The following is a 72089-nucleotide window of genomic DNA, read 5'->3' on the forward strand; positions in this document are numbered from 1 at the left end:
CGGTCATCGCATCTACGTTTGCATATCTCCAGGGAGCCAGAGCTCACTGCCTCATCCGGCAGCCCTGTCCCTCCCCACCCACCAGCCGCCTGCAAGAACCTTCTTCCTCATACTCATGGAACACTTGTCCTCCTGCAGCTTCTGCTCCTTGGCTTTAATTTTCCTTTGGGAAAATGAAGCCTTACCCTTCTTCCTCATGATGCCAACCCTTTTAACATTTGAAGCTAGGATCCCTTCCCCTCTTGGGCTTTCTGGTTGGTCTTTACTTGACAGGGTGTCAAGTCCTCTCACCTCCTTTCACCTCTGTCCGATCTGTCTTGTCTAGCAGGGAAGGGTAGTGGCTTGAGAAGATGCTCGGACCATGCAGGGAGTCAGCCATGGAACCCTGACCAATGATAATAAGCATGGCTACCAGTCCCTCCCCTAAGCCACACTCCAAGCAGGGCTCTGGTGCTCTATAACCAGCTCAGCTCATCTGCATAACAATCCCATGATGCAGTTCTCCTGCCCACTGTACACAGCGGTTAATTTAGGTTCAGAGACCTGAAGATCCTTGCCCATGGTCACTCAGCCATCACCCCAGGAGCTGGCATCAGAATGCAGGGCTGCCTGACTGAGGTCAGAGTGGGGTGCTTTCCATTTCCTGACCCCGCCACACTGGGTCATGACCAAAGAAAAGATTCTGAGGCGAAGCAAGACAGATGTCCACCAGTCCGTGGGCCTCACCGGGCCTCCTGTGCAGTGATGTGTCGGAGACTCAGCTACCTCATGGTTTTACCTGTGAGGCTGCTGGGACGCCTTGTCCAACGCCCAGGCATATTTTTGTCACTTTAAGAAATCAAGGCAATTTCTCTACTTGGCAAAGGTAAAACCTTTTAAGGCTTTGGAGGTTTGGGAAAGGGAATAAAAAAGACATTAATAGAATGACATATTTTTAGTGTAACACTTCAGAGAAAACTCTGGGGGAACAAAAAATAAAATGAACGACCTAAATTTTTTTTTTTTTTTTTTTTTTTTACACTATGAGCTTCAAAGGAGTGGGTTGTGCTGGATATCTGAGTGCCCCAAATCTGTTAAGGATTTGAATACAATGGGAACTCTCTGGAGCAATGCTTTGCTTCAGTCTGGTAACTGTATCCCCCCGAATACTGGGGTGACTACTTTCGAGTTAAATGAATGTGGGCAAAATACTAAACCTTTCTAGTTCTCAGTGTCATCATCTGGAAAGTAAGGATAGTAACTAACTGAAGGATACTAACTTCAGAGAACTGTAGTAAGATTTGAGTGAAACTGATCCGTATTAAACTTGTATTAAATATTTGTTATATTTAATATAGCATGTTATATATTATAGATTACATATTTATATTGAATCGATTACATTCAATTCAGTTAAAGAGGAAAGCATGATATGTAATAGACACATTCCCGAGGAAAATAGAAATGCTTTCCTTCAATTCATTGGCAGAGCTTTTCTTTGAAAATTGGGCAAATGACTCAATTCAGAAGACTTTTAAAATATGTTCTGGTGCTTTTGCTAAGTTTCTGAGAACCCCAAAATTTCAGTTTTGTAGTCAGGGGCCCTCTCCTTGTGGGCACGGGGTGGAGGAGCCTGGCAAGGGCAGGAGACCTGGACCCTGCATCTGGCTTCATCACAGGGTCATATGCCCCATCAACGGCTATGATAACCCCCTGCCTTATTTACTGACAAGACTCTGACTGTGTTTTGATAACTGGGGGCAATTTGCTCAGGGGAGGTGGGCTCAGCCTCAGAGGGTGAATCATGACTGGTCAAAGCCAACCACAGTAGTCTCATTGCCTTTTGCAGGTGACTGGTTTAGCAGTGTGCCTGTGACCTAACCCTAGCCATGAAATAAAATGGGGGCTTCAAGAGAAGATGTTCCTTTCTAACGAAAACCCCTTTACTTTACTGCTTCTGAATGCTGGTGTGTGAGGATGTGACGTCTGAAGCCGGGCAGCCTCCTTGGGACCATGAGGGGGAAAACCAAGAGGACTGGAAAAGTAAATTCAGAGTCCACAGATTATTAAACTGTTGAGTGAACAAAACTTGGAACTGTCTACCCTATAATTCTAGTTCAGTGATGTAATAAGCCTCCATGTTTTCAACTACTTTTATCCAAATCATTAGTTACCAACAGCTAACATTCTAAAGGATACAAACACAAACTCATTCCGTGACCTGACACACTTTCCCTTTCTGGGCCTCAGTTTCTTCTTGTATTAAATTATGGGATTGGATTAGATTCATGTCAGCAAACGAGTAACTTGTGGGCCAGATACAACCTGGCATTTGTGTTTGGGTTTCCCTGTGCTTCATCCAAATCCAACATACTGGAAAGATGTGAGCCTTATACTTCCTAAAATTCTTCCAACTGCCCTCATGAGCCTCTAGCCCCATGGGATAGTGGTGAAAAACTTTATCTTGTCCGTTAAGCTTACTTCCATCTCTTCTGGAATGAAGAGTCTCTTGGACATCTTGGCTCTTCTCTGTAAATGTTCATGGTCAAGGGTGAAAAAATGCTCCTGTTTTCCTCTAGATCTGTTGCAGAACTGCAGGGTTGGCAGTGCCTTTAGATCCTGTAGAGTGCTAAGATCTGGCAGATCTCTTTGGTTCTTTGGAATATTATTCTGCTTCTATAGCTGAAATCTTTGGTCTTAGACATGGTCCTTAGATATGGCCCTTAGTATGGACAGGCACTGGGGAAGCAGGAATATTACTCAGACCTCTTATTGTAGATGCCTCTATGTACATTTGTAGTATGCTCTCCTTTGGGGACACGGTGCCAAGCTAAATGCAAAACCTTCTTTAGAGCCTTTTAGTCGCTCCCAACTAATGCCCAGAAGAGTGGGCTCTGGCCTCCTGGGCTCCTAGCCCCCTAACACCTGTCTGGATATCTCCATTACTAGTTGCCCCACCCCTTGTCAAGATATGGCTACACAGCCGGAGGTAGAGATGAGGGATTAATAAGAATCCTCCTTGGGGTGCCTGGGTGGCTCAGTTGGTTGGGCATCTGCCTTCAACTCATGATCTCTGGGTTGTGGGATCAAGCCCTGCATCAGGTTCCCTGCTCAGTAGGGAGCCTGCTTCTCCCTCTCCCTCTGCTGCTCTCACTTTTTCTCAAATAAATAAAAATCTTTAAAAAGAATAAGAATCCTCCTATCTGATTTCCTCCACTTCCTCCTTTCTACACTCCCCCAGTACAAAAGGCCTAAGTTTCTCTTTTCTTTTTCCTGACTGGAAGGCACTTCCTCCACATCAAAACTTCCTCCATAGGACTCGTGGCTTGGTGGCAGGCAAGTAAGAAGACCTTCTAAACCAGAGACAACATAAATCAGGAGATTTTTAAAAATTGTGTCATTGGACACTGTTTAAAATTAGTTTTAGTTTTTTGTCAATATTAAAAAAATTACAAGATTCTATATCTAAATCTAGATTTTTTTTAAAAGATTTTATTTATTTGAGAGAGAGACAGAGAGAGAGAGCTTGAGCAGGTAGGAGGGGCAGAAGCAGAAAGAGAAGCAGACTCCCTGCTGAGCACGAGCCTGATGTGGGGCTTGATCCTAGGACCATGGGATCATGACCTGAACTGAAGGCAGACACTTAACCGACTGAGCCACCCAGGCATCCCTAAATCTAGATTTGTATCTTCTCTTGAAAATTTAGAGGCGCTGACAACATGGAACACTTTCAGGGCACAATAATCAGCTTGAGTGGACTAGAGTGTTCTTCCCTCAAACAGCGCACATACTGTTGGGTTCCTCACAGGCTGCATCACTCCCCTTGGCTATGGACCTTGAAGGCATCTGATTCACACACCTGCGTTCTCTTTCTAGCCCCTTTAGGCATTTAATCTTCTAAGATCCATTCTACTTCTACAGTCCTGGGACTCGATAATCAACATCTTTCCCCGCCCTCCACGTCCAGCACCGTGCTAAGCCTAGTCAGGGAATATTACCTTTTACAACCTGATAAAAGTATGATGATTACATGAATATATAATATGGTACGGGTAATTCTATAATCCAGTCAAGTATGTACAGCTAACACTTATTTTAAAATGAACAGAAAAGGGCCATAAAACCTTCTAAGAGCTTTTCAGCATGTCCCTCCAGTTCCATTTGTGAACCAGCTGTGGGGCCGCGGGCAGGTTACTTGGGCCATCTGGACTCCTACATCCTTCACTCTGCCATGAGGAGGGTGTGATTAACTCCAGGGCTCTGAAATGATATGAATTCAGCCCAACAACCATACATCCTAACATCAGGAAGGCTGACCCAAGGAGTGTAAGATAAGCCTCCACTTTTAGGGAGTTTATGATCTAGTTGGGGAAACAAAGCAAAAGCAAGGACATGGTACGTATCATAAAATACAAAGGGGCCACTGAGTTCCAGGGTTTCGGTGCTCAGAATCAAGGATCCTAGAATTAGAAGGAGACTTAGAACCTCTCCTCTTCCCACCAGCACCTTCATCTAACTACCTCCTCCTCTTCTCTGAAAGTGCCATTCAGCTTCGCCCCTCTCCCTCCAGAAGCCCCAGGTCGGGGTGAGTTGGTGCTCTCTACTGAGGTCTTACAGCTGTGCACAGAAGCTGTGTCTTTGTCCCCACTGTGCTATGACTCTCAAGGCCAGGAATGTCATATACATCTGTCTTCCAGGATCCTTGACCCATTATATTGGTCACAAAACTGACTTCTCCTGGATAGAAATATGCCAGCACCCTACTCCGTGGGGTCTTAAAAAGATTTCCATCACACACATCCACCCTCTGGTAGGCAAGTACAATTAAGCCAGATTGTTTCTCCAGGAAATTTGAATCTTAAGGGAAGAGACATGTTGTGACAGAATATTAAAACAGTTTGAATCAAATCATTCTTTCAGCAGAATCTACTTGTTCCTATTTCTGTGATCTACCCACCTGTTCCTGTTTCTCTCCCACTTTGGATGTTTTTCAAGTCTTCCTCAACTCTGTAATCACCATGGTACACTCCGTGTGTGTGTGTGTGTGTATGTGTGTGTGCGCGTGCGCACGTGTGTGTTTTAAGAACTATTTCTGTTGCTTACCACCAAGGATCTTAACAGATTCTGAGATCAAGTCTTTTCCATCTTTGATGAAAATATTAAATGCTTGTTAAGTGAATTCCTTCTTCACCAATGTCAGCATCCACTCTACGGCCACCACTCCTCTTTCTACAAGACCATGACAATGATGGAGTGAACTGAGGATCTCAAGAGGTAGCTCAGGCTAGTTGAAAAATGTTCCCAAATGAATTCTATCATGCATCCCAAATTGTTGGAAAATTCTTCCCAAATGAGTTCAAATCTTACTCACATTAACTTCCCCTAGCCGTTCCTTGTCCTTTGCTTGGACCATGAGAATTCTTCGATCAGGTAATTTCAGAGTCAGGGCCAGCAACATCTACAGGGTTTCAGGGTTTGCTAAGAGGTCTCCAAAGGATAATAATATCTCACATTTGAAAGGCAAATAATATCTAGAGGGTTTTCAAAGCTCTTTCCCAAGCATTAGGTAATTTATTCTCACAAAAACTCTGAGACGCAGATTGCTGTGGGATTACTAGTCTCCATTTTCCATATCAGGAGACCAGCCCAGAAAGATTGTATAATTTTTTTTTTCCAGGTCACACAACTAATAAAAGGCAGAGTTGAGACTCAATGCCTATCTTTACTTCTTAATTCCCCTACCTCCTCCATTCTGGCATGAGTCCCTTACCATACCGTGATAATAATCTCAGTGATGAAGATATGATTTTTAAAGAGTTTACTTTGTTTCAGCCACACTGCTGGTTAGTTTAAAATAGTCACTCTACAAATTAAAATAAAATAAAATGGAATAGAAAAAATAAAATAAAATATTTACTCTAATTCTTTGGTCATCCAAGAGATATATGATCATTTCCGTATCATGGTTGAGGTAAACTGCGGCTTAGAGCACACAAGAGACTTGCAGGAAATTCCCATGTAATAAGTACTAAGGGCTGACACCTGGATTGTGAATTCAGACGTCAGACATAGCAGGAGTTGGCTCACGGTTGTACAAAGTCACTGTTAAGTATCCTTCCATTCCCCAGCTGGGAGTTTTTGGCCCTAGAGCCTGGCAAGATCACCAGCCATTCCCTTCTTCGCTGCCACCCCCACACGGTTGTGGGGCCACTCTGTTGTTCTGCTCTCCCACATACTAAACGTCTTCCCCCAGCTCTCTTTGCACAGCTTTGCATTAAACGTTTACCGAGTTGTGTTAAGGGCTTTTGTTGCTGAATGATTTACTGGGTAAAGGGGGAAGATTGGCCACACACATGGGAAGCATTCAGGTCATTTTTCTTTCTCCACCTGTGGGCAGCATCAACTTCCAAATGGAAAGTGCTTCCCACAGCTGCATTAAGACCACTAAGAAACATCTGTATTCTGTAACGCCGCTTCTCCCCCTGCCCCTCCCCACAAAGGAATGGTGTTTCCTTAAAGTTCATCTGCAAGGTTCTATTCCCAGCACTGATAACACTATAAAATAATGGTAAAGTTAATTATTGGTGAATTAAAATGGAAGTGCTATCTAAATTCTTAGGACATTTGCATTACTATCAAATGAGTTTATTGTGATTAAAATGATTAATGACATTCCAGTAAATACCAGAGAATTATAATCCTGAATACAAAGAAGGTTAAAGTCTTATCATCATTAGAGTACATCAAGGCAAATGTGAGTGCTCTCCTTATCTGCTTACATTAGGGAAAGAGACACAGAGCAAATAAGATTATTTGAATCTTGGCAAATACAGAAATCTGGGGGCTCATTTTATTATTTATGTAGCATTTGGAACCAATACATATTGTACAGGAGCAAAAACAATAGCTCACATGTAATTTAAGCAAAATAGACCAATGGAACTGAATCGAAAGACCAAAAATAGATCCAAGCATATTGTAACATTTTAGCACACATTTGAGAGGGCATTTTAAAACTGGGGAAAAGGCTGTGTTATTAAATAAAAATACTGAGATGGGACGCCTGGGTGGCTCAGTTGGTTGGACGACTGCCTTCGGCTCGGGTCATGATCCTGGAGTCCAGGGATCGAGTCCCGCATCGGGCTCCCAGCTCCACGGGGAGTCTGCTTCTCTCTCTGACCTTCTCCTTGCTCATGCTCTCTCTCACTGTCTCTCTCTCAAATAAATTAAAAAAAAAAAAAAGAAAAAAAAAACTGAGACAACTGGCTCATCATTGAGGGAAGGGAGATCCCTAATGTGATCCCAAAATAGATTCCAGAACAGAAAGGACTAGATAAAAATACATGTGAATATTTCTGTATTTTCACAGTGTTGAGGCAGGCAAGACATTGGAAGGCACTGTTCATCCCAGAAAGAGAAACCAGACAAGAAGAAGTTACTAGATTTGCTAAGTCATAATTTAAACTAAGTCAAAAGGTAGATGCAGTTGACCCTTGAGCAATTAGTGGTTAGGAACTTCAACTCCCTGTCTAGTTGCAAATCTGTGAACAACTCTGACTCTCCAAAAACTTCACTACTCAGAGCCTACTACTGACCAGAAGCCTTACCCCGAACATAAATAGTCGATTAACATATTTTACATGTGATATGTATTATACACTGTACTCCTACAATAAAGTAAGAGAGAGAAAAGAAAATGTTACTAAGAAAACCATATGGAAGAGAAAATACATTTGTAGTGCTATAAAAAATCCGCAGGTAAATAGGTAGGCGGGTACAGTTTAAACCCATTGTTCAAGGGTCAGCTGTACTAACCTGGTGAAAGGATTTACAATATATCTGAAAGATAAAGACGTCTTTGATTATATGTTTAAGAGCTAAAGGCTATCTTTGAGATATAAAGGTATTCCACAAATGAGAAAAAGCCAGTCTCCCACATAAAAATGAACAGAAGACTTGAAAGAAGAAATCAAAGCAGCCAATTCAACTATAATAATGAAAACATTTCCCCCTCAGTGGGAGGGAAATAATGCAAATTAAAATAACACATTTTTCAGATTGGCAATGATTTTAAAAGTCTTATAGTTAACAAGTTGTGAGGTTCTAGGGAAATTAGTGGAATTCCTTAAGTTCTTCTAAAAGAGTATGAATTGGCCCAAATTTATGGAAAACAATTTAGAGAAAAACCAATCGACCGACCGACAAACCTCTGCATTAGTTTGCTAGGACTGTCATAACAAAGTTCAACAGACTAGAGGCTTAAACAAAAATATATTTTCTCACAGTTATGTAGGCTGTTAGTGCAAGATCAAGGTACTACCAGGGTCGTTGTCCCCAGAGGTGGCTGCCTTCTCTCTGATCTTTCACGTTATCTTTCCTCTGTGTACACACTTGGCTGATGTCTCTTCCCCTTCTTACAAGTCTTACCAGTCTTACTAGATTAGGGGTCCACCTTATCGCCTCATTTAACCTTATTTCTTTAAAGCCCCCCACCTCCAAATACGGCTACACTGAAGGTTAGGGCTTCGACATACGAATTTTAGGGGGACATAGTTTAGGGCATAATACACACACACCATAGAAATATTCTTATCCTTTGACTTAGGAATTCTAGGTCTAGATTATTATGTATAGTACCCTAAAATCCAACAGTACAAACAGACAAAAGAACTTCTTGGTCCTAAAGTATACATACTCTCATCCTATATCCTGCTTTCTAATCTCACTTTTCCATTTATGTAAATATGGTGGGAGACTAGTGATTGGATTCTTTTAAGACAGGGTCCATGCCTGACTGTCAGTTTGTCTCGCTTTCTTATGACTTTTTTGTTTTGTTTTGTTTTGTTTTAGGATAGTTTCAGATTTAAATTGAGAAAAATTGAGAGAAAGGTCCAGAGGTTTCCAACATTCCCACATACACATTCTGCCCTCCCGCAACATGTGTATGTGCTCATTATCCACATCCTGCATCACAGTGTTAATCTTCTATACCTGAAGGAGCATCATCTCCCCTCTACAGACACAGCACCATCTCCCCAAACCCATGGCTCACACCAGGGTTCTCTCTCGGTGCTGTGCATCCTGTGAGTCTGGGCAAATGCTGAATGACATGTGTCCATCATTATAGTATTACACAAAGTCGTTTCACTGCCCCCCAAAACACTCTGTGGTCCCCCTATTCACCTGTCTTTTCTCCCCGGAAGACATGATTTATTTATTAAGTTAAATTCCTATGTGCCAGTGGAGGATAGCCAGGTGATGGTGAAATTGCTTTGTAAATGACTATCAAAAATTTTAGATGCTTTCATCTGTACCCACTGGGAAGACTCCACTGTCTTTTGAGTGGAATGGATTCTTGGAAAGGAGCAGCGTGCCCTAGTACAGGCAGCCAGTGCTGTGGAATATGGCGGACCTGATTGGAATTCATTCTGTTCCTTATAGGCTGTGTGACCTGGGGTAAATCCTTCACCTTCTCTGAGCCTCAGACGCATTATCCGCCGAACAAGGAAAATAATACTTACTTGCAGAGAGGTATAAGAAGTAGAGGTAATTTAAGAGAAGTAACTGGTAGCTGGGCCATGTTACATCTCCAGGAAATGGGGGATATCCCATCATGATCCTGGTGACGACCCATGTTCAGGGAGTGAATGGGCCCGGCCAGATTCATGAAGGTGTAGAAATACCCATGTCAAAGTTATTGATAGAAGTTGAAACTCTGAATTGCGACAGCATTTCCTAGAGGGAACAGTTAAGTATTTTTGGAGGCAAATATATCCGGGTTCAAATCCTGCCTACACCAACGGACAAGGTGAGTCGGAGTGAGTTACTTTCACTTTCTGAGCCTCTGTTTCTTCCTCTGTAAAGTGAGGCTGATAAAACTGATTTATCAGTGCTCCTGTAAGGCATGCTAAGATGACCCCACATCAGACAGTGTCTGGTGCACATAGTACATGCTCAGTAAGTGGAGTCTACTTTTTGTCACTGCCGGCGCACCCCCACCTCAAACAGGTGTGGAAATGTTGGCAGGATCAGATGGTCTGGGGAAACGTCTGGAGCAAACGCTCTGACGAGTAAGTAGAGCAGAGTCTTTCATTCTTCCAAGAAGCACGGAAAGGAAGAGAAGTAATGAGTTATTTAATCTGTTACCTTCTTGCTCAAGGATCCCTGGCTACAAATATACTCTGTGATGACTACTCCAGAGAAGTTACAAATAAGCCCCAACTTGCCTTGAAAAGATTTCTGCATCTAACAGGCTGGAGTGTTAGTGGACTCTGTGAAATCCCTTTATCAGAAAGCCTCCGGGCTGTCAGTGGGGCTGGGCTCTTCCTGAGCACCAGCACTTAAAGAGACAGATAACAGAAGATTTCCAAATATGAACATCTGGAAATGGAACAGAAGGCTCTGAGGAGAAGAAGCACTTATTTTCCAAGACTGCCTTGGGCTATGTCTTCCTGGGAAGACTTCTTTGGGAACTGGAATCATGAACATGAGGCATAATACCCAGGATTTTAACAAGTAAAGCTACTAGGGCTGTTTCTGGAGCAGCCTGGTATCACTTTTCTCCTCAAGAAATTTAGATCCAGATGGAGGGGCCAGCCAGAGCAGTGACTGCCTGGGGCACCCAACTATGGAAAGGAGCAAAACCTCACTGGAAAAATCTGGAAATATTGTGCCAATTAACACAACACACCACACAGGAATTTTACTTGACTGATAAAATTTAAATCGGTTGCCATATTTGTGAGGAATCTTTGGATCATACACGATAGAAAACAAAGTCAAACTTTTTTTAAAAAAATTATGATAAAAAAACACGTAACAAAATGTATCATCTGCATTAGTCGGCTCAGTCTGCCATAACAAACTACCACAGAGTGGGTGGCTTAAACAACAGAAATGTATTGTCTCATAGTCCTGGAGGCCAGAAGTTCAAGATCAAGGTACCAGTATGGTCAGCTTATGGTGAGACCTTCCTTTTTGCTGGGTCCTCTTATGGCCTTTCCTCTTTGCAAGCATAGCAAGATATCGTTGGTGTCTCTTCCCTTTCTTATAAGGACAACAGTCTACTGGATTACGGTCCCACTTACGATCTCATTTAATCTTAATTACCTCCTTAAAGTCCATATTTCTGAATATAATCACAGCAGGGGATAGGGCTGCAATATAGGAATTCTGGAAGAACACATTTCAGTCTATAAAGCCACTGTAACTAGTTTTTTTTTTTTTTTTAAGATTCTATTTGTTTGACAGAGAGGGAAAGAGCGTGTGCAAGCACGAGCAGGGGGAGGGGCAGAGGGAGAGTGAGAAGCAGACTCCCTGTGGAGCTCAATCCCGGGACCCTGGGATCATGACCCCAGCAGAAGGCGGCCCCTTAACCAACTGAGTGGCCCAGATGCCCCACCACCGTAACAACTTTTAAGCATACAGTTCAGTTCCATTAAGCACATTCACATTGCTGGGCAACCATCACCACAATCCGTCTCCAGAATTCTTTTCATCTTATAAACTAAAACTCTGCACCTGTTAAAAAATAATTTCCCATGCCTCCTCCTCAGCCCCTGGCAACCACTATTCCACTTTCTGTGCCTATGAATTTCACTCCTCGAAGTATCTCATCTGAATGGTATCATACAGCAAATATTTGTCTTTTTGTGACTGTCTTATTTGACTCAGTGCCATGTCTTCTAGTTTTGTCCATGTCATAGAACGTGTCAGAATTTCTTTGCTTTTTAAGGCTGAATAGTACTCCGTTGGATGGGCATGCCGTGTTTTGTTAGTCCATTCGTAATGCTCCCATGAACATGGGTGTACGAATCACACATGTGTGTTTACAATTTGATTGTGGTGATGGGTTCATGGGCGTACGCACATGTCAAAATTTATCAAATTGTACACTTTCAGTAAGTGTAGAGATCATGGATGGCAACTTTTTTTTTTTTTAAACATAGCTATAAAAACCTACTTGATAAAGAAATACTGATTGGCACACTTGACTAGAAGGTCCAGACAGCAGCTAACTTCAGGAAGGTCCAAACTGCATCATCAGTTTCATTTCATTTCATTTCATCATCATTGCATTTCAAGCAATGCTTGTCAGCATACTCCGTTTTTCTCCTAGGCTGGCTTGTTCTAAGCAGTGGCAAAAATGTTAAATCTCTGGTCATTCTCAGTTAAACATCCTTTTTACAGCTGGGAACGTTAGAGGGCAGAGATGACTGCTTTCCCAAAGGTTCCACCGGAAGTCTGAGCTAATGCTCTGACTGGCCTAAGCCTAAGCCAATCATTTTGGTAAGGGGAAAGTGGCGCTCTGATTGGTCAAGTCTGCATTGTGAGGCCAGCCATGGGATGTGTAGGGAGGGTTCATATCACAAACTACATGGTCGGGGTCCAATCAAGAAAAAGGGGTTCTGTTACCAGAAGAGGAAAGGCAGACACAAAACTATAGGCAGGTATTGCTGTCCCACTTCCCTGGGGGAGACTGCCTTTATATGGAAATAAAAATACACAATTTGCTGGAGACCACATGTGCCATACGGTATGTTTGTGTCTGAAAGCTACTCCCTACAGGTATAAACCTCCCCACCCCTCTCCACTGGCCCCAGACCAGCCAAGTGAGTCTGAAGTCAGCAGCCAAAATGCCAGCTGAAATTCTGAAACTGAGTATCTACCCGGGGGTGGGGGGTGGGGGGTAGGGGAGGAGATAATTTGTTCATTCTCTTATCTGAATTTTAAATGCAGGAAGTTTGGGGTTCAGAAAAAAAAATCACAATTCTAAGTATGTCAAATATGTTCTTTTGAATATACTAATTGATTAAAAAAATCAGTTTCGGGTCACCTGGATAGCTCAGTCAGTCGAGTGTCTGGCTCTTGGTTTTGGCTCAGGGGCTGATCTCATGGGTGGTGAGATTGAGCCTCCTGTCAGGCTCTATTGCGCTCAGTGGGGAGTCTACTTGGGAAATTGCTCCCTCGTCCTTATCCCCACTCCTGAGCTCTGAGCTCTCTCTCAAATAAATCAATAAATCTTTAAAAAAGAAAATAAAAGAAAATCAGTTTCTCCCCACCTCTATCAAATAAATATTGACCAAATATTTTAGAACTATAATTTTAGAAGGACACCACATTTTTAGGGCACCCAAATATCTCAATTTGGAACAAAGCTATAGAAAGTAAAGTGAGCACCTACTATGTGGTAAGCACTAGGCAAAGCCCTTCCCACAGAGAATCATTTAAATTCCTCTTCTCTTCTTTGGGAGACTTAGAAGCATCTGTGATTTGTCCAGGATCACATGCAAAATGAATGAGGGGTAGTTCTGAGATTCAAATACAGTTTCTGCTGGCTCCAAATGCCAGCTTTTGTTTCTATTTTCTGAGCAAGACTTCCACTTTCATTGTCCTTTTGCAGGTTCCCAGTCCTGCCTTTGTTTGGCTGATGCCACCGATATTTCCGGGAGGCACAGGTCCCCAGGGCATAATTCCCAGGTACCAGGCAGAGGATCTTCTGAAAGTCCACTGTGTTGAACTACTGTGGTGCCCCGCCACATGGAGCTATTGTTAGGAAGCTCAGCATTGATTCCAAAATCCTAAACATGATTTAAAATCTTGGATATGATCTGGGCCCCCGCCTCCCCATGCTCTGACCCTCTGACTTCATCTCCTTTCCCATCCCCCTTTACTTAACCAGATCTGGGACCCTGCAGGTGTATTAGTGCCTAATAGGTATGGAGCTAGTTCTCCTTAATGCCTCCAGTGTGTTATCTTCACCTACCTGGTGAAGCACTCCCCACCCTCTCATAGCTAACTGCTGCTCACCTTCAGGTGTCATTTTTAAATATCACCTCCTTGGGGATAGCTTCTCTGGATTCCCCATAGGGTTAAATCACCTTGTTTTGTTTGCTCAGGGTACCCTGTGCCATGCTTCTCTTCCTCAGCACTTAGGACAATTAGTAATTAATTACCCATGCAATTATTGGTTTAATGACTATCTCTGTTCATGCACCTATGTCTAGATGAATTTTCTGAGAGCTGACTGCACGCCTACTGTGTGCTCACTGTAGGCACTGAAGTTAGAGCAGTGCGGGCATATGAGCCCTGAGAAGACTGAGATTTGCTCGGTCCTCCTTTTTAGGTATCCTCTAGCCCTGCCCCTTGTCCCACCCAGAGCAGGAAGTGAAAGGATGAAGAAATTAAGAAAAGAGAAAGCAACGTTCATTACTGATGTTAAAGCTGCACTCCAGCCCCTTCTTATGTGGCCTGATTCTCACTCTACTATCTCTGAGTCCCCAGCACCTAGCATAGTGCCTGGATGGAATAGAAGCTCAAAAACACATATTCTGTTTAATGAATCAATGAACGACTTAAGCAATCAATTTAATTTGGCATATGCCTTCCTCGTAGGTGTGCCCATTAATTACCAATTACCAGTATTTACATTCCAGTGCTTAACCATTTTTTGCTGGCTTCTATAAACTCTGTGGGATGAGAGAATTGGCTTCTCAAACGACTTCCTGCATACATTAGCCCATCTGAAACTGACTGTTTATCCCCTGCTCTTTGAAATTCACATCATTCCCACCAACATGCTCAGTTCTTTAATTCCAGTCACCTGGGATTTCTTCCTACCTTTGTTGCCAGCCCCAGCCTAAAGCCACTTATCTTATCTACCTGGATTTACATATCAGAAAGGTCTAATCAAAGCCTGCCTGATTGTCACATCCACCCCAGTTACAAATCTGCCATCTAATCAAGAAGCCATACAGCAAATCAACATGCACTTCTTTCCGAAATCTTTTGCAGCAAAATGGGAGAGCAGGAGTCAGAGCTGTGAAGAAGGACGCCAAGAGTCAACCAGGGGAAAATTCCCTCCCTGGCTGTGTAACACACCAAAGAAAGGGACAAGGCAAATAAATGCTTTGTCTGCAGTTTGATACAACAGCGGGTGTGGGAGGCAAAACTAATGACCACAAAGTAACATATTTCTATGGTCTTAATGGCATTTTCACCCTAATGTTCTCAGGATTTACAAGGTTACAAAGTTAGAATCGGAGATCTTGCAGTCTAATACCTGCCTTCTACATTTTATGAGTGATGTCAGGTTCAGAGAGGGGGATAGCTAATGATAATATTAAGATCTTTGGGTCGTTACAATGGGCAGAGTTTGCAGGCATGATCTTACTGTACCCTCATACCTATTTTGCAGATTCTTGTTTTCTTCCCTTAATACAGATGAGGAAAACCACGCTTTGCAATGTCATTTTTCCCACCCACAGAGTAAGTAAGTGGCGAAACCCGGATTCAAACTCAGATGGTTTGTTCATTCAGCAATTTCTTTTCATTCTACTAGATCAGTGCATCTTAAATTTAATGTTCACATGAGTCACCTGGAGATTTTGATAAATTCAGTAGGTCTGAGGTAGGGATCTACTTTTGTAACAAGCTCCCAACTGATGCAGCCAGTGCACAGACCACAAATAACCCTGACTTCATCACCCTGTTGCTGTGTAACCTTTGGCAAATCACATAACTTCTCTGAGCCTCAGTTTCTTCATCTATAAAATAGACATAATAGTACCTACCTCAAGGTGTTGCAAGGATTAAATGAAACATAGTCTCTGGCCTGCTCAGTGTTCCACAGACACTCAGGAAGCGTCAGATATTACATTTATCAACTCTGTCCCAGGCACTATAGTGGGGATACAAAGATGAAATGATATGGCCTCTGGCCTCAAGAACTTACAGTCTAGTGGGCAGGAAAGACATAGATATCAATGGGCGACGGGGGTGGGTGGGAGTGGGAACTCAGAAGTCAACTTCCTAGCCTAGGCATGGAATCAAAGAAGGCTTCAGAGAGATAATGTCTGTTTTTTTGGCTACCCTCAATAAGCAGCAGAGGAAGGAATCAGGGCATATGGCCAACTGGAGTATGGTTACCGCACGCCACTATAAAAAGGCAATTTCTCATCCAGGGCCTGAACAACCCTTAGGAGCTGACATGATCTTAGGTGAGCCTCCCAGATTCCTGCAGAACTTTTGCCAAAGGATTTATTTAGTGCTCATGGTTTCCTCTTTCAGGGCCCAAAATCTAGCCATCTGGTTTCTGCCAAGATTCTCAACTCATCCATCCATCCATCCATCCACTCATTGAGTTACAACTCCCTTATATATTAATACAACTCTAAGACTTTCTCCTACATCTTTCCAGACACCTTTTCCCTTCACCTCTCTGGCTTCCTAAATTCCATCCAGACCCCAATACCAATATCATTCACACCAGCTACAAGTGAGTGAGGGCTGCTTGCCTTGAACTCCTTTGTCTCTTACTAAAGCTGAAGCTTCCACTGAGATTCTTCCCTTTGATTTGAACTACTTCTCTTTCTAAGGGCACAGTTTAACAATTCTTTCTATAATTGAGAAGACAGAGGCTGAAGTGAAATGACCCATGAACCAGGGGCAGAGCCTAAAAGCATTTTCCTGTCGCTCAGCAGGGCTCCCACTCCAACAACACTGTTCGAGCCCCGACTTAAAAAAGCACAAGACTGGGATACACACCCTAGTCATCTTGGAAAGCTGGTGACACCTTTGACATACTCTCCAGGAGTGTTGGAAATAGCCAAGTGCAACGCAGGACCCCGACTTCCGAATTGCACAGCTCCCCTACCCCCCATCCCCCAGGGGTGAGTCTGTTTGGCCACAGACAGGCAGCAGTAGGAGCTGGAGCCCGTTACAAAATACTGTTGAGCCTTACTCAGTGTTCTCAGAGGTGAATGGAGACACTCACAGCTGTGGCAGGTTTGCTGTGATGATTCAGTATGATAATATATGTAGAACACCTGGTTAGCAAGTGTTCAACTGGTATGGGGACATTTCAAGGGTTTTAAGCAAAGTCACTCGTTCCCCAGGGTGTGTGTGTGTGGGGGGGGACCTTTGGCTGGCTAGCTGCACACAGCCCTGAGGCCACACCACATGAGGTCCTTAGCCCAGAGGCGCCGCCCTGTGGAACACGCATTCTGTGTTCCTCCGCAGCCTCGCGCCCATCACAGCACCTCCTGACCCTCTGTTCCACTCTCCAGCCCCACAGAGTAAATTCCAGTTCCCTGAACTTCACTGCCCTTGCTTTGCACCAGCCCTTTGCCAGGCTCTTCTTCGATTCTCTCCCTCCCCACCCCCAACAGTAACACTCTCTGATGCATCCTTCCACCTCTAAACCAGGTCTCACATTTAATACCTGCTTGGGGAAGACTTTTCCCATGTGCCACGAAGCCCCGGTGGAATCAGGGTGGCCATGCGGCAAGCACACTCTGTGGGGGAGGTGGCGCGGGACCGTCTGCCCTGCCCGCATGTCCGCATCCCCCGCAAGGATGTAAGCTCAGCGCGGCCAGGAGCTGTACCCAAGAAGCCTGTGCACAACTCTCTCTCTCTCTCTCTGTGTGTCTCTCTCTCACCCTGTGCAGGGGCCTGGCACAGAATGGGAAGTCAATAACAGCTGTAGGTTGAATTGATCCGAGTAACAGTGAGAGTATTGAAAAAAAAAAAAAAAATAGAATGGTACCACTGTAGGCTGAGCGAGACAAATGGGTTTGTCCCATTGTTGAGGCTGAATATATTGCACAAATAACTTCATTTCCAGTCTTTCTAGAACAAAGCAGGACTTAAAATAAATAATAAAATAAAATAAACCAGCTATCAGGTGGAACAAGGATATGACTGCCAATGCTGCTTATCTGTCAGGAAAGACTAAAAGCCAGGCTCCTCAATGCCAGGTGCTGGGAGCAGGGGTGGGTGGGGATGGGTTTAGGCAGGGTCTCTTTGAACCGCAGAGAGAAAGCCACCTCTAAATCCTCATCACTGAAAAGCCAGAGCTTTCCTTTCCTGGTGCCTATAGAATTCATTAGCATAAGCATTGTCATGTAATGAGTTGTCAGGCTGAAGATGTAATTATTGCAAAGCGGAGAAAAATTTCAAAAGTTGAGCTTTAATGGAAAAATGAGATGGGAGCTCTGGTGTTCAAGTATAAAACAAACTTTTTAATATTCATTCCTCCCGCACTCTTTGAAATTCACCTTCAGAGCTCCAAGGTGAACAAGGGGAAAAAAGTTCAATAATTTTCAAACCCTAATTATAATTCATCACAGGTGATTAAACAAAGCTGTGGGTATGTGTTGCTCACCACTCCCCGCCCTTTGCAGTGGACATTTAATTTTAATTAAAAAGGGAGTTGTTGTTGTTGTTTTTTTTTAATGATGCCCGTTACCTGTGCTATTTTTTTATGTTTCTCTTTCTCTGCAGAGAGACTCAATTCTTCCAACCTCGACTGCTACTAGAGAGAGAACACTGCATACATATTAATGCCTTTTATTTCAATGGGGAGCCTATTTGTTGACCCACCTTGGGTCTCCCCACCTCCTGAGGGAGCCCATTGAAAATTCACACGCTGCCTTCCCAGGTCCCCACCATTTAACCAGGGCAATCTCTCGATATTCTGAGTTGCAGTTTCTTTATCTGAAAAATGGGGATGATAATAACAGGAGATCACTTTGCTATCCAAAGTAGGTATACTGGGAAGGAAAGATCGTTCCTTCTATGAGTACCTTATACAATTGAGGCTCACTATGAGATCGAGTAACCTCCTAAATGCTTTCCAAATGGGGGCTGTTGATTTTGTTATCGATAACTATTTGTTTGCATATTCACTCAACAAACACACTGGATTCCTTTTGTGTACCCAGTGCTAATTTCTAGGGACTGAGAACAGCATATGCCATCTTTCAGCATGAGGACTGACAAAGAGACAGACCATAGGCCATCTTTCAGCATGAGGACTGACTCAGCTGAGACAAAGAGACACGAGAACAGTTCTGATTCTATGTGATGCTCACAGAAATGCTCTGAATGGGAGATGTGAGTAGGGGTAAGTCTCTATAGCTCTTTAGCTGTGTGACTTTAGGCAAGTCCTTTAACATTTTGGGACTCCAAATTCACTGTATAAAAAAACCAGAACTGGGGCACCTGGGTGGCTCAGTGGGTTAAGCCTCTGCCTTCAGCTCAGGTCATGATCTCAGGGTCCTGGGATCGAGCTCCGCATTGGGCTCTCTGCTCAGCAGGGAGCCTGCCCCCCCCCCCCGCCCCCCGCCTACTTGTGATAGCTTTCTGTCAAATAAATAAATAAAATCTTAAAAGAAAAACAGAATCAAGAATACGGTTTCTACCAAATGTTGACTACAGTATACTTATTATTTTCCATCTTCTCTTCCACCTGTCTATGTTCCAATAACACTTCCTACTTTTTTTGTCTGTCACTTCACCTGCTGAGGCCCTTCCTTCATTTACATATCTGTCCTTCCCATCGTCACCCTTTGGAAGTACAGACAGACGCCAGAATCCCTGTGAGGCCTTCTCATACCCCTCCGGAAAACTCAATTTCCTTGTTACTATTTCTATAATCCTCCTCTGTTCTTGTCCTGATTTCAGCCAAGATCCTGGAGTAGATAGTGAGTCACTGACTCAGTGTTTTCCCCCTGAGGGGTAAGCTCTCTGAGGCCAGGGCCCTTGTCATCTCTTTAGTTATCTCTGCAACAAGGTGCTGAAGGACAGCTAATGAATGAATGAGCATATGTTCCTTAGGATTGCTGGGTGGTGAGCAACAGAAATGGATTTTCGCTAACCTAAATGGAATCAGAAACTAATTGGGAGGATACCAGGTAATTAAAACTTTGGCAATGAGCCTGGAGGACCAGGTTCATGGGTGGATGGAAACTAGGCGCTATGGGGTGATCTGAGAAGGAAGAATGGGTAGATCACAGCCAGGGGACTCCACTCCAACTCCCATCCCACCATTGCTGCACACCATTCCAGAATTAAATGCTGTGGCACAGTCTGGTTGGCTAGAGAGGGCAGAGCACTTTGATGGTCAGTCCTTCTGACGATTACTCCTAAGCGGAAAAATGTTGACCCCCCTAAAAGCAATTTGGGATGCTATTTCCAAAAGAAAGGAGTATGAGTTCTGGGTGGCCCCAAATAATAAGTGTCCACGGCAAACTGAGTAAGTAGATGAGTGCCTTGAACTTTGTGACTTCTTTGTTTCTGGATCCCAGTACTTGGCACAGTGCCTATAAGTGATCATTTGGATTCATACTAGAGATCTGGTCTGGAATTCTTTGAGAGGCAGACTTGATTCTCATCCGCCACCGGAGAGACTGAACTCTTCCTCCAACAACTGAACTCAGTCCCTTCTACATAGAGCTTCCTGCCAGATGGTGCAACATCTCTTATCTAATCACTCCCTCTTCACAATGACTGTGTTCCCGTTTGATAACCCCATGGAGCGGTCGCCATCAGCCCGTAAGATGCCCCAGAGCAGCCATCCTGGCTGGGCAGGCACATCTGAAGTGCCTTTACCCTCTAATAATACAGATTTAGAGTTTACAGTGCCTTTTGCCACTTCCTGTCTTGCGTTGGCTTCTGAAGCTTCATTCTCCATTAAGATCAAGTTTACACAAGAGGATCTCAGCAGAGCAAACTTGAGTCAGACATTTTTGAATGAGACCCAAAGCCCCTGATAGATAATTCACAGGTGAAGAGGATTAATTTCATTACCATGCTCCCGACACACCCCTTTCAAAGTGGTTTAACACTGCTGTTTAGTAAATGTTATTCGCCGCTTCTGGTACCAGCCAGATTTGCATATTCATCAGAAATGTGTGCACAGTATTAAACCTGATGGTTACCGCACTCCTCATTTCTGATTCCCTCTGAATGCCGATACCTCTTCCTCTAGCTGGAGCCATCATTTTCTCAAGGTCAGCACATACTCTCATCTCCCTTGGGGACCGGGAGTTCCACTGCCCTGAACAAGCCATGTGTTGCAGCTCACCCGGTCGGTGTGACTGTGTGTGACTTCGGCAGGTGTGACCAGAGGGCTGTGTAAGGAATGCATGCATGGGGGGTGCGCAGGCATGGGGGGAACACTGGGGATGGACACAAAAGAGCAGGTTCAGGTCTGGGCTCTAGCACCTGTCTTGATGCTAGTTTTTTCCATTCACAGAGCTTCAACATCCTCATTTGTGAATGAGAGAAATTCCCCCTCGCTGGTAGGCTGACCACACGGGCTACGTAGGAGAACGCAGTTTGTCAACTACAAAGCTATACAGGAAAAGTAACAAGTTCTTGTATTGATTTCTTGTTGTCTTATAAAAGAAAATAAGGAGAGAAAGCCCACGCTAGTCCATCCCAGGGTGGAGGTAGGGGGTGGGGAGAGGCAGAGAAAGAGATAGACAGACAGACACGGTTTCCTGGGTAGCTCCCAACCATTTAGGTTATCCCAACTGAGATGTCAGACGTCATTGCCTAGCAGATATGAACCTTCTGTCTGCTATGTGCCCTGTCTAAATTTCTGGTCCACAGAATCATAAAATACGATAATAGCTTGTTTCTGGTCACTAGGTTTTGGGGTGGCTTGTGATGCCTTGGCAGGTAACAGTGACATATTCAACTTGCCCAGATATTCACTTGAGGTAGTGCTCACTAGAACCCACGTATGGACAGGAACCTCCGACTCCTCCCATGGAGGGAGGAGGACTCAGTTCTCAGCTTAGAAATTCCCTCCAACCGGATTGGAACCAATTTCACGTCCTTAATGCTGGTGAGAGACGTGAGTGATGTACCTGGTTTTTACTTATTTCCTTATTTCTTTGGCCGTTTTTCGCTTAGACACTTAGAGCTGGAACCTCACTTGGAATGTTTTATCCATTGTCTCCTGGCACCTCAGGCAAATCTTTCTAAATATATGGTTACAAAAATAAATAATAAAGATAATTTTCAGGGCACCTGAGTGGCTCAGTGGGTTAAACCTCTGCCTTCGTCTCGGGTCATGATCCCAGGGTCCTGGGATCGAGCCCTACATCAGGCTCTCTGCTCAGCGGGAAGCCTGCTTCTCCCTCTCTTTCTCTGCCTGACTCTCTGCCTACTTGTGATCTCTCTCTGTCAAATAAATAAATAAATAAAATTTAAAAAAAAAATATAATTTTCAATATATGACTTGCCATGGAGAATATAAAACAGGCTAATGGGACAAAGTTACTGGGTACATAGTACACGATGTTTAAGCTAGAGTGGTCAGGGAACACTTCTCTGAGGGAGTGATGTTGGAGCAAAGAACAAAAGAGAGAGAGGAGGCAATGCCTCCTGAGTTGAAACAACTTTCTTTCCCCTGACCGCCTACTGTCCTTCATGTGCTTGGTGGCATAGCTATCACAGTCAGCCTGCTCCCAGAGTCCTTTGCGTTTCTGTCTTCCTAGCAAGATTATGAGAGCGTGGAGGCCAGGAGTTGTCTTCTTTATGGCCATATTTTTCTATGGTCTTGCATGTAGCAGGTGTTCAGTAAATGGGTGGCAAACAAAATGTGAATAAAGTGGGAAGTGAAACAGAGACCTTAGTTCTCATATTTACCCAGGAACTCTGTCAAGGCCCATCATGGACATATAGTAACTACGCAGGGAGGGACTAAATGTACAGTCCATGCTTTATAGCAGTGTTTTAAGGGTTGACTTCAGCGAGAAGATGTTGAGTTGTAGCCCCATTTCAAACAAAAAAGCTTCCTTGGCTCCAAGTGCCAGTTCCATTTCTTGCCATGGCCTGTGTTTGCATGAGGATTCACTTCAGTGTTGGCCAAATCCAATAAGTTCCTTAGCATCCTTAAATATGAGAGGCACCTGGGCGGCTCAGTTGTTAAGCATCTGCCTTTGGCTCGGGTCATGATGTCAGGGTCCTGAGATCAAGCCCTGCATTGGGTTTTCCTACTCGGCGGGAAGCCTGCTTCTCCCTCTCCCAGTCCCCCTGCTTGTATTTCCTCTCTTGCTGTGTCTCTCTCTGCCCAATAAATAAATAAAATCTTTTAAAAAAAACCACAAAAGAACTTGCATTTTCCATTCATTCCTTTCCTTGTTCCACTTGCAATTATTTTTTTTAATTCATAGTGTTACATCTCAGCCTCTTTTTAGATAGCTTCTTTCTTCAGTTAGTATCCCTGAACACTGATGTGTTCTCCTGAACACAGTCTAATCCCCAAAGCAAAATCTTGATTGATGGCTGTGGGTACCGTATTCATGATTTGCATTCTTGTCTCCAAGGATCTTCAGTCAGCCATACCTTATGGGCCAATATTTTTCATGATATATTGGTAAGTCATTAAATCAATTTAGTGGGTTATGACCAGAATTATATTTAAAATGAGTAACAAAAAATATCGTAGCATATCAGATTTAAAGGTACGTTCTTTTTGAGTCTTGTGTTTGGCTGTGTGTGTGTATGTATCTATGTACATTCATACCGAGTCACAGTTCCAAGGGTTAAAAGTTACTATTGTGAACACTTCTCCACTTACATTCCTTACTCATTATCCTTTTCTTTATGACATCAATTTTCATGTGAAAACATTCATTTTCTATAATGCCTAATATGACCCAACATGGCCAGACTGAACTCATTATCTTCTCTTTGAATCTATTCTTCCTTTTGCCTTCCCTATTTTTAAGAGTTATCTTCTATTCAGTTGTGGGAATTACACATCCTCAAATCTTTTTACCTCAACCTTAACAATATAACCAAAATGTATCCCTTTTTGTGTGTCCTTTCCCAAAGCCCATCCTTCAGCTCGGATTCTTATCATCTCTTGACTGACCATCATTCTCCGTGCATTAGGTCTTTCTGTTTTGCTTTCAGCCCTGTCCAGTTCGAACTTCATTTAACTAGTTGCATGAAGCTTGTCTATGGAGAGAATTTAGTTGGTCCATGCACATCTGTTTTTTTCCTTCCTCTAGTCATCTCATCAGAATCAAAGAATAACAGAATGGGGTCTGGATAAGCAATAAACTGCCAATACATGAGACATGTAAGCAAATGTAAGGAAGTCTGAAAGCTCCTGGGTGACTGGTCCCCCCAGGAAACAGTCCAATGACAACTGAGGGCAAAGGATTCAGCTGACCAGGAAGCTCATCAGCCAGGCAGACCCATGGAAGGTTCAGGATTCAGATTTGTTGGGAGAAAACAGAGCATGGGACACTAGAGCAAAAAGAGAAATTGCCAGACTGCTGACACCCTTTCTTCCTCCTCCCCTCTCATACGCACCCTATAATATCCTAATACTGAGGCAGGTCCAATACCGGAAAAAAGTCTCCATGCTCTAGACCCTCTCCATGGAGAGATGAACAACCACCCAAAACGTGTGTGTGTGCGCGTACACACATTCGATATGTATAATAAAAAATACATACAATATATAGAAGAGTGTATCTATAAAAATATGAAAATTGAACATATAAAATTTATATTATATATAATTATATTTGTAATTTGTTCCTATAGATAGTTTAACTATGGTTGTTTCTTCATGTGAAAAGTAAGGTCACCTCTAGCTCTGACAATCTATGATTTTCTCTCCTATGTGCAAATTTATTTCTGTCCTCTGATCATTAAACCAACCTGCTGAACAGATATTTAAAAAAAAAAAGAAAGAAAGAAAGAAAGAAAGAACGAACAAGGACTGCATTGCCCTCTTAGGCTTGGGTTTCATCACTGCAGAATCCTGAAGGAATTTCCAATAAAGCATTTGAATCTTCAAATTGGAGGACTTGGTAAGCCATAGGAGAAAACATGCCCTTAGAAGAGCCTAGAGCTATTCTCTTTTATATAAATAACACCATTTAACTACTATTTATCAAATACTCATGGTATGTCAGATGCTTGGTTAAATATTTACACAAGGGATCACACCTGGTATTCAAACAGCTTGTCCAAGTGGACACTGTCATTCCCATTATGCAGAAGGGGGCACTATGGCTCAGCAAGGAGAAGTGACTCCCTGCCATCACAGAGCTCAGCAAGCGGCCAAGGCGATTTCCTATGTTAAGTCCACCCTCCTTTAAAACATGTGCTTTTAACTATATTCTACTGCCTAGTGGTGAAGTCCTACTATTGGCTTCAACTCCCCTGTGTCTCAGTTATCTTATCTGTCAAATGGGAGTAGCCCTGATTCCTACTGCCCTTAATTTGTTGTGAAGATATATGATATTTCGCTTAATTCTGCCTTGACAAAATTCTCTGTGTCATAGAAATGCATGTTGTAAACATAAGCTGCAGTAGGAATGCCTTGGGGTACACTCTTTGGCAGGATCCCGCTCCCTGATCCTACACCAAGCCCAATTACACCTCTTGTGGTTGGCTTACAGGAACTAGCAGGCATTTGTATATGTAATCCTCGGACTAGAGGCTGAAACCTTACCAAACAATAAATACATTTTAAAGAGAAAAGATAGGGGCTGCTGGGTGGCTCCGTGTGTTAAGCGTCTGATTCTTGATTTCAGCTCAGGTCCTGATCTCAGGGTTGTGAGATCAAGTCCCGTATCTGGCTCCATGCTCACAGCAGAGTCTGTTTCTCCCTCTCCTTCCCCCTGCTTGTGCATGTGCATACACACACACACACACACACACACACACACTCGCTCTCTCTAAAATAAATTAAAGAGAAAAGGTAACAGTTCATTAGAAGGTGTTTCTTCATGCATTTTTCTGTTCTTGCCATTGGCCTACAGAAATGGATCCTAGGTTCCTCTGGAAATTTCAGGAGCGTCACCGGGTTCTTTATAAAGATTAAATAAATACAGTGATATGAAAGCATCTTGCAAATTCTAAAAGGCAGAAGAAATGTAAAGTATTATTTTAACAAATAACATATTTTGTAAAAGTTCTGGCATTATGCCAAAAAAATAAACTTAGAAACACAGGCCCTGGGGAGCCTGGGTGGCTCAGTGGGTTGAAGCCCCTGCCTTCCGCTCAGATCATGATCCCAGGGTCCTGGAATCAAGCCCCGCATCAGGCTCTCTGCTCAGCGGGGAGCTTGCTTCCCCCTCTCTCTCTTTGCCTGCCTCCCTGCCTACTTGTGATCTCTGTCTGTCAAATAAATAAATAAAATCTTTAAAAAAAAAACAAAAACAAAAATAGGCCCCACCAATTTTTACACTCTAGATGTTTGAACATTTTTTTTAGTCACTTCAGCGTACATCTCAAACCTATGATGTTTATGTGAAACGTAAGCCCTATTGTATTTAAAAAAATGACATCCTGGGGACAAACAGAATTCTTCTGGAAGGTGCAAAGTTAGTGCTATTTGCAAATGGCAGCAGGAATGAGTATTCACTGGGCCCTCACTGCGTGCTGGGTGGAATCTTCTGCTATGCTCCCCTGGGAACAGGCTTCTTGTGTGTCCTGGGCTCTGGAGTCTCCGAGCCCTTGATTGACTCCTAGCGCTCTGTCCCTGTTGGCCAGCCCTCCATCCTGGACTGGGCACTCGGAAGTTAGGCACTTGACAGTTACCTTTTCATTTGAATATGCAGTAGGCTGGAAAGACACCCTGATTCAATTCGTGCTGTTTTAAGTCAGGAAGACTGTGCCAATTTTTACCCCAGCCTTAGGAAAGGAATGCAATGCTCGTCTACCTTCTGCTAGAAGGTAAGCTTTATGAAGGCAGGAATCAGTCCCTACCATGGTACTGAGAGGGTAGGAGGCATTCAAAACCAGTGTGTGGAATCAGCGAGTGAATGCAAGAACCATCTGTACATACCAGACTGAGAGTGGCTTGAGGACCAGGATCACAGCTTACAGCTCCCCACACAGCTCTCCCCATTCCCTCCTGCCACACAGCAGTCACCTCAACTCAAGGAACCAAAGGAAGCAGCCCTGCGTTTGTCAAACAGGATGCTCTCAAAAGAGCTGATAAAGTCATGCTTCAGTATGTTTCACATGTATACACTGTCTTGTCTTTTAAGTGGGAACTAGACTGTGTGTAGTAGGAATATAGCAGGTCGTGGGACTTTTTGTTTTTCCGTATCTTCCTGGAAGCTCTCAGCCTGCCGCTACGAGTCAAAAAGTCCAGTTGTGAATGAAACAAAGCTCAAAGACCCGCACATTTTTAAATTCTCATTCCGTGTCAGGATTGCGTCTTTAACGAAAGATCCAGCATCTCCTCACGCTCTGAAAAGTCCTACCCATGAGGCACTGAGAGCCTAAAGCTGGTGAAAGGTTCCGGAAGGCCTTAAACCTCAGTTAGCAGCTGCCTCAAGAACCCTGGGGCTCTGCTGGATATGCCCACCCCACGTGCAGAAGCTGTTTCCCATAATGCAGCTTGGCTTCTGCACTCCACGGATTAGCTGGGGCCGATTAAGTAACCAATTTATGTTCTCAGAGCTGTTTAAATGCACGCTGTGTCTGCATGATAGATGGCTGTGGCCTCCTCGGATCCATCATTCTTTCCCCAGGATTTTTTTTTCCCCCTCAAAAATAAATACAAAGAGGAATCTAAAATAATACTACAAGGGAAACAGGAAATTCAAATTTTTTTTTCTCAGCTAATTCTAATGAAGTCTTAAAACCCAGATGGCATGAATAATTCTATCTACGTGAGGGCTGACGGCGACATGGGTCATAGGCACACTGGAAGGCAGGGAAACACAGCGGAGCGCACATGGGCCGTGGAGCCAGAGGGGCCGGGGTCCAAATTCCAGATGGGCAGGTATTAGCTCTTTGATACCTGAGCAAGTCATCCCACCCCTCCATTCTTCAATCTTGAGATATAATGCTTAACTCATGGGTTGATGTGATATTTAGAAATACATATATAAATGCCTGCACGTTAGTGGCTCTAATTTGGAGTCACAAATTCTGATTTCCACGGGGTCCTGGCAGGTAGCAGAAAGGAGAGGCCCTGGCCAGGTGGGATGGTAATGAATCGGCAAGCACATGGCCCATCCAAGGGGCAGCTGCTGCTCAACGTCCTCCAGCTGGGGGCGATCATGTGGAAATGAGGGCTCAACATGACAGCATGTCGCACTTTTCAAGAGAAGCAAGAATTAAACATTTTTTAAACAGAGACTCTCTTAACTTTTAGATGTTGACAACGTATTTTTCAGAAATTACTTATTAGCTCTAATGCAACATCTATGAATAGAATCTGGCTGGAGGTCCACCAGTTAATAGCATGTGTCCTAAATAAATGGTCATTATTGTTGTAACTTGGGGGATGCCTTCAGAAACAGAAAATGTCATACTGTCTTAAATGCTTTTAGGTTGAAACATCATTTAATAACACCAGTCTTTGATCAAGTGTTCACTGCCTTGTGATGAAATGAAAAGAATGACTCTCCCACCTCTTCACCAAAGCAAAACTTATTCTACTTAAAGCATCTTCAAAGTTCTATCTTTTGTGTGTGCAATAAAGTCTTTTTTAAGGAGATGATTATGGTGGATGATATGTTTAAATTGTTTTTCATGTCCTGCCTAGGGAAAATTATAAGTTGGCAACACTATCACGGACTCCTTCTCTTTTAAAATTTAGTTTTACTAGTTTTTTGGGTTTGTTTTTGTTTTAACATCCTAGGGCTAGCGACGGCTGGTTTGGGACATTTCTACTAATGTGAATTTTGGTACATGCGTTGTGTCCGTACTGGGTATACTAAGGACTTTGAACACTCCTCATTATCCATTTCCTCTTCTTCCTAAAAAGAGACTGTTTCGCCAGGCCCATGACCACCAAGCATACAGACTGCATTCTTCAGCCTCCTTGCAGCAATATGGCCACGAGGTTAAGTTAAGCAATAGTGTATTGAGACAGTTTCTGGAAGCCTTCCCCAGAAAATAACTAGCACGTACCCTTTGCCTTTTCTTCCTTTCTCCGTCCATCTTGTTGGTTAGAATATGGGTATGGTGGCTGGGAAGCCATCTTGGATGATAGAGCCTAGGAAGCTGGAAGGAGCCTGGCACCCTGAGGATTTTGCACAGAACTGCTAGATTATACCTGTGGATTGTGGACTGCAGACTTTCCTATGAGAGAAATAGCCTTCCACCATCTCACTGAAACCACTGTTATTGTGAGTTGTGCTCCTTGCAGCAGTACCTGATCCTTACATACTGGGGAAATGCTTCTAACTGGGTGTTATCATTTGTTCCAAATACTTGTCTGGGATTAATTTCTTATGGGAATCAATACAACACAGTGAAAACTGAGTCAAAGAAACATTGTTCTTGGGGACAGTTTTAAGTTTAAAAATAATCTCCAAGCTGGGCGCCTGGGTGGCTCAGTGGGTTAAGCCTCTGCCTTTGGCTCCAGTCATGATCTCAGGGTCCTGGGATCAAGCCCCACATCGGGCTCTCTGCTCAGCGGGGAGCCTGCTTCCCTTCCTCTCTGCCTGCCTCTCTGCCTACTTGTGATCTCTATCAAATAAATAAATAAAATCTTAAAAAAAAAAAATCTCTAAGCAATCCTTAGTGATAGAACGACCATAGTTTGCAAGCTTTAGCCACTGAAAACATCCAAAGGGTCTACGACGGAACCTCAGTGACGTCAAGTGTCAGGTCACCAGCAACACAACTGTCAGCTTGTGGAGAGGAGACGACACTAATGGTTTTCCTAAAGTATACACAAATGGACCTATACTGAGATTGTAAGACCCTGCAGCTCATCTCTAACACTCAAGTGAGTTGAGTTGACATATCACGTTCCTATAGGCAATTCATAGTGAAGTAGCGAAAGACTATCTTTGAGAGTTCCCCGAAGGACGGAAGTAGTCCATAAATACCCATAGGTGATCTGTGATGGTACTTAATAAGACCATCTAAAAGTAACTAGGGAAACAGTGTGAGTTTCTTGAGGGAGGATACTGTGGCTTTTCTCTCCTCATCACTAGTCCTGCTCAGTGTCCTCTCTCATGCTTGTTTCCAACTGTTTCCTGGATACCTTGACACTGTTTTTGTTCCTCAACTATGCCAAGCTCATTTCTGCCTCTGGGCCAACACATCTGTTGTTTCTTCTACCTGGAAGGCTGCTATCTCAGACCTTCCTCTGGATGATCCTTTCTCATAGTTCAGATCTCAGCACAAATGTTCCCTCCTCGGAAAAGCCTTTCTTTGACCTATGAATTTTGAGTCTTTGCCCCAATCACTCTCAGGGATACTTAACATCATCTGAAATTATTTATTAGTTTCCTACATATTGACTGTCTTTCTTATGCTTAGAGAAAGGGCAGGGACCCTGTCAGTTTTGTTCACCTCGTTTCTCCAGAGCATGGTGGCATATAGTAAGCACTCAATAGAGAGTCCAATGAAAGACTATCGAACATGGCACAATTATCATAGATAATCTACAAGTACAATCTACAAGCACAATCTACAACACAAATGGATTCTACAAGAAATCCATAATGTTCTATAAATACTTAAGGGAGACCCATAATGGTGGTGCAGGCATAAATAAATAGATAGTCTATGGGCTCCTGCAGGTCAGCTGCTCTAAGACTACAAATCTTTTTAGATTGTCTTAAAAGGAGCTATTAAGACCTATAGGCAGTCTGTGATGGACCCACCTTTCCCTATGTTGTGAGATGAATCTACAGGGTATTTATAATCACTTGGTAGAGAACAAAGGAAAGGTATTTTGCAGATTGTGACAGGAGAAACATGAGTAAAGGCATTGTGGCAAAGGAAGGACCTGGATCCTTGGGGAATGAGGTATAGGCAGGACTGGGATGCCAGCATGCTCCAAGCAGGGCAGATGGGCTAGATGGGGTCAGACCTTGGAAGACTCTCACGGCGTGTACAGGAGTTTTGGCTAAGAGCTCTCCTCTCTGGGCATTGGATTTCTCACCTGTAAAATAAGCTGGCTGTGCTATACTAAGGACGCCAATTAGCCCGTGGGCCATCATTCTCTCATTCTGTGTCAGTAGTAGATGTTCTTGGTGCTCTGCCCAGACCCCCCTTATTGGGCTGGTGCACCCTCTTCCCAGCTGCTGTGAGTGTTGGCTGCTAATGACTCACAGCTGCTCCCTCTCCCAGGAATAGCCATCCCCTGCGGAGCCTCACCAGGCTGGGAGGTTGTGCACCATCCCTGCCCCCACTGGCCACAGCCAATGACAGACTGCCAGCATACAAAAGGTCAGTCCTCTGGCCTCAGTTCACGCCCCAGTTACTAGGATTTGGGGTGAGAGCAAGGGGAAGGGGATGGATTAAAGGGAACTTGAGCCAAGATGAGCTTGGAAACAAGTTGTGAAATGACTGAGGTTTATTCCGCTCCTCCCTTTCTCCTCACTCCTATCCCCACTAAGTCACCCTTGTCTTTAGGTTTGGAATCTCCCACCTGTCCTCCCACAATTTCTTAAGGAGAGGGCTAGACATCAAAAGAAATGAAATCTTGCCATTTGCAATGACGTGGATGGAACTAGAGGGTATTATGCTTAGCAAAATAAGTCAATCGGAGAAAGACAACTATCCTGTGATCTCCCTGATATAAGGAAGTGGAGATGCAACGTGGGGGGCTTGGGGGGTAGGAAAAGAGTAAATGAAACAAGATGGAATCAGGAGGGAGACAAACCATAAGAAACTCTTAAGGTCACAAAACAAACTGAAGGGGGCCGGGGGGAGGGGGCTAGGGAGAGGGTGGTGGGGTTGTGGACATTGGGGAGGGTATGTGCTATGGTGAGTGCTATGAAACGTGTAAACCTGGATATTCACAGACCTGTACCCCTGGGGCTAATAATGCATTATATGTTTATTAAAAAATTAAAAAATTAAAAAAAAAAAGGAGAGGGCTAGAAGACGCCTTGTGGACAGTCAGGCCTAGGATGAGATCTGAGCTCTGTCACGTAATGGGGTACTCTTGTGGAAGTCTTTTTTTTTTTTTTTAAAGACTTTATTTATTTATTTGACAGAGATCACAAGCAGGCAGAGAGGCAGGCAGAGAGAGAGAGAGGAGGACAGCCTCCTCACTGAGCAGAAAGCCCAATGTGGGGCTCGATCCCAGGACCCTGGGATCATGACCCAAGCCGAAGGCAAAGGCTTTAACCCACTGAGCCACCTAGGCATCCCTCTTGTGGAAGTCTCTTACTCCGAGCCTGGGTTTCCTCATTTGTAAAATGGGGAAAATAATATACTCTTCACCTCAGCAACATGGTCACGGGCCTGTCTCCTCAGGCAGGGGAAACAAAAGCAGAAATGAACTCCTGGGACTATAGCAAAATAAGAAGATTTTGTACAGCAAAGGAAATCATCAACAAAATGAAAAGGCAATCCAATGACTGGGGGGAGATATTTGCAAATGGCATATCTCATAAGGGGTTAATACCCAAAATATAAACACCAACACACCAAACACACACACACACACACACACACACACACACCCCAAAGCCCAAATAATCTGACCAAAAATGGGCAGAGGATGTGAACAGACATTTCTCCCAAGAAGACAGCCAGATGGCCAACAGACTCATGAGAAGATGCTCAAAGCAGCTTCACTCATCATCAGGGAAATGCAAATCCAGACCAGGATGAAATAGCACCTCACCCATGTCAGAAGGGCTGAAATAAAAAAGACAAGAAATTACAAGTGTTGAAAGGGGACTCCTTGTGCACTGTTGATGGGAATGCAAACTGGTGCAGCCACCGTGGAACACAGTATGGAGGTTCCTAAAAAATATTGAAAATACAAGTACCGTATGTTCTGGTAATTCTAATAGGGGATATTTACTCAAAGACTATGAAAACACTAATTTGAAAAGATATACACACCCCTATGTTTATTACAGCTTTATTTATGGTAACCAAGACCTGGAAGCAGCCCAAGTGTCCATCCATAGATGAATGGATAAAGAAGTTGTATATGTATATACATGAAATATTACTCTGCCATAAAAAAGAATGAGATATTGTCATTTGTAGCAGCAGATGGACCTAGAGGGTATTAAGTTGAGTGAAATAAATCAGAGAGAGAAGGACAAATACCATATGATTTCACTTATATGTGGAATCTAAAGGACTAAACCAAAGAACAAACCCAACAGAAACAGTTATGAATACAGAAAACAAACTGGTGGTTGCAGAGGACAGGGGGTGGCTGGAGGGGTGGGTGAAATAAGTGAAGGTGTTTTTAAATTAAAAAAAAAATACAGGGGCGCCTGGGTGGCTCAGTGGGTTAAAGCCTCTGCCTTCGGCTCAGGTCATGATCTCAGGGTCCTGGGATCGAGGTCAGCATCGGGCTCTCTGCTCAGTGGGGGGCCTGTTTCCCCACCCCCCTCTGCCTGCCTCTCTGCCTACTTGTGATCTGTCAGATAAATAAATAAAATCTTTAAAATATATATATACACATCATCTTCATGGGTTTGTTATGGGAATGGAATGCTGACCCGCACACCCAGCACAGGGCAGAGCGTAAGGCGCGCTGCCACCCAGCAGGCGTGCTCTCTGGTCCTCATGCCTTCCCTCACAGACACGCTGCAGCAGGAGCAGGGCACTGGTATAGCGACGCAGAGGGGAGAGAGCCAGACAGGAGGGGAGGGGAGGAGGGAGCAACGGCTGCGATATCACAGCATCCAGGTCTGGAAACGGGGGCAGCATGGCAGACACGCCTACGGCTCTCAATCACTAGCCCCAACAGAAGGGAGAGCTTTTGTTTGCATCACCTCCTGTTGCTTCCTCTCTGACAAAACAACCTGTAGACTGTCCTAGTTTCTTGCACCCACCTTCTTTTTTTTTTTTTTTAAAGATTTTATTTATTTATTTGAGAGAGAGACAGTGAGAGAGAGCATGAGCGAGGAGAAGGTCAGAGGGAGAAGCAGACTCCCCATGGAGCTGGGAGCCCGATGTGGGACTCGATCCCTGGACCCCGGGATCATGACCTAAGCCGAAGGCAGTCGTCCAACCAACTGAGCCACCCAGGTGTCCCTCGCACCCACCTTCTGTCCTAGGTTCAAAGGCTTGGTCATTTGTGTGTGTGTGTGTGTGTGTGTATGTGTGTGGTAGAGGGAGAGAGACAGAGAGAGAATGAATGAGCTAGTGTGTGTGTGCATGTGTGAAAGAGAAAACATGCATGAGCGTGTGTGTGTGTGTGTCTGTGTAGGAGAGTAAATTTACATGTGTAAGAGAGAAAGTGAGAGAGAACTCATGATCTTGCGCGCGTGTGCGTGCGTGTGTGTGTGTGTGTGTGTGTGTGTGTGTGTGTGCGTGTTGAGAGGAAGTGATTTGGCTGGAAAAAGAAAAGGTCTTTCTTCGACTCAACAAATGTATTTCTCTTGTGAAGAAATGACAGACTGGTAGTCTCGACATTGAAGAGAATTTCCTACTCCCTCCATTACTTTAAAAAATTTCCTAACAAGAAGGATGGGGTTTATTCAGTTGGGGTGGGAGGAGGGAAATGGGGAGTTCTCCCCTGGAGGGTTTTAGCTGAGGAACTCCCACATGGAGGGAGTCTAGAGGAAGGAAGGCTCACGTGTGACCCATCACCGCTCCCCTGCACCTGGCACTCAGTGAGAGCTTAGTAAAAAGAGAACAGTTACAGCCCTTTGGTGTCATGAGAGTCTCACTGCTCTCACTGACAGACTTGCCTCGGAAAGCAATCACAGACCATTTTTCAAAGTAGCAGCCTCCTTATTTGTATGGTTTGGTTGCCAAGTCCACTGCTAACACATAGCAGGCCCTCCGACATTTCTTTACTGAGACAATGTCGGACTAACCATTGCATAGCCAGAGTTGATCTTCTGCCTACTCTCCTTGAGCTATTTGTATGTGGAGACCAGACATGGAATAAGACTGTAGCCATATATGTATGTGTATATATACATATACATACGTACATCTCTCTGTGTGTGTATATATATATATACACACACACGTATATCTATCTATCTATAGATAGACTAGCTCAAGTACACCAGTGGGCTTAGGCCATAGAATCGCAACGCAAACACTCTGGCGATTTTCCAAGTAACCCATGTGCGAGGCAACCACATGTGATAAGCCACAGGACATGAGGGGGTATAGGCATTTGTATTCAAGTATTTAGAAACATACTTAACAACAAAACGATGACTGCATGTTTATAATTAATTTCAGAACAGAAATAATTGTCTTGTACCTTTAATGATACATTGAGGTTGTTCAATTTTTCTACCACATTGAGAAGGCAGCTGGCATCTAAATGGAGAAGGCTTCCTACCTCTGATTTGGAAGGAAATGAAGGTAACTGTTCGAGGCGTAATGTCCAGTCAGTTTCCCCAGCAGACTACAGACCTCGGGGCTCCCCGCTCACACTGAAAGCCTTGGGCACTAGGCAAAGAGCAACGGAGTCAAACACAGGTCTGGGTTTGGGTCCAGACTACACTACTGGCTGTGTCCCATGGACGAGACCCTCAGCTTTGATGTGCTTGTGTTTTCTCCTGTGTCAGGTGGGGAAATAATAATTTACTTCATGACAACATGTGGAGTCTTTGCCATGCTAAGGATTCATCACGTATCACTTAATTCAATACAACAACACATCTGTGTAGTAGCTGCTATTCCTCTCCATTTTATGGGTTAGGGAATAAGACTTAGGTTAAGTAACTTGGCCAAAGTCACAGAATGAAGGTCTGGCAGACTTCAAGCTTGAACAAGAGCTACCTAAGTCCAAAACCAAGGTTCTTAAGCTTTGTTGCTGCCGCTGTGCTGCGTAATTTTATGAGGACAGCGCACAGAAAGAGGTTGCTATGCACTCCCCAGTCATCCCGCAGTGGGCTCTTTTTTTTTTTAAGATTTTATTTATTTGACAGAGATCACAAGTAGGCAGAGCAGCAGGCGGCGGGGGGCGCTGAGCTGAGAGCCCAACGCGGGACTCAATCCCAGGACCCTGAGATCATGACCTGAGCCGAAGGCAGAGGCTTAACCCACTGAGCCACCCAGGCACCCCAACTGTGGGCTCTTTATTCCAAGTCTCTACCTGGTGTGGAGATGTAGAATGACCCTTGCTTTCATATCTTGTGGTCCAGAAAAGCAGCACACAGAGGCTGAGCTAATGGCTGTCGTCATCCCTGGGGAGCCTCACTAGGGGACCTACGGGTTTTGGGCCATGGGGAATCCTCAGTCTTCATAAGGCCACCTAGGGGTTGTACCACCACAGTTTTGAAATTAACCCTTGTTGTCTCCATGTCTGAAGAAGCGAGGTTTTTCAATAATAAGGCAGGGTGATTTATGCAAGGGCCATTTGTCTTCATAATAAATTTATTAAATGATCATTGCTCCTTTTTTTCTCCTTTCGTATTTGTCATCGGTTGCGTGGTAATTGGTGTTTGAAGCCCGTCCTGGCATGTCATCAAACGAGCCTGCTGTTCTGATCAAGTGAGGCAGGCTTGGCAGCAGGGAGCCCCGGGAGCCGATGGGAAGCAGGAAGGCACAGGCCACAGGCACTGTGATCTTCCCGTGAAAGACGTGGTGCAAGGCTTCTGGGTCTCTGGGTTAACTCTTCCGCCCCTGTCCCTTCTGCAGCAGCAAGACACGGAGGTCTCTATCGAATGTGTTCATCTCCTTAGACAAGTACAGGTTAAATCCACACTCCAGGCTGGTGGGCTAGCATTTCATTACGATGCGTTAATTATCGTCACCTCCAACGGCAATTAATAACAATTAAGGGTCTTGTAATAACATGAGCACGGTGTGTAGCTACTTTAGAAGCCGCAGGAAAGTGGAATGGATGGTTCTTGGTTACCCAACTTGGGAGGATCAATGGTATGATCTTAAAATAAGAGTATGAAAGATGGTGCCAGGCTCCGTATAGCCTGAGTCCCTCATTGTCCCTTGGGGCAGGGGATAAGGAAATGGCAGGGGAATAAACAAGGCTGGCAGACAGGTTTCTTTGGATTTTTTTATTTTAATTTTTGGATTTAAAAAAAAAATCATCAGAATTGGAATGCCCTGAGGCTAGGCCTGCATTCTCCAGTTCCAGCCTGTTTCTGAGGCTGTTGTCTTAGCACACCTGCCTGTGCCCTGAAGTCAAATTGTTCTCTGCTCCAGGGTGAATAAAGAGTCCAGGAGAGGGCTGAGACAGTAAGCTTCCTTCGCAGGTCTGTGATGAAGAGGCAATGAAAGAATTTCTGCAACGCACTTATGAACCGCTCTCTGGCATGCAGCAAGCACTCAACGGAAATTCAGCTTTTAAACAAATGCGAAGAAATGACAGTTCTCATCCCCCGCGGGGCACGCTGTAGAGACTTTGGGCTTTCATACCTTCTTCTGGAGTCTAAACTACTGGAGAGGCAATTTGGGGAACCGGGCAAGCTACTTAACCTCTCGGGAGCTCAATTTCCTCAGTGGTCGAGGGGGATGAAAACCCAAATTTTCCTATTGCACGGGTTGGTTGTCGGAGTTAAATGAAAGGACACATTGAATAAATGGCAGTGACTTTCTTTCTCCTCTTTTCAGGGTTTAAGGCTTAAAGATCAGCAGGTCTATAGTTAGTCTCAATCAACCTCCATCAACAGTCACGAAGGTTATGCCTTTGTCACATGGGGAAGAACATTCTGGTTCATGGGCTTTAGTGTCAGATGTTACTGGGACAAGACTCAGCTTGGCCACTTACCAGCTCTTTGACTTTTCTAGTGACCTAAATCTGGGAGCCCTGACGCCACACCAGAATGGAAATGATGGAAGGAACCGGTGTGGTTGTGTGCACGTGAGAAACTCAATGAGGTAAGGCGTGCGAAACTCTTTCAAAGGTCTCCAAACAGAGCAGTGCTGAGATGGCTACACCCAACTTGAAAGGAGAGCTCATCTTTTCATACTGGGGCATCCTTCACTCTGTACTTCTCATGGCATCCCTTTGGTGAGTGGAGTTTGAAATGTTCGTTTTTACTCCCTTTTTTAAAAACCAAAACTTAGATAAAAAACAATGCCATGCCCTTCAAAGGTTATACTTTTATGAAACTGAGGTGCTTTCTAGGGAGTTGCATCAGCAAGAGCATATACATGTCCAACGACAAGAACCACAACAACAACTTTTAAATCAGAGCTAAGTTGGTCAAGAGCCATCATTCTGAAACTTACCTGGCTTGAAATAAGTGAAGCAGAGAGAGTCAATCATCATATGGTTTCACTTACTTGCGGAATGTAAGGAATAGCATGGAGGACATTAGGAGAGGAAAGGGAGGAAAGAAGGGGGGAAATCGGAGAGGGAGACGAACCATGAGAGACTGTGGACTCTGAGAAACTGAAGGTTTTAGAGGGAAGGGGGGATGGGTGAGCCTGGTGATGGGTATTAAGGAGGGCACAGACTGCATGGATCACTGGGTGTTATACGCACACAATGAACCGTGGAACACTACACCCAAAACTAATGACTTACTCTATGGTGACTAACATAACATAAAAAAAATAAACAAAAATTAAAAAAAAAATAAAACTTACTTGGGAGTTTTCGTATATATCCTGGCAGAAACTATCCTCTGGAATAAAATATTTTTGCCAAAGCAGCAAATGCTTTCTTTCTTTAATGGATTGCCAATTTTCTAAGGTTAAATACGTGGTCTATAGCATTTTCATTTTTTTTTAAAGATTTTATTTATTTATTGGACAGACAGAGATCACAAATAGAGGCAGGCAGAGAGAGAGAGACAGGGGGAAGCAGGCTCCCTGCCAAGCAGAGAGCCTGACGCGGGGCTCGATCCCAGGACCTTGGGATCATGACCTGAGCTAAAGGCAGAGGCTTTAACCCACTGAGCCACCCAGGCGCCCCTTCATTTTTTTTTTTTTTAAAGATTTTTCTATTTGTCTTGGAAAATTAAGATGATGAAAATCTAAATATAATTTAATGCAAATATATTCAAATAATTACAGGATGAAAGATGGACGACAATCAGAGCCCCCCGCATGTGTTAAAGATGAGTGATGGGAAAGCAGGTGTTTTCACCCTGAGAAGGTAGGTTTGCTGAGTTAACAGTGGAGGCTGCAGATTGCTGGATACAAACTAGACGGAAATTGTTCACTCACAAGCAGCAAATTTCCTCCTCCCATTGCTTTCTCCTCTCCTCTCCCCTCCTTTCTTCACTTCCCCCCTCCCCTCCCTACTCATCCCTTCCCTGGATGCCTGTTTTTCACAGCACAACTCTTTTCTTCTCCCGCCTGCTCTTTCTCTATTTCTACTTCTCAGTTTCTTGGTTCTCTCCTTATCTTTCTCTCCCTGGTTCTGCCCTCTGTGTGTATCCTGTCTCTCCATTCTGTGCCTCTCTGTGTTTCTTCTTTGTTCTCCTCATTCCTCCTCTCCCTCCTTCCATCTCCTTCCCTCTACCTCATCCATGTGGTCTAGTGACAGGCTAGCCATTGGGCTAGGCACAAGGAGTAGACAAAGGAAGACCATGGTTCTACGTGCTCCCTGACGGGGCTCAACTTCTCATGGGAGAGGCAAAGGGACAAACCAAGATGCTACATGGGATCCAGCAACACCCTGGGGGGACAGTGCTTAGTATGGGCTTGGAGAGTAGAAAGAAGTTTTGTTTTTTCGTTGTTGTTTTGTTTTTTAAAGATTTTATTTATTTCTTAGAGAGAGACAGAGACAGAGACAAAGATAGTGATAGGGAGAAAGCACAAGTGGAGGTGAGAGGGAAAAACAGGTTTAAGGAGCCCAAGGTGGGGCTTGATCCCAGGACCCCATGACTACAACCTGAGCGGAAGGCAAGTACTTAACCCACAGAGCCACCCAGGAGCCCTAGAGGGAAGTTTAAGAGAAGACAAGCTTTAAGGTACACCTTGTGGGATGGAAAGAGGTGGCCAGGTAGGGGCATCTTATGGACTGGCCTGAAGACATATGCAATCATTCAGTGAGGAATGGTGAGCAGAGTAGGTCAGCTGCTACTTGATCAGAGGGGAGAGGGTGGGAGAGAAGGGGAGGGGTGAAGACACAGGATAGAGTGATGGGGTGGAGGGGTATCAGACAAGAAGGCCTTAGGGCTGGACATCAGTCCTGATTACAAAAGTCCTATCTTTTGGATCTCACACACCAGTTAAAAAAACAAGCAAAAAACTAGACCAAGCTCTTCATTTTGCTAAATAGGAATATTTTTTTAAATCAAATATAAGTATCATTTTATGAAAGAGATGATATTTAGTGCCAAAACCAGAAGATAAATAATCCATTTAATATCCATTAAAAACAGATAATTTAGATTTAGGTGAAGTCACTACAGTGTCCTTTCCTAAAGGGACAATGTTACTGGCCACCAGGATCACCGCTCTTGCACGGATCTGGGCTTGGGAAGCAGGCTCACATCCCCTGGCAGGGACCTTGTACTTGCAGTTGGGAAGCAGGGAGGAGCTAGCGAAGGCTTCTGAAGTGCCCTCTGGGGGGCCTGCAGGAAGGCATGGAGCAGGGAGGCCGCTCCTGGCTGGCCTGCTGTGTTTTGTGAGTCACACGTTATTGTGGCCTGCATTTCCCTATCTGTTCTTGGGGGAGGACCACACTCACCTCAGTGGGGGTGGTGGGGGGGTGGTGGTGGTAATTAAAACAATGAATAGATTTGAAGGCACTTGGAGATTGATGGAGATCTAATTGTGGGAATCTTTAATATTAAGAGAGGGTCTAATGTAAAATTTGATGCAGATCAGCAGTGATAGGACCACATGGAGCCATGGAGAAGTGTGTGGTCAGGTAGAACCTTCTAGGACCCTGAAGTACCTGTATTCGGCTATGATGGCCAAAGCCATTACTACATGCCAGGCAGCCACTATCCACTTAATTCCTTGCAACCACTATTGTATGCTCATTATACATAAAAGTATTATACATAAAAAGTGTTAGGCAACTGATAATGGGAAAAGCAATGTTTTTTTTTCCTAACCCCTGTGTATATTCACAACCTAGTCATTGAATGGTGCAGAGTAAGTGTTCAAGAAATAGGGTTGTTTTCTTTTTTTAATTTATTTGACAGAGAGAGATCACAAGTAGGCAGAGAGGCAGAGGGGGGGGGGAAGCAGGCTCCCTGCTGAGCAAAGAGCCTGATGTGGGCCTCGATCCCAGGACCCTGAGATCATGACCTGAGCCAAAGGCAGAGGTTTAACTCACTGAGCTACCCAGGTGCTCTCAATAAATAGTTTTAATCAAAAAGATTTCCAGAAGATTTCCTAACAAGTAAGAGGCATGGGTAAGATTCTAAGCCAAGTCAGTACAGCCCATGCTTGTCACCCCTGCGTACCAGGGCCTGGCTCTTCCTGCCCCAGTACATCCCTGGATGTATGACTGCTCGTGCTGGGGCCTGGCTACCCTGGGAGAAGAGAATCCCAGTACTAATGCTTCAAGGCCCAGTTCAGCGGGCAGCTCCTCAGGAAGGCTCTGTAACTGCTCGCACTGTTGTGCCTCCCCACTGCGCTGCATCTGATGGTAAAGTGGGAAGAACCCCCGCACTGCACTGAGGTGGTTTGAAATGGAGTCCTGCCGCCGCCTCGCATCAGCTGTGTGACCTGGAGCAAGCCACAGTCTCCCTGAGCTTCAGGGGACTCACTTGTGTGCGGGGATAAGAACTCTCACTTTGTCTAACGCTCCAGGGATTTTTTTTTGTTTTGTTTTGTTTTGTTTTCCAGGGATGTTTTAAGATCCAAGTCAATGAGCTGACTGTATGAAGCATTGATACAGTGTAACAGGCCACACAGGTGTTAGCTACTAGTTTTAGAGGTCAGGTTGAAGTTACAGTGGGAAAGCAGAAGGAAACGGACAGTCCAGATATGGACAGAAACGTGGCTGCCCCTGTGGCCATCTTAGCGAGCGCCTCCCCACTCATTCCCCGTCTGACCTCTGCATCCCAGCCAGTCCTCCCCACGCTCATTCCTTCACTCGTCACACATCGACTGAGGGGCCACTCCGGACTGGGTTCTAGACCTGGAGAATACCGAACTGAATAAGGATATGATCCCATTTCTTCCTCCAGGAAGCTCATCATCTGCTGGGGAGACAGGTAAATCGAAGACTGTTATGGAACACCTGTCTTATTTGGTCACGTGTGACCTTTGAACTAGTCACCCCCGCCCCCAATCCGTCTTACTCATTATCAACTAGTTTGGACTAGAGCGTTCCCATCTGTAACCTCGGTGTGCAAGTTTGCTTCCGGATGCCGACAGCATGTTTTACCGCATCTTAGTTTACTTGGAGCTGTTACCACATTAATTTTACAGAGCTCTATTCTTTCCATTGCCAGTTTTTATTCCATTTCCATTTCCACTTTTGATTCCATTCCATTTATTCCATTTCTTCAGAGCCAGAGTTTCAACTTTGTCTCGAAGCAATAGTTACATCTCACACAGGAATCATGCCTACTCTGTGCCCAGTGCTATTCCAAAACTGAAGGCACATCAACGTGATTATCAGTCTGTTTGATCTCTCCTTACAAGGATCCAGAGCATTTTTCTGGTTTCACAGGGTCCCTATAGTTCTTACAAATATTTAAACCTTTGAATAGAAACATAAATGTATAAAAATGCAAAAAAAAATTCTGTGATTACATCTTCAGAAATACGTATAATTCTTATGAATAGCTCTCTGCTCCATATTGCACAACACAAAAGTGACACATTTACTGTTCCATGTTGCAGAAGTTCTGAGCTTATTTTAGAAAAGATTATATAAAATACACCAGAAACACATACATTTCTTATAAATGGCCAGGAGCTATTTGTGCCCTGTCAGTACCAATATTTGTAAACTGTTGTGGATTTCACACGACCCCAGGCTGGAGTGTTCACAGGAAGAACCCACCTACCTATCATTAAAGAAACGGGGTCCTCTGAGCACAACAGAAGTAGGGAGGGGAGAGAGCAGGAGGTGTGACAGGCATTAGTGGAATAATGTAGGAACTAAAACCACTCAATTAAGAAGGAAAAGGAGGGAGAGTTTTGTGGTATTCGTTTGCTGGGGCCACCATAACAAAATACCACATACTGGGTGGTTTACACAACAGAAATTTACTTCTCACAGCTCTTGAGGCTGAAAGTTTGAGCTCAAGGTGTCTACGGGTTTCGTTTTTCCCGAGGCCTCTCTCCTCAGTTTGCATATGGTGGCCCTCATGCTGTGTCCTCACAGAATGTCTTCTCTGTATGATACATGCCTGGTGTTCCTCTGCATGTCTGAATTTCCTCTTCTTATAAGGACACCAGTAAGATTAGGTTAGGGCCCACCCACGAACCTCATTTAACCTGGATTACATTTTTAGAAGTCCTAGCTCTAAATGCAATATCATTGGGAGTCAGCCTTTGACATATGAATTTTGGCGGAACATAATTCAGCCCATCCCAAACATCTCTAAAACCTGGCTCTGATATCACGCCCTCTGGAAAGCCTTCCCAGATTTTCACAGGTAAAGTGAATTGTAGGAATTCTCCTATCCCTCTGCTTATTCCTCTTTATGCCATGCGCTGCATTGTATTATAATGACCTTTTCTCCAGGCTGTACTTATCCCCTCTCCTGACTCTCCGCCTGGGAACTTTTCACGTGTGAGGCTCTCTTTTCTATATCACCATCCCCAGCTATGAATGGGCAGAGCAGGCTTATAGGATGACTCAGCAGGGAAGTCAGGATGGAATGCATTGGGTTCCTCAAAAGAAACCAGCTGAGTATCTTCAAGCTCAGTGAGCAGAAGGCTGGGAGGCTTTCAAGTGAAAGGAAGGGTTTGACCAACTTTAAGCCCAGGTCCAGAACCCAGGTGTACAGACATGAGACGTGGGACTGAAGGTGACTGGCCAGGGGTTAGACGTGCTGAGACAGTGCGCTCTGGTGGGAAGAGACTGAGTGCAGGAACCAGGCAGCCTCGATTCAAATTCCAGTTTTGTCACTTAGGGGCAAGTCATTCAACTGCTGTGAATTACAGTTGGCTTCATAGTAAAGAAGGATAATATGAACTAGTTGGTAGAGGTGTCTGAGTTAAATAAAGAAACCCAGGTAGAGAGCCCACCACAGGATCTGGTACCCAGTGGGTGACTGACCGATGATAGAAACTTCCATCACGATACAGTCTCAAATCTTCCAAAATGCTGTCTAGGTAGTCAGAGATGGCACTCTACATAGACCTCAAGCACCCCCCAAAAAAAACCTGAACTGATTTGGAAACATCTGACCTGCCAGAGGGAGGCCTTCTAGATCCACCGTGGCAAAGAGAAATTGTCATTTCTCAACTAATGTTGAGGTTTTCCTTTAAAAATTTACAGTAAGCCTCCTTGGAGTTCAAATGAAATGCATTCCCATGATAATACTCAGAGCTTAATGCTCATAACATTTCAGAATAAAAAAAATCAGCTCTGTGTTTACTTTGTGCTTATTAAACAGAAAAAAAGATGAAAGGAGCAAATAGAAGAAAGACACCCAAGATTATTTCCAATTTCTCGAGATATCCCTTCCACCTGGATGCTTTGATAACGGCATAACAGAGAGCAAAGTCTGGGGTTACACGAAGCTCAAAAACAAGAGGGAAAAAGTCACTCACTTCTGTCATCCAGATGTTTCATTTGCAAGGTAACAGCTAAAGGAGCAGGTATCAGAAGAACTGAGTCCAGATTTAAACTGTCTTAATTTTCATAGACCCACACAAATCCTAGAGTGGGAAGACCTCGAGAGAGTCATCTGGAACTTGTGTAAATTTCAAAACTCCTCTCCTTGGTTATTTTTGAGAATGACGGAAGAGGAAATTTTATCACCTGCCACAAGGGCCCATTCTGGTGTTCAGCAATGCTCACCTCAGAAAATTGCCTCTTAGAGCTAAGTGTTTCTGCAGGGAGAAAACGCAGGTCAATTGTTTCACCCAAAGGACAGATAATAGGGAGTTTATTTATACAAAAGGGACAGGGTGACTTAACTGAATCAGAGACAGTAGAGGGTACTCTGACTTTGGAGTCCAAACAACCGAGTTCAAATGTCAGGGCCGGCACTTGCCAGTTGTTTGAACTCAGTCTCACCACTTCACTTCCTGGAGCACCATTTCCCCCATTTGGACAGTGCAGCCCTAGCCTCCAAGCATGAGGGGTGGTCCATGTAAGGAGCAAGCAGTGAACACCAGATCGCGGTATGACGGTAGTGCCCTGTGCTATTTTTACGTATGGAAATATCCATGTTTATGTGTTGGTGTGCTATTTTAATTTTAAAAAATCTGAAATTTGAGTTATTAATATCTGGAGCGTGAGATCAATGGTGCAATTATTCCAATTCTGCAGAAAGACGAGTCTAGACAGCTCCAGGCCTGTGTGAATAGTAATAAGCAACTACGTTGTGGTCCTGCAAGGCTCCTATTGAAGGAATAATTATTATTGCACTTCAAAGAAAAGCATTTCTGAGAAGTAGACTATGAATGTGATGGTATGGAAATGAGCACAGGTCCTCCTGCATCCGATTTACCAAATATCTACAATGAATATGCAGAAGAGGGAGACAAATCAACTGTTGGCTTTGGCAGGGGCAGGGCCAGCAGGGGTCACGTAGGTCCTGATTGACACAGAACCTGGCCTTTGTTGGGGGGGAGCAGGGGAGTTGTTCAAACAAGGATTCCTCCGTAAATATCACATGAGAAATATAATTATTTGAAGATGAAACTTGGATTAAAATATTTAGGGTTAGGCCCCAAGTATCCCCTTCACCACTCTTCTGACTAGTCAGAAGACCACCAGAAAGAGGTTTTTCAGCAAGAGAAGGTTGCCCGAAAATGTACAACCCAATGAGGTCATTGACCCACTTTATTTTTTAGCTAGCACATATTTAAAAAGAACAAATAATATTTTCCTTTTCAACTTCCATAACTGATTAGGTTTTCCCAAGCTACATGCTTTTTAGTTTCTATTTTGAATATTTATCTTAATGAGTTTTTATTTGCCAATAATTTATATTACAGCTGGAATGTTTATCTTTCGTAAATTTACATTTTCCCCAATGTTTGTAACATATTTATATGTTTTGGTATTTAAAGTGCACTAAATAATTTTGTTTCTTTGAGCTTTTTATTTTATAAATTCTGGGGACTTTCAAAATAAAATATTGATAGTATGTAAAATAAATACTGAAATAACAGAATTATGATCTTGCTGAAGCATTGTAATCACTAAAATGGAGTTAGCCATTCTGAAATTAATATGACATTAGGCTAGGAAATGTACTGGGACTCAAAGGAGGGGGTCATCAGCCCAAATCAGCAGAAGCCAAGGGGTCTGACTTTTCTCTCCCTCAAGATTGGTACCTTCCCTGTGTAATGTTAGCAGGATATAGGGCCTTCAGGTAGGCCATACTCAGAGAGTGGCATCAGGAGATCTGTCAGACTTATTGATCAGGGAAGTGAGACAGTGTGACGTCAGGTACAACAAATATTCCACTATGGACCTCTAAGGGGACTACTTGCAGGGACAGGAGATGATGGCCTGGAAATACATGGGAAATAGGGGGGCCAGTCACCTGCTCTACCTAAATTGCGGATCTGCTGTAAGGATGAAATATCAGGTCATCCCCAAGGGCTCCATATTACACACTAGGAATTGTTGTAAGAGGTGGTTAAATGAAGGGCTGCACAGCTGTGGAACTCAGCACAAATCATTTAACTTCGTGTGACTCAATTTTCTCATCTGTACGATGGTGTTAAGAGTAGGGCACATTGAACTCACACAACGATAAAGAGACTTAGTGATTAATGCATGCCAAGGGTTTAGAATCAGTCCTAGTACACAGTAAGAGTTCAGGATGCTATATGCGTTTTAAGCAAAGTGATTATTGGGATTATCATCTTAAACCAAATAACTCAGCCTGTCCCAAGTGAGAAAGTGGTAAAATGAGCTTATTTTTTTAAAAGATTTTATTTATTTATTTGACAGACAGAGATCACAAGCAGACAGAGAGGCAGGCGGGGGGGGGGGGGGGGGAGGGGGGGAAAGTAGGCTCCTGCTGAGCAGAGAGCCTGATGTGGGGCTCGATCCCAGGACCTTGGGATCATGACCCAAGCCAAAGGCAGAGGCTTTAACCCACTGAGCCACCCAGGAGCCCCGGTAAAATGAGTTTTAAAAATTGTAGCATTTCACTGGCATTTTAAAAACAGAATTTTGTAATCATAATACCAAATATTAGTTGACAACATTAATTTATAAAAATATAAAATGTCATACTACTCTAGTATAAATTATTAGCAGACAAGTTACTAAAAATAAACTGTTATTAAAAAAAAAAAAAAGGCCTGGCCAAGTTAATCTTCTCCTAATGGTGTTTATGCATAACTTGGTGTGAGTTCAGCGTGAGGGCTTCTGGTTTAACATGGGATTGGCACAACAGAGGGGAGATGTCAGTGTATTCTAGGAGTCTGGACGGAAAAGGAGGGGTGGTGGGTACTTAGCAGAACGGAGGAAGTTAGGACCCAAGTGTCTAGGGTGGGATGGGTAGGGGGCTCGACTGCCAACAATACTCACCCATTCACAGAGGGGAGTCAGTACCTGGAAGGGAGAGGCAGAGGAAGGTGGGAGCAGAGCTGAAAGAGAGGAGAGGAAACCTGGATGAGGGGGTGACAGAAAGGAAAATGAATTCTTAATTACAGGAAGAGGAAGCCAAGAGGTAATGCCTGAAATCAACAGCAACAGATGTGGGCTATTTAGAAACATGGAGTTAAATTACAGCAGAAGAAGCTAAAATGATGGGTCTCAGAGCAGTGGGTGTGTAGAACGTAGGGGATTGCTGTTTTTCAAAGGGAGTTGTGGTCTCTTTGTTTTAAATGTATTCCATGAATCATTCTTTAAAAACTAATGCAAATAGAATATATTTGATTAAACAATGCTTGTTATTAGGGTCTGTTAGATAAGAGTAGAGATATGATCAAAGAGGAGAGGTTAGTCATAAGCTTTTCCTACAACAGACAGCAGTGACTCAGGAAAGGTGCCCTATCTGTATGTTTTACAGTTTAAAATGCTATTCCCTAAACCAGGCTCAAAACTGTGTACCACGCATGCCAGGAACTGAGTTCCCCAAATTCTTGGCCTCTTCTGTTGTGGTTGCAGCCAAGGAGCAAGATCTAGAGCAGCTGTGTCCTTGGGAGGTGAGGGCCAGCCTAGGGATGGGATGGGATGGGGTAGAGAAGTGACATTTTCCTAATACAGGGGCTGTGCAACCTGAGCCTGCATCAGAATTACCTGGAGGGTCTGTAAAAACAGGTGCAGTGCTGGGTGCCACCCCCAGTTTCTGGACTAGTGCGTCTGGGGCAGAGCCTGAGAATTTGCAACTCTCATTAACGATCCCAGTCCCGGGTGATACTGATGCCACGGGTCCCAGGACCGCACGTGGAGAACCACTGGCCCAGGACCAGAGAGTCAGTGTGCAAGTAAGGGCAGGCTACACAGGACAGGCTGAGCGAAGCAGCCTGATTCTGGAAAGGGGTTTGAATAGGCTTTGTGCTGTGAGGGGAGGGACAGAGCGAGGAATCTAGGTGCCCTATATATTTCTAAGGCTGGTATTGTAATGTCTCCTAATAATCTTTCTAGTGCAGCCCAACACTCCACTTGAAAGAAATGTCTGATTCTCACAATTCTAATAATATGTGCCCAGAATAGGGCCTACCGATGAAAGTCTGAAAAAGAGATTCAATTATCCCTCTCCACTATTGACCTAAGCTGTGCCATTAGAGGCAGTGAGAGAGGTTGTGTGAATCACATATACATTTCACCAGGTATCTAAGAAGGAAGAGAATAGGTACAGAGCAGCAGACCTCATCTGGAAGAGACTAATCGAGTTAATGCTTTTTTTTGTTTTCCCCCAAGATTTATTTATTTGAGAGAGAGAGAGAGTACACAAAGAAAAGTTGGGGGAAGGACAGAGGGAGACAGAGAGAGAATTCCTAGCAGACTCCTTGCTGAGCACAGATACCACGACCCTGAAGTCATGGTCTGAGCCAAAATCAAGAGTCAGATAGATGCCTAACCAAGTGAGCCACCCAGGTGTCCTGAGATGATGCTTTCTTTTAAAAATGATTAGGCCATATACCAGTTGTCAATATTTTTAATCAGCATATTAATTTGCTTTATCAGGCAAAGCTTTCTGTCTCACAAGGGTCTACTGAGATCAGAATTGTAAATTAACTTAAGATGTGTCCCAGGACATCTTGGACCTGGGGCTAACTGAGGCAGTTTGTGTATAAAGGCAGAGAAAGGGAAAGTAAGGAGTGCTCAGCCGAACACCAGCCCTTTGAGGGAGAGGCCTAGCCGTTGACAGTCAGACTTTTAGGTCAGTAGGGTGTGACCCTGGACAAGTTAACAAGACCTTTGGTTATCTCATCTGCAAAGTGAAGATAATAGTGGTCCATACATCACAGTTAGCACAGTACCTGGTACCCGGTCTTGTGCTACAAGGGTATGAACTATAATAAGAGATAAAAACAAGCTCTTTGAAGTCAGATTAGGGTTTGTATCTTGGCTGTCACTTAGCAGTGGTTCCCTTGGGCAAGTTATTGAAACTTTCTAAGGCGTAATTGTGTTAAAATAGGGATAATAATATTAAGTCTTTTAGGATTAGTCCAAGGATGAAATGAAAGCAAGTATGATAGTATGCCTATCCCTTGGCAATATTAAGTGCTTGGCAAAGAAATTGATCACTACAGGGCGCCTAAGTGGCTCAGTGGGTTAAGCTTCTGCCTTCGGCTCAGATCATGATCTCAGGGTCCTGGGATCAAGTGCCGCATCGATCTCTCTGCTCAGCAGGGAGCCTGCTTCCCTTCCTCTCTCTCTGCCTGCCTCTCTGCCTACTTGTGATCTCTCTCTGTCAAATAAATAAATAAATAAGAAAAATAAAAAAGAAATGATCACTACATATATGAAATCTAACTTGTAACGAACACTAGTTTTCCTCATCTGTGAAAAGAGAACATCTCTCCCATTCTCTTCCAGGTTTTGTTTGAGGCTGAAAGAAAATAATGAATGTGAACAAAATTTCTATTCATCTGTTTGCTCACCCAACAAGAATTGTGCATTTTTTAGGTGCCCAGCCTGTTCCGAGCACCAGTAATACACTTGGAAACAAACAAGGGAAGAAATTCCTGTCCTCATGGAGCTTATATTTCTGCTGCTAGAATGGAGGAAGGACAGACGAGTATGCAAACAAACATGAAGTCAGGTGACAGAAAGCTGTAGGGAGAAGAAAGTCCAGGTGAAGAGGACAGGGCTGAGGTGAAACAGCTGTGCCATTTCGTAAAAATGGTCAAGGAAGAAATAGCCAATAATGGGCTTCACTTGGACAGAGACGTGAAAGACACACAGGGGGAGTCAGGCCGGTGTCTGGAGGACAGTCCAGGTGTGGTGAACAGTCAGTCTAATACACCTGGGAAAGGAGCATGTCGGGGGTGTCCAAGACGCTGTAAGGAGCCCAGTTTGACTAGAGCAGCTGAGGGAGATGGGGTGAGTATGTCCTAGATAGACATGGGAATTTACAGGCCATGTGGTAGGCAATCAGTTATGTCCCCTCAAATTCGTACATGAAAACCGCAATGCCCGATGTGACGATATTAGGAGATAGGGCCTTGTTGGAGGTAATTAAGGTTAAATGAGTTCATGAGGGTTGGGCCCTAATCCAATAGGACTGGTGTCCTTACAGGAAGAGCCATCTGTATGTACAGAGAGAAAGTGCCATGTGAGGACATAGGGAGAAGGCAGCTAGCTGCAAGCCAGGAAGAGGGCACCTTGATCTTGGATCTTCTAACCTCTAGAACTTCGAGAAAATAAACGTCTGTTGTTTAAGCCACTCAGTCTGAGGTATTTTGTTATGGCAGTCCCAGGAAACGAAACACCATGCAAAAAGACTTCAAGAAAGGCAGCCATTAGAAGGCTCTACGTAAGGACGGATGTTTGAAAGGACACTTTTGCTTGGGTGTGTTAAATAGGAGGGCAAGGTTGGAAGCTAAGAGGAAATGAGGTAGGAGGTTATTAAAAGAATCCAGGAAAATCATGGTAGCTGCTCAGACCAGGGTGGTAGCAGTAGAGAGTGGTGAGAAGGGGCTCAGTTCTGAATGCGGTTGGAATGTGGAGCCAGTGCAGTGTGCTGGTGGATGGGATATGGAGTAGGAAAGAAAGTGGGGGTGGGGGTGGTGTCAATGGGGACTCTAGGGTTTTTGGCCGAGTACCTAGGAGACCAGAATTGTCATGCACTAAGATGGGGAAGGCTGTGGAAGGAGTAGCGGGCGTGGATAAACAGAGTTGGCTTATTCTTGAAGTTGGAGTTGCCTAGCCAACATCCAGTGGAAATGTTAGGGAGTGCGGATGGAATCATGAGTCCTAAGTTCTGGAGACTGAGAGGGTTGGAAAACATTAGCATATGGATGGTATTTGAAACCCTGAGATAGCATGATAAAATTTCTAAATAATAAAATGTTAAATATTTATAAGGATATGCATAAGTGAGTTGGGGTTTGGTATCTTTCAGTATTCAGTGTCTTTACAGCAATCCCACTTATAGTCTCTCTCCTCTGTAATTTACTAGTAACATATCATGCCATTATAAAACGGGATAAGAGGGGGCCCCTGGGTGGCTCAGTTGGTTAATTATCTGCCTTCGGCTCAGGTCATGATCTCAGGGCCCTGGAATCAAGCCCCGCATTAGGCTCCTTGCTCAGTGGGGATTCTGCTTCTCCCTCTCCCTCTCTGCCTGCTCTCTCTATCTCAATAAATACATAAATAAATAAATCTTTTTTAAAAATGCGATAAGAGGAGATATCTATTCTCTGTCAGTCCTCTGCAAATGGAGTATTTAGCTCTTTCCATAAATTACAGGGATGTCCCAGTTGCCAAATCTATTGCTAGGTTTACTTATCAGCTATTCCACACTTAACTATGTGTTGAGTACTGTGCTAGTAACTAGGGAAACAATGAAAGAGCTTCACCAGCTTCAGGGAGTCATGCATTTTCAACACAGTGTGATAAGGGTGAGGACAGAGACATGTGCAGGGAATCTTGGAATCCCAGGGAAGAAGGGCCTAAACGGCCTCGCAAAGGCTTCCTAGAGGAGGTGTCATCTGGTGTGGGTTGGAGGCAGAGGGTTGGTATATACAGGGTGTGCACGGTTGCAGGCCAGGGTGACCACCGGCATGGAGAGGAAAGGGCAGGTTGGTGTGTGTTAGAACAACAGTCAGATCAGGGGTTGGGGATACCAGGAGATGCAAGGGTGGTCCACACAGGATGCTGGGACTTCAGATCCCTACGTTTTCAAATTCCTCCTTATGCAACAAAGGGTTAAATTCCACCTTGGAGGGAGGAGGATGGGAGGGGCTACTGAATTGTTTTAACAGGGGAAGTGTTTGCAAATGACTAATGGGTGTCAGAGTCATTTAAGCAAATAACCCCAAAGAGGGGGAGATTTTTGTGTATGAAGGAATCTTCATGTCTTACCATCAAAAGTGAAATACTGCACGGAAATCAACCTTCAGCGATACAGGAATGACTAAATGAATGATGATGGCTCCATCCTATAATAGTCCATTCACTCAGTGGAATATTACTCAGTCACTTAAAGTGATTGACATGAACAGTATCTTGCACCATAAGAAATGCTTATGATATTAGTGAAACAAACAAACCAGGCTTTATATGTATAATCTGACAGGAGTCACATAAAATATGTCTACTTAAAGATTAGGAGGAACACACTCAAACGATGGATCTTGGTTATTTTTTGTTTTTTCCTCTTACTTCTAAATGTCATGTAATATATGTTTAGATTAGTTTTAAAATTAAAATTATTGAACATATAAACAAGCCAAAAGTTGCTTACGAAAAGCAAGACATTTTTGTTACTTTTCATTAATAAAAACCATCTATCGTGTGTGATAACTTTATTAGAGTTGAATGAGGAGATAAAACTCACTGTTCATATACTTTTCTTTTTATGCAGTACAGGTTTTCCACAGTCCTGGGTGAAGAGTGTCAGAGACGTGGCTGGGACCTGCTCAGAAAGCATGTCCTCTGAGAGGGTGACCCAACCACAACTCTGCTCCAGACTCTGGCACACAGGCCATTCCTTTCTTGGTGCTCTCGGTTTGGGTCAAATACTGTTCTCATTACAACTCAGCTCAGTTTTGACCTCATCTCCATAATCCGCCGTGCTGAAGTGAGGGGGCAACAGTGTAGGACCGTCTCCCATTTTTCTAATCCACAGAGATTAAAGATACAGCTCATGCTGTAATCTGCCTAGTCACTGAGGAAGACACCGAAACAGGTAGGGAACGGGCCTCTTGAAGAGTTCTGAAGAATAGGTAGGAGTCTACAACATGGTAAAGGGCAGGATAGGGCATTCCAGGTAGAAGAAAATAATAGCACGTGCGCGCATGCGTGCGTATGCTCAAAGGTGGGAATGGCAGAGAGAGAAGATTCTGCAGATGAATTTGGGAGGTTAGGATAGGGCTAGATTATGAAGACATTTGAAGTCTCCATTAAGGCACTTTTCCAATTCCACTTGGCAAAGGGGAGCCACTAGTTTTCAGCAGAGGAGTGCCCTTTTTATCTCGGTAGTTAGCAGGATACTCACAGAGTGATGCAAAAGAGGGTCTGGAAGGAGTGAGACTAAAGGGTGAGGACTTAACCATGCTCAAAAGACAATGTGACCTTGGCAAAGGCAATAGCAGCTGGGAGTCATGCTTTCATTGAAAGAATACCTTCTGAGCATCTGCTATGAGCCAGGTATTGTGCTAGGTACTGGGGAAGTATTGCAAAAGGGGAGACAGAGAGATCCCTGCCCTTGCAGAGCTTAGAGTATAATGTGTTGGAGAGGGAAGGAAATGTTTCAGTATGTTTCAGAGACAGTATCGACAGGAACTTTCAATATTCCCTTCAGTGACAAAAGGATAAACTCTGCAAAGTCCAGCAGAAATCACATTGGATAGGCCACCATTCCAAAGCCTACAACATTCATTCTCCTAATTGCAGCTAAAAGAAAGTCCCCATAAATACACTGGAAAATATAGGCATGGCGGGTATGGGCTTTCCCCCTGGCATGTGAGGTCTGATGTTCTTGGTTTGAGTCATTCCATGAAGGGCTACAGTAGAGTCTGCAGAAGCATGAGAAGGGAAGGAGTAGAGGCTCGTGGGAAGAAGGAGAAGAATGGAGAAGCAAGTCACATGAGTTTCAGGCTCAGCTCTGCATAGCATTTGCTGTGTGCTTTAACACAAGTTACCACCTCACTTGGAGACTCGAGTTGCTCATTTGTCAAAAAGGAAACTGAAGCAGATAATCTCTGAGATCCCTTCTGGTCCTAGAATGTCCTGATGCCATTTTTCTTTCTTAAAATTTCTAAATGAAGGAACATGTTTCCTGGAATGTAATGCCCTCTTCTTCGTGTTTTTTTTTTAATTTAACTGTATGACACCAACTTACATTTCTATAACTTTTTATACTTTGCCAAATATCTTCCCTGTATATTACCACTTGCCTGTCACAGTCACCCCTGACTCCCATCTTTGCAGGTGAGGGGATTGTGGCTACAGGAGCAAGACAGGCGGGAGACAGAGGAAACCAAGTCAACACAGACAAGTGGCAAAGTGAACATTAAGTCAGGCTTTTAGTTCCAAAGTGGTTCTTTTATTCACTTCAGAAAGCCCAATACATTAACCCGAGAGCCTATTCCCCTGTTCTAATCAATCCATGTTTAGGATTTAACAACTCAAATAGGATGTTAGGTAAGTCAAATAGGTTCAGTACCAAGAACTCACTAAAAGAGAAGAATGACTACATTTTATTGAACCTAATTTGTAAGCCATCTGGAAACATTACCTTCAATGGGACACCCAAAACTAGTGTCTCCAGCTAAGAGACGCTGATAAATAAAGGCACCCGCATTTCAGGAACATTAAAGCAGTGTGTTAAACACAGAAAGGTGAAAAATCTAGGGGCACACAAGCTCTGGATGGTCTTTTTATTTCCCCTGGTAATGTTCACAGGAAGATACATGCTTGGCCTCAACAAAATTGGCTGTCAAATAAAATTCCTGTAGAAATTTCCTTGGAGAGAATCATCTTGCAGCAAATTCGGGCACGCTCACAATATTTGGTGCCGACGTCAGGTTAATCCTGATGACTTGCATTCAGATTCATTCCCGGCATTCGTGGGTTTTGCAAAACTCTGAATGTGAATTTTAGTTTTCTGATCCCTAGATGGGAGAAGAATTTCTTCTAAGGTTGCTACAGGGGCGAGAGTAGCAACATGAGGCCTGAGGAGAGAGGTAGGGTAGATGGGGAAGGGTGAGTTCACTGCAGAAGAGTCAGCCAGCAGGGTTTTTTGCTTCACCTAAGACTCGGTCTCATTCCCTCTCCCGACATTCTGACATTCTCACACTTTGGCTACGGTCCAGCTTCCCTGTGGATGTATCCCAAACTTGAGTGGTGTAACTCTCTCCCAGTTCCCTCTCTGCGGTTCAGTCCACCCTGGATATCTCTGAAGAACGCATGTGTCAGGCCCATTTGTCTACCATCTGCTCAGAAGAGATCTTGTGAAAGTCTATCTGTACCCTAATTTTCTTCTCTACCTTATTATCATTATCTATCACCCCTTCTTCTCTGCAAGAAATCTTTAGGGAGCATCTATTGAACTGCAGGCTCAGAAGCTTATGGGACTAGTGGGCAGATCACAGATTTCAGCCAGACAGGTCTTGGTTCGGTGATTTCTTTTTTAATTCTTAGAGTTAGAGGCTAGAAATAAAGGTTTGGAAAAAATAAAAAAATCCAAAAATCCATGGGCCTGGCACCACAGAATGCAAAGAGTAAGAGAAGAATGCAAACAGACGAGTATGTACACCGTGTTAAGTGATTTCATAAAGAATTTCCCCACTCTGCAGAGGATGCAGACATGTCCACACAGGATTGTGGCTGGTCTTCTTCACCCGTGGGAAAGTGACTCCCTAACCTTAGGTGTCTACTCTGAGGTAGCCTGTCCCAAGCAGTGAGGGCCGGAGTTGACCAGATGCCCTGGCGGACCTCATTAGGTTTTCTTGTGCTGCTCTGAACTAGCAAGTTCCCCTCCTGAAGGCCTCCCTCTACTCTCATTCTTTGCTTTGCTTTCTTGGTCTGAGCTTGTTCCATAGCCATATCCTCCCTCAATCCCCGATCTTCTCTTATCAACCCTTGGTGTCTTCTGGTTCAAATTCATTTTCTCCCCAACACTAAAAATAAGAATCCTCATGTTCCAACTCTCTTCGTTGCCTGGAGAGAACATTCAGCTCTTCACACATAGGCAGACCTCCTCCAGCTGTGCCAATTTAATCCTGTTCTGTGGCTTCATTCATTTTGAAGAGGATACCTTTGGCAGGTGAGGTGTTATGAACATCAACATGTTAAATCTCCGGTAAAGTAATTCTCCTGGGCATTTTTTCCCTCCATTTCGTTTTGTCCAGGATGCTGTCATCCGGACATGCTGTCTGTCTACTGATATTTCTAGACCTTCCCCTTGAGTTCCTTGGCAATTCATTAATACACGCACCCTTCCAACAAATACTTTCTTGAGGACCCACCACGTGCCAGTCACAGAGCTATAGCACGACCTTGATCCTTGTGAGAAGGCAGGGTGTGTGTGCGTGAGTGTGTGTGAGTTTGCATGAGTATGCGTGTGCACACATACAGCGAGGGGGAGGGTAACACTGCTATTTCTTCAACTTTGGCTGTTCTTCAATGATAAGTGTGTGCAGGGGAGCAGGGTGAGCGCTGGCCACAAATGTGGCTTTCAGCAGTCACACTCATCTCCACATCTTTATGTGGCAGTCGTATACCTGCCAATTACAGAGATTTTTCTAACCAGGTTTGTGAGCTCATAATTCGTTGCCCATGCCACACTTAAGAATAGGATGGCCCCAGGGGTGCCGGGGTGGCTTAGTTGGTTAATCACCTGCCTTCACCTTAGGTCATGATCCTGGAGTCCTGGGATCAAGTCCCACATCCGGCTCCCAGTTCCGCGGGGAGTCTGCTTCTCCCTCTGACCTTCTCCCCTCTTGTGCTCTCTCTCTCGAATATAAGTAAAATCTTAAAAAAAAAAAAAAAAGAAAAAAAAAGAATAGGATTGTCCCAGAGTCCTCTGTACTACTTACATGGAAAGTCTTCTCTGCCAGAGAGGACAGAGAGGCTCGCTCTTCGGACGGGCATCTACGTTACCCATTCAGAACAGTTTCATTTGTATGTTCTTGATGTCATCACTTGGTTCTATCACTTTTTAAAACTCACTTCATTATAGCTGTGAGCTCCTTTTTGTAGTCATCTCAATAATTGTTCCATTCTGTTCTACTTTTTGCATTCGATTTTTATTAGTTTTAAACTCTGGTTCAAACAGGAGAAATTTTAGTCATTCTTTCCTCTTAAGGTGTTCTGCTCTTTTTGGTCAGCTCTGTAATATTTTTTGTAAGTGATTTTGATCTATATACCCATCTTTAAAGGAGCCACTGTTCACTCAACTGCTTCAACCTAAATCTTTGAGAAACAATTTGGGCGAAAAGTTACCACAGTAGACTGAATAGTGTAAGAATTTAGGTTGCAACTCTTTCAAGGTATTTATTTTCATTAAAAAATAAGAATGTCCTGATTGCTGTTGTCTTACAAATTCTAAGGTTCAACATCTGATCGTAATTGGCATTTCCCTAACCTAGGTGCGAATTAATCTGAGACTGGGGAAACAGATATCAAGAACAGAGAGCCTCAAACATCCAGAGCTGGTCAGGGATCGCTGGCCTCACAGGGGGCCCAAGAACAGGTAGGTCAGCTATTATTAGTAAACCTTTTTTACAGCTGAAGAAACTGAGGCCCTCAGAAGCTACATAACAAGCAGACACAGTCAAGCCGTCTATGGTGGCAGAAGACAAGCACAGGTGTTTTGACTCTAAATTCTGTGCTTCCCTTCCACTATATCACACTGCGCCTTATAAACAGTCAGAATCAAGGGATTGTCTCTCAAGGCATGGGGAGGTTGAAGAGGAGATGGGTCTGAGGGAATGGAATGGCTAGGAGAGTCTTTCTAGTATATTCATATTTATAGGATTAATTTTACGAAGAGTCCAATTCTGAAGCTTCAAAAGGTGAGAAACCAGAGAGGAAAAATTTCAATGGGTGAGGTCACAGCCATGAGTTTATGCACACATTTCGGGTTGAGAGGGGCAGAAATCCCAAGAAGAAAGTGAGATACATCCTGGGCTGAAAAACAACATTTTTGGCTTACAGATTTAATTTTTGTGTGTGTGTCATATCACAGAGAGAGGAATGGTGGCTGGGATGTAGGACAGGAATGGACTGCTTTGTGGAGTGAAGAGTTTTCCATTATGAAAAGCTTATGAGCTGCTGTATCAGGTAGAAATCAACCACGGAGGCAGAAACAAGCCCTGGTAGATATACACACATATCCAAACCTGTATAGAATCTTCTAGTGCTTGCTTCTGTTCCTGTCCCTCTGATAAATAAATACTATACACACACACACACACACACACACACATATAAAAAATAAATATGTATGTATTATTTACTTAAAGAGGAATTTGACCTTAAGCAATTGTGGGATCTGGTTAAGCGGTCTGTGTGTCTGTTGAATCATGTCTGATGCTGGAACTTGAAGTCCACTGGGAAGGCTGTTAGGAAGGAAAGATGGACATAAATAATGGGGAGAAGCAGGAGCAGCCGGGTACCCATAAGCATGCGCTGAGACTCCACAAAAACTAACTGCAACCTTGACTTTCACGGCTTCCCAGCTTGCCAATGTGGGTGAGCTGCTGCAGCTGGGGCCTTTTCTCAAGGAGCTGAACACACATCTGGATGAGGAGTTGGAGAAGCTGGAGAAGGATCAGAGGAAAAGGAGAGCAGCCGTGGACCCAGATGCAGCTTTGTGCCGACCAGGGGAGTCAGCAGGTCAGCAACAACATGTGTGCTGCAGAGTGGCTGCAGTTCCCTTCTATCCTCCAGTCTCCGAAGAACCTCCCCCATGTTCCACCCTAATTGGAAACATACAGGAAACTGAATTCTGAGTGAGGCAATTCAACGGAGACATGCTAGCATATTACAGACCGCCATACTATCTGGAAGGAATATTGTATCTGAGGCGGGGTTGACTTATATGCTCTCAAGATGCCCAGCAGAAGCTCAGTGTTCAGTACCCAGGTCACTGTCTGGCCGGGGAAGACTTCCTGTGCACCCACACACTTGGCTGCTTTCCATGCCTACATCACTAGGGATTTCCATGTTCTAAGCCCAGCCAAAGAATGGGATGGTGTCTTTCCAGCGTCTCCCTTCCTTGTTGCCAAAGATCAACACATCTGCTTCTTACATTTCAAGGATATATATATATATCCTTATATGTTATTATAAGCAATGGCAGCTAACATTCACTGGTAATCTATAATGTGCCAGACTCTCTCTCATTCACTTTCTCATTAAATTCTTTTAACAATCTTGTATGAAAAGTATTATTACTATAATTTACTGTAATTTTACTAATGTGAAAATTCAAGCCTAAAGAAATGGATTTGCTTGATGTTCGACAGCCATTATGTGTTGGAACAGAGATTTCCAATCTAAGACATTCAGCAAACATGACCACCAGCAACATGACCACCAGCAAAAATACCAGACATAGAAAGCTGCCATGTGGTTAAGAAAACGTTCCAAGTTTTTACAACTGAACCGCCCCCTCGCCCATATCAAGGATCTCCTATGTCCAGCTGAGTTGAAGGATGTGTGATTTTATCAGAAGAGGAAAGGTAGAAGTGTAAATAGAATCTGAGAAAATAAAACAAACAAGGGGGCAAATAGGAGGCACCAAAGAGATGAATTCACAAAGGAAGGTAAAAGGGAGGAAGACTGGTGTGAAAAAAATTTTCCTGTCTTATTACTACCTCACTATGATGACATGATGGCTAGAAATGAATTCAAATGGACACATGTCGTTAACACAATAAATAGCGAGCCAATAGCTCAGTTACGTCAATTGGTAGCTTTCAAGCAATTTTAAAAGGTAAGTGACATAAAAGCTCCAAACAACACACAGGAATGGGGACAGTAGTTGTAGCAATTATTCAGAGTTGGGTCCCTGGGGATGTCTTCTGTGCATGCTCTGGATAGGTCACTACAGGGCTGGCTAATGAGAATAGGCAGGCAGTCCCTCAAGTCCACTTCCAGGAGACAACAACAGCACAGAAGCCTTGGAAAATCACTGAGGGCATGCTGGGGTGCAAAGCTCAGGTTGCCGAGTGTGCTGCTCTCAAACCAGCATCTGAGGTGTGCAGCTGGGCGGCTCTGGTTCCTTGTGGCTGGGAGCAGCTGCTTGGCGCAATGACCAACCTCCAACCCCTGCTCTCCCAGCACAGGGCTGCTCATCTTCTGAGACACCCTCCCTCTCGGCACTGACCCCAGCATTGCTCTTCTGGATTTCTGCCTGGTCTGCCCCATCCCTGTTTACCTCTCTGAGCTCCTTGAGTGGAAGGTCTATATCCTGCACTTTCCCACATTTCTATTAATGACATTACAAGCACCTTAGTCACTGTGCTGCTCCCTCTTCAAAGTGCACGCCCCCCAACTATGCGAAAGCTTGGAAGTCCTTCCTTTCCAAGGCCTCTCAAAATTCTCTGTTCTTCTCTGTCTCCACTGACCCTGCCCTCATTTATCTTCTCATCATCTCTTCCTAGGAATAGATGAATAATCTTCAAACATCTCTTCTACTACCTTCAATGCATGATTTGTCTTTGCTTCAAAGGGACAGGACTTTCTTGAATTGGAGACATGGTACTTAGGACTGCTCCCGGAGGTGAACATCCAGGCCTCCAACTCCCTCCAAAGCATGCTTCACCTTTTTTTTTTTTTTAAAACACCATGTGAACATTTTTTTCCCAAAGCAGTGCTTTCTTCTTTGGCCTGTTGATTCACCCTCCCCACATGAACAAGCCAGAAAGAATCCTGCAGAGCCCTTCAACTTTGACTCACACAGGAACAGAGATCACTGAGCAGCCCCAGTGTTTAAAATGCAAGACTTTTAAAACAACAAAACATACCAATAGGTGATATGGCCACCGCCCACCTATGTATTTCCACCCTTCAAAGCTCTTTTGGATACACGGTCCTTAACGATCACAGAAGATGGATAGTATTGTTCCCGTTGTATAAATAATACAACAGAGGCTTGGAGCATTATGATGGCTTGTGCTACCTCTCACAGCTGGTTAGTAGCAGAGTTCAAGAATAAAATCTTGAATTCCCAGTCTAGGTAAGGCGCACATCTGAGAAAGCTTTTACTCCATTATTCCGAGTGTTTACTGATTTTAAACTTTTAAGTCATCACATATCTATATATTTTCAACCTCTGTCTATAGGCAGAATGCATTAGAGAGACTTATTACACAGGCAATCTAGAAAAGATGACTGTTTTCAGAAGCTATTGCTCCCCGGTCCTCCTTAGGTAGAAAATCTTAATTTGTCTTTCCAAATTCACTCCACCTCAGAGAATAGCTTTGTGGATGGAAAAGCAATAATAAAAGACCAAACTCTGTCCAGCTGCAAATGATCAGCCTCTTCTCTCCATTGCGGTAAATTACAGGCTTCCCTCAGGTCCGCGGCTGCTTACGTGCCTGGTGAGCTGGTCTGCATAACCTGGCCAACTACAGGGGAGAGTGCCCCCCCATCCCAGCCCCTATTTCTCATTTAACTCTACTCATTAGAGGAGGCTAGGGCGCAAGCCAGGTTAACATGTCAATAAGTCACCAAGGAAATGCAAAAATTGACAGCTGAGGAATCCCAGCTCCCACTACAGGCTGGAATCCCAGCCTTCTCCACTATAGAAACCCTGGCGGAACAGGTTTCTCATCCTCCTTGCCAGGTCACTTAAATGAGTAGTGACATTTGAGTCCCGGAGAGTAATTAATTTCCTCTGTCTCCAATAGTACCTCATATTTTTAATGAATTTTTACAAGTCTCAGATCCTCTTGCCTCCCAGCTCCCTCCCGAGTCCCGTTGTTCCCCAAGGTCCCATAACGAATAGCTCCCACTCCTATTTGCCTTGCAAACTCACATAAACTGGAAATGATAAATACATTATCTGGCTTTTTAACGGACCATTGTTTAATTTTCTATGCTTGTCTGGTTGGAGAAGAGATGAATATTACCTTGTGGAGAATAAGATTTCTGTTCTATTTAAGGGGGGCTGGGGGGTAATCTATGGCAGGAAAACAACACTCTGTTCATCCTAATAGGCAGTGCTAATTAAAAGTGGTCAGAAGGGACATCAATCTACCCAGTCTGTGACTCATTCAGCATTATCCCTGGTAAACAAGAAATAGATACTGCAATGAATGCTTCTAATTTGTCAAAGGAATAGGCATTTTCAATTGTGCCTTCTTGGCTCCTGGTATGAAGTAGAGATTTCAGTGTCGCCATCATTTAAAAGTTTAGGACCTCAAAATAATAATACTTGTTCCTTAAGCTTGTAAATCTCCAAGTCTGTTTTCTACGTAGAAATATTTATCTTACATGGTTTGACTTCAGTTTCAACAACTGAGAACGGTTCCTTCTGTTGATAAATATATTAAAACAGAGGGCATTTGAGGAGAGCTAATATAGTTGTGTTTAAAATCAAACCAATTTGAGACCACCTACTGGGAGAGCCAGAAAATCCAGACAGGAAAACTCGAAACTCCTAATGACGCTTACTAGGTGCTTAAAGAAAAGAAGAAAGGGAGTCAATATTCCCTTTCTCTAACTGCAAACACAAAGTAGGCAGGAGAAGAGCCATCCTAAGCAGCTACTCCCAAAGGCTCCATGAACACTCCAGGGGGTTTTAAGGAGGAACACAAGGCACAAAAGCCGTCACTTGGACTCAGAGACATCTGTGAGTCGTCTTCCCAGAGAGGAAGATTTTCCTACTAACCAGCAAGTCGACCAGCTTCAAATATTTACCTTTGTGTTGTGCAAAAGAGTCGCTCAATCATGAAGACTTACAGCCAGGGTTCACCACCATGTCTTGCTGGATGCTGAAAACGAATAAAACAAGATGTTTAAGAAAGTAAACAATTATTTAATGGGCTTGTTTTCCTTCCCTCCCTTTCATTCAAGAAGCTTTTACTAACTGCTTACCACATACCAGGCACTGGATATACAAAGGTGGGTAAAACAAAGGCACCACCACTAACAAAGGAAATCAACAAAGACAGCCCATTTTAAGTGCTCCGCAAGAGGGGGGCTACAGAATGCCTCTCGAAGGATCAGGATATATGTGTGTGTCTGTGGGTATCTCTTCCTCAGGAACATGTGTGTATACACTCACACGCATATCTACACATACACATAAGTGTGTAGGAATTTTTAAAAACATTTTCTTTTTATTTATTTGAGAGAGAGAGAGAGAGCACGAGAAGGGGGAGGGCCAGAGGGAGAAGCAGACTCCCTGCTGAGCAGGGAGCCCGATGCTGGGCTCAATCCTGGGACTCTGCGATAATAACCTGAGCTGAAGGTAGCCGCTCAACCGACTGAGCCACCCTGTCGCCCTGTGTGTAGGAACTTTTTAAAGACTGTATTTATTTATTTGACAGAGAGAGAGAGAGAGGGATCACAAGTAAGCAGAGAGGCAGGTAGAGGGGAAGGGGGAAGCAGGCTCCCTGCTCAGCAGAGAGCTGGATGCAGGGCTCGATCCCAGAACCCTGAGATCATGATCTGAGCCGAAGGCAGAGGCTTAACCCACTGAGCCACCCAGGCGCCCTCCTGTGTGTAGGAATTTTTAAAGAACTTCTCCAATTTGTAATTCATCTGACTCCCTTAAAGGCTTGGGCTCTTGCCTTGAGATCAGTAAAGAAGAGGGTACTGGAGAAAATGTCAAGAGTCTTAAAAGTGATCATACCCTTTAATCTGTAATTCACCTTCAGGATTCCTTCTCAAGGAAATAATCATTTATGCAGGCCAATATTTATGCACAGAGATTATCAACACAATGTTATTCGTAAGAGGGAAACAACTGATATGGGAATGATAAAGTGAATGTTAGTATTTCTACATGGAAGAATATTATACACGTATAAAAATAATTTTTAGAATTTTCAGGATATGAGAAAATGTGTAATATAATAAAATTACTAAATTTGAATGCATCCATGTAGAAATTGGTCTTAAAAAATATACCAGCTGTTTAATAGTGACTATAGCTTATTTTTCTCTTGTTTTTATGCTTTCCAAGTTTTCTACAAAGATCATGCATTATTTTCTATACAGTAAATAAATGTACAGATAGAAGTTTCAGGTGCAACATTGCCATTTCTGTGTCACTTCTCCTGCATCCCCCTATTAAATGGGGGACTCCATGCTCTCCAGCACCAATTCCAATCTGCAGGTCACACTGTACTGGGATTGCCATTTCTACCTCTGGCTCTCTCTAGTCTTAGTGACCCTTATTTCCTAGGAATGTAGCCCAGAGATGAGTTCATGGTCAGCACTTAACATTTGCTGCATAAAAGAATGAATGAATGATGAATGAATGAATGAAGACTTAATAAGTGGAACTGACTTGATGAAAATTACATTAAGAAAAGTGTTCATTCAAAATAATTGGTTACAATAAAAGTTAAGTTCCATTTGGATTCACAGAAGATAGAAGAAGATGGAAAGCAGAGAGATAAGATAATCATTTTTCAAGGGAAGACAGTGAAACTAAAAAAAAAAAAAAGAAAAAAAAAGAAAAAGAGCCTATGGTTAAAAAAAAAAAAAAAAAGAGGGAGAGAGAGAAACTCAACATAATGGAATATCACAGCCTACTGATCTTCCAACATATTCCAAGACCAAGGCTCTGCTTAAGGCAGGAATATTTATTTAGTAATAACATCCCATTATGGCAGATATTTTACATGTTTGGGCTTACATATACATACTCCAAGTAGATACTTCTTATTAGTTTTAATCAGCAATGGCTGGTTGACTCCCTATTCAAAGAAAAGAAAAGCTAAAGAATAGATTACTGTAGATAGATTACAAATTTAACCTAGCTTTCTCATAAAACTAGTAAAATAGACCCAGGATATTAAGTTACAGTTATATTTTTCTGGAGGTGGATCTGGTTTGAATCTCATCTCTCTTTTAAGAGATGGAAAATCTTGGGCAAGTTATTTGACCTCTGTCAGGCTTAATTTTCTTACATATAAAATGGGATAATAACAACACCAACCTGGTAGGATTATTGTCCGAAACAAATAAATCGAGAGAAAGCATGGCTTTCAAAATAGACTTCAAGCTCATGCTTGTTTACATCAGAAACTGGAGCTCATAATATAGACCAGCTTTCTGTCTTATTATGTGCCTTGGCATATGTTGAACACCACACAGATATGACCTCATTTCATCCTCAGAATAGTTGTTATGAGGAGGTACTATTTTTCTGCTTTATAATTGTTTTTATTTCTCTAATGTTGGTAGTACTGTCCCCTCTTTCATTTCTGATTTTGGTTATTTGACTCTTCTCTTTTTTCTTAATCAATCTAGCTAGAAGTTTGCAAGTTTTGTTGATATTTTTGAAGGCCAACTCTTGGTTTTGTTGATTTCCTCTATATTTTAAAACTTTAAATTCAATTAGCCAACATACAATAGTACATAATTAGTTTCAGATGTAGAGTTCAGTAATTGGTCAGTTGCAGATAACACCCAGTGCTCATCATACCACATGCCTTCTTTAATGCCCATTACCCAACTACCCTATTCTCCCTCCCACCTCCCCTCCAACAACCCTCAGTTTGTTTCCTAGCGTTAAGAGTCTCTCATGGTTTGTCTCCAAGTCTGGGAAGATTTCCTCTATTTTATCTCATTTTTCCACTTTGAAGATGAGAAAACTGGTGCCTAATTTTAAATAGTTATTAAGTACGAGAGTCAAGATTCAAACCTCAAACATCAGGTTCCAAAGCCTAATCTCATGAAGTGTTATGAAAAGAAGGTACTGAATCTGGGTTTGCATCCAGTCGTGATTAGCGACAAAATTCAGTTTACAATTTTGCGATGTCATACCGTATTATTTGATATGCTATGGCTTGAACTTTATTCCTTGCCAGTCACACTTAAGTACCCTCCTATTTCTTTTCTTATTAACTATTTCAAGCATGAAGTTGAGTATAGACATAATTATAACCAAAACTTACGTACAGTCACCCAGCCTTATGAGATATTGCCATTCAGTCATATTTGCTTCAGATATTTTTTTTTAAAATAAACACTATAAATATAAGCAAGTTATCCCATGAATTCCTTCCTAATCCCACAAAAATAACTCAGGCCTAAATTTCCATGTATGTTTTCCTGCTTCTAATACATGCTTGCATCCACAAAAAAACATGTAGCAGTGTTTTGCATGTTTTAAAACTTTGTTTAAATGCTTTCCCACTGTGGATATCCATCTGAACCTTGCTTATTTTCTTAAATATGCTTTAAAGATTTTGCCGCTTTGATAGAAGTGGCTTAAATTTTTTCATTTTAACATTTAGATAGTATTTTATATGTTTATATTCTGACTTATTCATAGGGATGAACACTTGGGCTGTTTCCAAGATGTGTAAAAAGGAGTAATGCTCCAGCGGACATTGTTAAAGTTACTGGACGCATATACATGAGATTTCTCTGTGGTGTAGGCGTCTTCAGAGTTCTCAGATGTAACACGTGGCTCTACAAAGTGGTAGTAGCACTTCATACAAATCCAGCATGAGTTCATAGCATCACCAACATTTGCTATTGCCAGACTTTTAAATTTTTCCAAAATGATGGATATAAAATGCCTTATATTTTAGCATGGATTTCTCTAATTACTAGTGGAGATTGAACATTCTTGCATTGTTTTTAATTTATATTTTTCTATTAGGTTTCTTCTGCTGCTTTTATTTATGCCCATGTTTTTCTATTGAGTCATTAGAGGACAGAGCCCACGCACCCTAAGCAAAGAGAAGCAGAATGCCTAGTGTGTCATATGGTCATACGTGTCATGGACAAAGCAGAAGCAGAGGGGGTCCGAAAGAGGGCTGAGGTGGGACCTCAAGTTCAAACAAGGTAGTTAGGGGAAGACTTAACTCAGAAAGTGACATTTATCGAAGTCCTAAAATTGGTATGGGCCCTGTCAACTGTGATGCATCTGTCCATTTGCCCAGCCATCCATATATATATATATATATCTATATATATATGTACATATATACATATATATAATGGATATGTATACACACACATATACATATATAATGGATATATATATCCATTCATTATTATTCATAAATATTTGCTGAGACCCTAATTGTACCAAATACTGCTTTGATCATTGGAGATTTAATAACAAACTAAACAGATATCCCTGCCCTCATGAGCTTACATTTCAGGAGACAGAGACAGACACTAAACAAAGCAATAAAGTATGACAGGTGGTAAGTGCCGTGAAGAAACACGAAATTAGGGAAAGACCATCCAGTGTGTGTTAATACCTGATTTAATACATAAACTGAAAAATCTAAAGGAACAATAACAAGAAAAAAACCCTACTTCTTTTAAATATATTATCAGACATCTAGACTTTGCAGAAAAAAATAAAAAAATACTCATGGTTAGATCTAGCAACAGTTTACAACTTTTGGTGAAGAACCTCTACCCCTGAGGAATGCTGTGTAAAACTGCAACTTGTCCTTGCCAGTCTTGACTACATAGGAAAGTCTATTTTAGTCACCTGGAAGGAACAGTATGGACCCACATGCATTCTGCCTGGTCCTTGACCAGAATGAGACTACAGTTTGTCAGCTGGACAGTATGGAAGCTTGGAAAAGTTTCTGCTTTTGGAGACTTGGGAATAAGCCCAGAGCTCCCAAACACAGCTTCCAGAAAAACACCACTATTTTACAGAATATGCACTATCTTTGCTACCTTCCTCAATTCCTGAAAGTCAATGGATAGTTGCTTTTTCAATTTCATTTGGCTTTTTTTTTTTTTTTTTGACAGTTTCTCCATCTTTGTCAGTTAATACCACTACTGTGTGAAGCTTAGTATGTTTTCTGATCGACCCAATTGGCCCTGTATGACTCTGGACAAGTTATTTCATCTTTCTGAACTTGACTCTCCTCACTTTAAATGGGATGAGAAAACCTAAGTTCAGGCTTGCTATGATCATTAAGTACTGTATGGAAAGACCTTAGGAGAGTAGCTGCTATGTGGTAGGCATGGGATGAATGGCAGGCCTTATCATTAGAACTGTTATACAAATAATTCTAGGTATTTGCCAAAGATCTCTAAGGCGTGCCCATGTCCTGGTATCTATGTGGGTCTAGAACCCCCAGCTCTCTGAGCATAGAGAAGGTAAGTACATAAATTAGGACCACAAGTCCCAGTTGTGGCCTCAGCACTTCATCATCACCAACACATGAGAACTGCTTGTGTCTCAGTGAGATCTGTCACATATAAACAGCATCAACTAGTTAGGGTCACCTCATCTGCACAGTCCCCAAAAACTCTACAGCAGTTGAATCAAGGTAGCAGAGATAGATACAGTAATTATATCTAGGATGAACGAACATGCTGGGGTCTGCTAATTTGCATACAGCCAATCATAGCAAAGGTAACACCCCTAAGGCGGCCAATCACAGTAAAGGAGTTCCCACTACAGAGTGAGAGGATCCTGAGCTTTCGTAACTCCCACTACAGGGTCCCACTTACCCTCCTTATTCCTAGAGTTCCAGCCAGTCTCTGGCTAGAGTCTTAGAAGTCTTTCTGACAAGAACCCTCATGCTAGATGCAGTCCACAGTGTCGATGTAGTAGCAGCATCCATACCCACAAGGCAACTAGTGGGCCAGCAGAGATACCACCTAAATGTTTAGGGTACTCCGACCTTTTACCTCTACTCCAGATGAAACTGTTTCTGGGGTGCCTGTGATGTAATTAAGCACTAATAAGAAGGAAGGTTTAGTCAAGAGAGGTTACATACTTTTATGTTGGATGCTTCTTTGCTATATTAAGTAATTCTATAGTAAATATAAATAATTGAAAATGATGAACTCTCGTTGGGTTCTGCTTATTACATCAAAGACAACAGATGAATACAGCTCATAGGTCTTTGATCCCCAGCAGCTCTGACAGATTGACTCACCTATTCATTTATCCACTCATCCATTCATTCTTTCATTCGACAAATGTTTACTAACTGTGTTATATTTCATACCTGGGTTCTAGGCTCTGGTGATATAATGGTGTGTGCAGTCAGATGGGGACAGGCAAGGAAATAATGACAAGAGACTATGACTGATTCTCAGATGAGAAAGTATTGGCCATTGAGAGAGCACAGATGGGGGCTGTTGGAGAAGGATGTCCATGCACTTCACATTAAAGCCAGTTGAAAAACCAAACCACCCCCCCCCCAAAAAAAACCCTTTGGTACTATCTTGTCCTATTTGTTCCAATGACTCTGGGTCTTCTGGCATTGCTCCCACCCTTGCCTGCATCTTACAATGTTCTGTGGCTATTGTCTGTATCAGTTTTCCTGTCTGGCTCCTTGCTTTATTTACTCTTGGTCTTGATGGACTATGGGCCTTCTCAACTGCGACTTGCAGCACTGTTGCACACATTGCTTTCCCCCATTCTCTAGAAATTCACATTCTGGGCAGTTCAGGTAATCCACTGGCTCTGCTCTCTGGGAAGTCCACACTTACCCCTTTTGGCCTACTAAAGCAACCTGTCTCTGGAATAAGTTCTGGGGAGGCTCCTGTGTGAAAGTTCCTTTGCTTTATGACCTGACATCTCCGCATATCCCTGGAGACACCAGTCCCCAGCCTGGGGCTGACGACCATGTGTGTCTGATGGCTACAGTGAAGGGCAGCAGGGCAGAAAGTGGATATGCTGACACCACAGTGGGACAAGATTGCTCCGACGTTGTAAAGCACCCTTGGCAGAGAGCACCAGTAAATTGTCCCACTAATTAGTGGGTTATTTCATCTGAGAGATCAAATACATAAATAAAATTAATAAACCCTGCAAAAAAGTGCATCACTGGAAATAAAAGTATTTCTCAGGTCATTGCCTTAAACACAGACATTACATGCTAGAATAACGTTAACACAAGATAGGCAAATCACGCTGCCTTACAGGCAGGAACATACCAGCGGGAGCTGGAAGTAAGGGAAAGTGTGGGTGGAGAGCATTGGGGCGGGTCAGAAAACCCGGGATGGTGTTCTCTACTCTGGCCCCACCTACGGCGTGACCTTGACCAAGTCCATTCCTGCCAACCCCCACTAATGAGCTCGTTTACTTGTGAGTAAAATAAGGGATTGGACGGTTTCTAAGTTTTATTCCAGCTATGACATTTTATGATTATGGGAATCAAGTGAAAAGACCTGGGTTATTCTGAACTGAGTCAATCAAGAATGCATAACGAAAATGAAATAAGAACCCATTGTAATATGGACTTGAGAACTTGGAGGGAACTTAGATAACGTTTACCCTAACATTCTCCTTATAAATAAAGGGAGAAAGGGGTAGAGCTTGCATTCACTGAGAACCTCTTATAGACCAAAACAACAAAACAAAACCAAAAAACTATGCTAAGGATATTCATACATCCACCCCAAGAAACTTAAGCTCAGAGAATAAAACGTGGCCAAATCCGCACAGAAAAGACCAAATGAGGTCTCCTACTCCCCAGACAAAAACTTTTTTACTGAACCCTATTTGACTCCCCAGTCTCTTATTGAGACCCCAGGACAGGTTGCTCACTGCCTAACAACTCACTGGACTTTTAAGAGACACCATGGGTGGTGGGCCTAGTCATTCTTGATCATTATATTGACATTCCAAACTCGGTTTTTCCTCTGCCAATATTGTAACATCACTCTGCTATTTAGACTGTCATATTTGACACTGAATTCAACTCTCCTAAGTATCCAAAGAAAATATCATTATATCTTTAAATAGACTCTCAGAAAGAAGAGGGACTTGTCCAAAGGCTCATGCTATTAAGAGGTTAAAATGGAATGCAAAGGATGTCTGACCTCAGATCATCATTTTTTTCTACTAAACATCAGTAACCTGAACATTTACGACTCATTTTTTTCTGATCTCACTACACTGTATGATACCCGACTTTGTTAATTACATATTTTAAATTATCTATGGTAATGAGAGTCAAATATCTTTCCCTCCCAATATTTTCTACCATATGGTTTTTAGAAACCACAACCCATTATTCATTGTTGAATAAAAAGCATATTAAGACATATCTCAGAATATATAAGCAATCACTGCTGGGGTTAATTTATATTATTTTATTGTATACATGTGATTAATCCTCATTAATATGAAATTCTCCTTTGTTGGGGCGCTATGTACAATTTTAAATGGCTAATTAAAATAAACAACTGAGAGAGAGAGAGAGCAAAGGCTGGAACCAGAACTTGTGTGCAATTCTCAAAGGTCAATTTTTAATATAAATGTAAATGCAAGTGTAAGTTGATAGGATGTGGGGGGAGTAAAATCCGTGAAGTATTAGAGTCCACGAAGAGGCAACACAGAGTAGTGAAAACTGTACTCCTCCCAAGTGAGAGACTTATCAGTCAGCAACTTCTGTGTGAATTAGAAGAAGCCCCTCGACCATTCTGAAGCTCTGTTCCCTCTTCCAAAAAATGAGGCTGTTCTGGGATTAAATGAAAGAATGGATGTCAGCAAGGGCTTGGCACATGTAAGCATTTGGTAGATCTACTATTAAGCCCCTGAGTCAGTGCCTCCACATCTTTAGTTGATCTGGAAAATGTGGTTTTGTGAGAGCAAAGACAAGTTGATGGAGACAAAGTAAAAAGTTGATTTTTGTAAAACTAAATCTTCTCTAGTATCTATAGGAAAGGAACCATACATGATGTATTCAACTAACTTTAAGACTTACAAATTGTGAGCTATCTGCTCTAGAAATTTGGGCTCTTGGCACATTGGAGATATATTTCTCTTTCTTTCCCAATACATGCATAGCTAGGTAAATTGCTCCTTTTAAATTATTTCAAGTACTATGTAAGCATTTACGACTTTAAGACAAAATAAATCCTATGCCATGAACAGAAGAGCAATATGGCAATGTATAACAAAGCCTTAAAATTTGGTTAAGCCTATGACCCACTTTGGAAATTCATCCTAAATAATTATGGGTACGTGTAAAGATTTGGCCATAAAGATACCCACGTATCTTTATAACAGTGAAATATTAGAAATAAAGAGATTTGACAACAGTAGTGATCTGAATAAATTTTGATCTAGTCATGCTATGAAGCCATTAAAATGATAATGAAGAAGAATATTCATGACCTTAAAATAAATTTTTAACAGTTTAAT

Source organism: Enhydra lutris, unplaced genomic scaffold, assembly GCF_002288905.1.
Source record: "Enhydra lutris kenyoni isolate GAN:26980312 unplaced genomic scaffold, ASM228890v2 scaffoldscaffold9, whole genome shotgun sequence".
NCBI lineage: Eukaryota > Metazoa > Chordata > Mammalia > Carnivora > Mustelidae > Enhydra > Enhydra lutris.